The sequence below is a fragment of the Anastrepha ludens genome, chromosome X, assembly GCF_028408465.1.
Source record: "Anastrepha ludens isolate Willacy chromosome X, idAnaLude1.1, whole genome shotgun sequence".
NCBI classification, from domain to species: domain Eukaryota; kingdom Metazoa; phylum Arthropoda; class Insecta; order Diptera; family Tephritidae; genus Anastrepha; species Anastrepha ludens.
Genome location: NC_071503.1, coordinates 37,798,961 through 37,871,049, shown reverse-complemented (window position 1 = coordinate 37,871,049; position 72,089 = coordinate 37,798,961).

The following is a 72,089-nucleotide window of genomic DNA, read 5'->3' as shown; positions in this document are numbered from 1 at the left end:
TTACGACGACAAATCAGATGCGACCGGCAAGCAGTCCAGTTGCCTCCGACAGCTGCAAGAAACCCTCGGCAAAAGAACATAGTGGGAACGAAAAAGGACTCTTAGAGAGAAAAGATGAAGGCTTGCAGACAGTCATTAAGAAAAATAACCAAAAGAAGCTGAAAAACAGCCAGCTATTGTTAATGCAAATATACTGAGATACTTGCGCGAAGTTTACGACCGATGAGTCAGTCACGGTAGGGTCCTTCCCGAAAGCGAAAACTGGAGCCATACTTTAGCAGGACACCTCTTCGATCGCGGAGTTAAAGCCGAGCTCCACTATTGAGACACGATATTTCGACTCCTTGACTGCCAAATTGGAAGTGGAAACAGCAATCCGTGAACTGCTCTTCAACCCAAAGGAACTGATACAGACGAGGATTATAACGCCGCCGAAATTGCGGGAACTAGTACGAGCATTCCTCAAGCTATCTGCAGAAGATGCTGCGAGGCTCAGCGGGATCGGTGAAACAAAAATCTATCGGAGGCGAGCCAAGATGCGACCATGCGACCAAATCAAGAGATGTTATTGGTGCCTGAGGACAGGGTACGCACAAGCAAACTGCTCTGGCCCTGATAGAAGGGATACTTGCATCAGATGTAGAAAATCAGGGCACAAAAGCAGCCCCCAATTGCATCCTTTGTGTAGACGCGAAGCGAGACCACACCGATCACCTGCTGGGCTCAAGGATATGCCCTCTAGCTAAAAAGTGATGAAAGTACTCCAAGCAAACATGCACTGAAGTCGCTGCTAAGATAGATAACAGTCGAAAAAGAGTTAGATGAAGTCATCGTCAGCGAGCAATATGGATGGATTTCTAACGGAACCTAGTTTGAGGACGAAAAAGAAACGGCTGCACTCTGGTTACCAAGTGACAGTTAAATCACCATCAAGCAGTACGGAACCGGCTGCTGCTACAAATATCTTAGAAATTAACGTCTCACAATGCTGAGCTGCTTTCTCACAATTAGTGGCAGATTTGAACAGTTCAGGACGAAGCTGGACCTCATTGAGAATCAGATTCGCGAAATAGGTGACCCCTTCCTCTACCCCGATCTCTGGAATCTGAGCTACGATAAGATCTCGAGCATAGCAATGCCATAAGGCACATATCTATTGGGATACGCGGACGATATAGCGTCGGTCATATCAGTGCGAGATATCAAGGGCATCAGGAAGAAACTAAACCAAGTCATTTTAAGGACTCAATTTTGGCTAGAGGTCCATGGCATAGGGCTCGCCGAACATAACACCGAAGTCATCCTGATGACACAAGGTCAGCATGCAACTAGGCGACATGTCCCTAGGGACTCAAATACCTAGGTATTCAACTTGATTGCAGGCTTACGCTCTGGGCCTAGAAATGGCAGACGCTAACAATGAAGCCCCGGACCAGATGGCATTTATACCGCCATGCTGAAAGAAGGTATAGAGTCAGTGACTGTAGCCCTGAAGAAAACCACGCTCGTTGAGGTTGGCGAGGGTCGCTTTCATCCCTAAGGTTGGGAGAGATGATTACACCAGCCCCAAAAGCTTTAGACTTATCAGCATGACCTCCTTCGCCCTGAAAATTCTCGAAATGCTAGTGGAGTTGCATATGCGTTAGAGGTCGCTGAAGGTTCACCCACTTTCTCCATTTCAGAATGCCTATCAAAGCGGAGAACACTGCCAGTCGGCACTGCGAAACCTTGTTGCTAGGATAGAGCAGGCCATCGACAGGAGGAGCTACGCTATGGGCATCTTTTTGGATATAAAGGGGGCTTTGGATAACTTTTGGACCACTTTCAAGAGTATGCACAGATCTGCCAGTAGACATGGTGTAGATCGGGCGCTAGTGCATTGGATTCGTTCAATCGACCCTCTACTCACCACCTTAAACGATGCTGGAGTCTACACACAAGTATATGCGGACTACGTTGCCTGTTTGTTAACGGGCCCTTCACTTATGAACATCTGCAGAAAAGTGCAGAAAACTCTGGATATGATTGAAACTTGGTGCTGTGCGAATGGGCTATCGGCAAACCCCACCAAAACTGGTATTTTCCTCTTTACCAGAAGGAGGAAACTTGATGGACTCGTTCTGCCTAAGCTAAAAGGGGTCACAATCCAGGTATCCAAAGATATCAAATATCTTGGAGTAATCTTCAATAGTAAACTTCTATGGAAGTCACACGTGGAAACAAATACATCCAAAGCACTGACAGCTTTCTGGCAGAGCAAAGGTGTCTTTGGGGAAACGTAGGATCTTTATCCTAGCAAGGTCTTATGGATCTACACGGCTATGATAAGACCTATTATCCCCTATGTATCAGTAGTCGTGATAAGTAGAAGGCATGGTCTTCGATCCAGGCTGAACTATGTCGGTAGACATAATGGCCTGATGCTAGCATGGGTCCCGGGACACGTAGGTATCGCGGGTAACGACACCTCTGACTCCTTAGCTAATTTGAGCTCTGAAATCAACTTCTTTGGCCCAGAGCCCGTTTTGCCACTCCCTTCTGCGGCCATCAAAGCCATGGTTAGCAAACGGGTTACTCTAACCCACAAGCGCGCTTGGCAGGCTGAGAGAGGCTGCAGATGGACTAAACTGATGCTACGGGAGTGCAGACAGCTGGTCGGACTGATGACGGGCCACTTTCTATGGGCAAAGCACATGGAAAAGGTAGCCATCTCAGACAGTGTACTCTGTCCAGTGTACTCCGCCTTCGCTCGAATCAGGTTTGAGGTCTTTGGCACTGATGTGTTACGTGTGTTAAGAAGCGACTACCTCGGCTCCTTGGCACCACAAGATGTACTTAGATTTCCTCGAAGATCGTAGTAGTACAATGGACTTAATGAATGTCAGAGTGCTGCACTTGCTAGTTTTCCCGACAACAAAAAAAAAACAAAAGCAGCGAAGATAACGGGAATCCTAAGCAGACTAGAGTCGGTGGGCGCATCGGTGGGGCAAGACAGAGTAAAAGAAGGCTGATCACGGCAACCACTAACGCAATACTCCTGAAATATGGGAAGATGCGCTAAGCTACCAAACCAAGAGCACAGCACTGGAGGCTGTACAACGAAAAGCAGCACTCAGAGTTGCTTTCACCTACCACACTGTCCCAAGCGTAACAGTTTTTGTGATCAGCAGGGAGATACCCATCGACCTTGTGATCCGTGAACAAATGGATGCGTGGAACTCCGGAAAGGAACACGTCATTACTAGCGTCGCGGAACGTATATGCCAACCATGCAGCAGTGGCAAAGCTGATGGGACCTGAACCAAGTGACAAATGGGCGGTGAAACTCATTCTACCAATAGCCAAAGGGGTCCAAAAGGACTTCGGGGGTGTGGGCTATTTCATGACTCAGTTCGTCTCGCGCCACGGATATTTCCGGAAATATCTATACCGCAAGGGTAAGGCAAGCGACCCCAGGTGTATATGCTGCAAAGTACCGAGCGATGACGTCGAACACACGTTATTTAGTTGTGATAGATTGCTTCTGGAAAGAGATGCTCTGAGGCAGCAGGTTGGCCAATGTGATCGAAAAGATGCTTGAACGCGAGGACCTGGAATGCGGTTAAAGATACGTAGTACAACAAAACGAAGCTCCATAGACAGAGACATAAGAAGTCGAGCCTATAACTTGGCTACAAGCATGGTGGACCCAGACGTGGGTGAACAGAACTGGTCCATCTCATGGACGTCGTTCTCGGCCCTCCCGATACAATGCAGAAAGTATTCCAGTCCAGTAGACGATGGTCGCTGTAAGAGCGGAGACATTTTGAACCCTACCTCATTGACAAAAAAAAAGTTTCATTTTTGACTTGTTATTTTTATTACATAACGCAAAAGGCAAGGGTTGGGGATCCGTGAAGATTACCCCTTTGGGTGAACCACACAAAGAGTTCCTTAACGTATTGAGTGCTCATATTATTGCCAGCATTTATTTTTCGTTTGTGGCGTAACTTTCGTGGGATTTGCCTAACAAACGTTATTATTATAAAACATAATATTTCGTTAATCGTGCAGGCAATGAAAGTTATTTTGCTGAATGTTAACAGCAGGAAGGAACCGCGGACGAAATCAATGCTTTATGAGTAGATCCGTGATGCCATATGTTAGCAGGACATTTGAGGAAAAATAACCAAAGTTTCTGGTGGATATAAATGCACTAAAATGATGTAAATACTTTAAGCTGAAAGGGTATAAAACGTATCCCTCCCCATTTTTAGTCAAATCGACTCATAACACTGATAAGGTTACCAGGAAGTGCATCATTACTATTTTCAATGCCAACTCCCCATTTTTTATTTTTTATAATTGACTGCAACCTTCTTTGTTAAACAGACTATCGACTAACTGGACATTAAAAAAATCATTGTAAATTAGAGGGGCGGTTCAGAAAAACTTGTATACCTATACTACAAGGAAGCCAACAATATCATTGCGGATAGTAACATAGAGCGATTGAAAACGAATCGCGATGCTGTTTCTTCTGATCCAAACGAGTCACTGCCATTCAACACAAACATTGTAGCAACCGCAAGCACACCTGATAATGAGTAAGTCTGTGGCAAGTCTACCCATATCCAAAGCTGGCTTCCAAGTTCGTAATCGTTGCGTAACGGCATTACAAGATCATCGAGATCGGACTATCACAGTGCGTGGTGTCTAAGAAAGGAAAAAACGATGCATGAGAAAAAAAGGCGTTATAGATTTCAAAAAAATTCAATGCTAACACCCCTACTTTTAGATTTTTCCTGTCTTGGAACACATTGTTTCGAAACACTGCGCTCCTTTCTGGGACTATCTGGTAACTACAGAGGCTTTAATAAAGAGTATGCATTAATTGCAAAGGAGAGAACGGAACAATTACCGCGAATGATTCGAAAAATATTAAAATTACATTTGATGAAGAAGTTTCAGGATGTCCTTCTTCTCTATCCACATTATGATTAGCCTTCTGATTTACCGATGGATGCGTCGACTCATGTCTTAGATGCTGTGATTTTACAAGAATACAGTCCCATCAGTATGATATCGTGAAGCTTATCTCAAACAGAGAAAAACTATGCATTCAATTAGTGGGAACTCCTCGCAATTTTCTGCGCCCTTCAAAAACTCGGTAATTACCTCTATGGCGCGGATGATATTAATATTTTTACTGATTAGCTCCTTACCTACTCGATATCAAACAAATTTTCGAATTTAGCTACCACAATACGAACAGGCAAACGAAAATTTGTAAATCAGGCGAAAGTTTATCATAAGGTCCTATAGAAGACTGAGTAACAGACTTGGTAAACTAGACACTTAAAAAATAATAGCAAAATATTTGTATCAACAGTACTTATTAATGACAAATACATTCATATAGGCAATTTGAAGTAATATTTTCTATCGCTCCTGATAGCGGCAGTATTAGCGCGGTCGGAAATCTTTAAACACAATCTCTTTTTAAATCCCTATCTAGATGGTTAATATCTACCACCAATATAAATATATTATTCATATTGCATTATTGAGGGGATTTGTTGAAATACAATCATCTTAATTGCTTATAGCTTACGCCTTCATGTTACAATTACCGTTTTTGTTGTTACCATATTAGCCTACATAAACAATAGGCGCGTAAAACGTAATATTAATTAGTACGTTCTTAAGTAATCCGTGGACGTCTCCTCCTCTGGCAGCGGAATACTTAGCGCACCACAGTCGACAATAACAATTACAGTAACAAAATAAAAAGCGAATCTCAAGTTACGCAGGCATAACAACGGGAACGCTTGCTAGCAGAAAAAATGTCCGCTCTGATTTTCAGCCTTATGTTGCCCACAGTTGTAAAAGATATTAACTTGTCCGGAACAATATTTGACAAAGATTTTGAAATATGTGCTTATGCTGACGACGTTCTCATCATGGCAAAAAACAAACTAATTCGTATATTCAAGCTGCTAGAAACAAAAGCAAAACTTATAGGACTCAATGTCTACGTTTATGCTTCGCTCAACACGTAATATGGATGTCAACATTCTAGCTATAGATAATTTTGTTTTTGAAAGCGTAAATAAATGCAAATACTCAGGATTTGTTCCATTAGCGACTAAAGACACATCAATTGCAATAAAAGAAATAATTACGAGTAAATCTGCTAATAAGACGTACTATGCAAATATAAAATTGTTGAGATCAAAAGTTTTATCACCAATGCAGAAAATCAAGATATATAAAACTTTGAACCAGTTCTTACTTCTTCTTTTTAATTGGCGCGCTAACCGCTTACGCGATCTTGGCCGAGTTTAACAAAGCGCGCTAGTCGTTTCTTTCTCGTGCTAACCGGCGCCAGTTGGACACACCAAGTGAAGCGACATCCTTCTCCAACTGTCCCACACAGAGGAGGCCTTAATCTTCCTCTGCTACCACCAGCTCGTACTAATCCCGCGATAATTGGCACAGATTGCAGGATCACCCTTCTTATGAAGTGGGCAGAGCACACTTAAATTCCAGTCGGCAGGCGCTCATTCATCCGACCATATTTTGCATAGAAGCTGATGCATGCACCTAACCAGCTCCTCGCCGCCATGTTTGAATAGTTTAGCCGTCAGTCCGTCGGCGCCCAGTCACATTCTCTGTGATATGCGCAGCTGTCTCTATTTAACAGGTTCGAGAAGAGTTCCCTCCATAATTACAGTATGCTCTGTATGTCAGCCACAAGATCGCCGTGTTTGTTCTTATAGGAAAGCACCATGGTCCTAAGGCCTTCTGTAAGGCGCCGCACTTTCTAGTAGAATTTTCATGCGTTGTTCCTATTGGCCAGCATCTCAAACTCCTCACACTCAAGTATTTCGGCCTCTCGTTTCTTCTGCCCGATAATGTGTAACTCTTCCTTCTTTAGCTCCCGGTAGCGATCGCAGCGTGACTCTATAGGCGGCATCCTTTCTTTCTGCGGCAGCATGACGTTCCTCGTTGTGCCAACTGTTTTTCCAACTGCTCGCCGGAATCCGAGAATAGAGAACGAGAAATGGTGCTCCATTGTTCGTGCATACGGTTTGTTGGGCAGTACTCTCTGAGAGCAGGAGTGAGAGTCAAGTTGCTGTCTGGCTGTCTGTTGTGATTGCAGCTGAACATTTTTTGCGTAGGTAGAATAGGTAGTAAGGTTTTTGCTGCACATAGGCGTGTGCGTAGCCTCGCTGCAAGAAGGTAATGTTCCGAGTCGATGTTGGGTTGTCGGATCGTACGTACATCTAAAACACTAGAAGCGTGTCTTCCATCTATCACAACGTGAGCGATCTGGTTTTACGTTTTTCGATCAGGGGACAGCCAAGTAGCTTGGTGAACCTTTTTATGCGGGAATCTGGTGCTGCAGACTACTATGTTTCGGGCCCCGGCGAAGTCGATCAGCCTCTGTCCGTTACCGGATGTTTCGTTGTGCTGAATTTTCCAACTGTGGGACCAAAAATTCACTCCTTGCCCACCCTGGCGTTGAAGTCGCCAAGTACGATTTTTATGTCGTGGCGGGGGCAGCGCTCATAGGAACGTTCCAAGCGATCATAGAAAGAATCTTTGGTCGCATCGTCCTTTTCTTCCGTCGGAGTGTGGGCGCAAATTAGCGAGATGTTAAAAGATCGCGCTTTGATGCGGATTATTGCGAGACGCTCGTCCACCGGAGTGAACGACCGTACTTGGCGACGAAGTCTCTCTGCCACAACAAATCCGACACCGAATTTGCGCTCCTTTACATGGCAGCTGTAGTAGACGTCTCAAGGTCCTATGGTTTTCTTTCCTTGCCCCGTCCATCGCATCTCTTGGATGGCAGTGATGTCAACCTTTACTCTCACGAGGACATCAACCAGCTGGGCAGAGACACCTTCCCCATTAAGGGACCGGACACTCCAGGTACATGCCCTCAAATCGTAGTCCTTAGTTTGTTTGCAGGAGTCGTCATCAGTATAGGAAGTTCTCATGCGATGTTTTGTACATGTTTTCATTGGGGGTCCTTACTTATGGTGCGGAAATCTGGACACTGAAAGTTATTGATATAAGCCAGCTATTGCTGTGTGAAATAACCGTAATAAAAAAATCGACAGTCCTATTCTGCTTGAATACGGCACGTATCGCAACCGCTACAACAGCGAAATTGAAAACCGTATAGGTGGTGAAAATGTAAAACGTTTTATTAAAGCGCAGCGGACTAGCGGATTGGCCACATCATACGGATGCCCAACGAAAGAGTCCAAAAAAGATTGTCTACTTTGCGTCCAATTTGAGGAAGAAAGAGAGGCCGGCAAAGCCGACTTAAAATCGATGAAAGTTCGTAATTGGAGAAATTAGGCAAGAGAGAGACTGGATTGGAAGAGGATTGTTGACGAAGCGATGGTCCACCACAGGCTGAGAGAGAAAAAATGTTAGGAGTGCGAAATATGGCAAACGCCGATGTAGCAAGACTGCGAAGAGTCACACGACAGTCCAGGTGATATGTTACCAGTTAGGCAGTTTGGGAGACAGCTACTCCATGAACCAGTAGAATCGGTATTTTGCTCCCGCAAGCAGCAAAGCTTAACCTCATGAGGGAAAACTGTTGCCTGTCGAATGCGGGCGGTTGTAGCCTCTTAAAAAGAAGTCAAATCCAGCTGATGGGATGCAAAGGCCCATCTTCACAAGCCTAACTCGGGGCTTTAAATAAGGACGTAAAAGTGCTAGCCATGAATTCTTAACGGTCAGAAGGCCACAACTTTTAACTAGAGCAACAATACCACATGCACTCTCACTAAGCGAGCCGACTTCATGGAGTGAGCAAAGTAAAGCCCCAACAAGCATGACCTACCTAACAAACTACAAAAGCGTAACAACAGATACACCTATAACCACTCTCCCGTCATTCTACTCAGCTACAACAACTACGAGGTGTGTTCAAAAAGTATCGCGAATTTTTAATTTTCGCAGGTTACGTATATTCAAATTTCGATTTTAATGTGGCGATATGTTGGTACTCATGTCTCTCACTCATGTCGACGAGTTCGGCCATTTTGAATGTTCCGTTAATTGTTGACAGCTGCTTTGCTTCCACGTGTTTCGGCTCGTTTTCGATTTCTGCCTATTCAAAAAGATGGATCAAAGAACCTGTTTAAGTGAAAAATGAAATTAAGTGGCGGATGCATTCCGAATGTTGACTGTGTCATACGGAGAAGCTACTTTGGACCAAAGCAACGTTTATCTCTGGTACAAAATGTTCTTAGAAGGCCGAGAAGATGTGAACGACGAAAAGCGTGCCGGACGTCCAACAGACGAAAAAATTGGTGAAGTGAAGAAAATGGTATTGGCCAATCGTCGAATCACCGTTAGAGTAATTGCTGAGGGCCTAGACATATCGATTGTCTCGTGCCTTTCGATTTTTTTCAATGATTTGGGCATGAGACGGGTCGCCTCAAAATTCGCAAAATCCGCGAAGCAATCCGCCAGAAACACCCGGATGTGTGGAAGAACAAAAATTGCCTCTTGCATCACGATAACGCCCCTGCAAAAACAACACACTAATAATGCCACAGCCTCCGTATTCCTCAGATCTGGCCCGCTGTGACTTTTTCTTGTTCCCGAAACTGAAGAGGCCCACGAAAGGACGACGCTACGCTACGGTTGACGAGATAAAGACGTCATCTAAGGAGGAGCGGAACAAAATAAAAAAAAATTATTTTCTGAAGTGCTTCGAAGATTGGAAAAAACGTTGGCACAAGTGCATAATATCTAATGGGGATTACTTCGAAGAGGGCAAAATAGATATTAATGAATAAATAAATAATTTTTGAAAATTACAGAATTTGCGATACGTTTTGAAGACACCTCGTACATTAGTGGTATTCACATCAGCGCCGATAATGACAAGAAAGACAAACACCCTGCAAACAGCAAACACAGCTATCCCAGTAATCCAAGAACAGCAAACAGAACCAACGAAGGAAATTACACAAGTAAAGCAGTCCCACAAACGAAACAACGAATGTGAAAGCTCCAACAAAAACACGGTAGTCCAAACTACACAAAAGCGGTACGGAGTTGCGGTAAGCAATATGCAAAATGATTATATACATAGCACAAAAAACATAAAAGCAAAGACACGGCAACAAACGAAACAAAAAGCTAACGTCATATTGGCGCAGCCAAAAACACCGTCAAACATGTTTGAATTGCTCTGAGATGACAAACCAAATAAAAACCCAACCGATAACAGTGGAACAAAAAATCCAACCCATAATTAAAAAACGCAAGCCTCCCCAATTTACATACAAAACGTAGAACAGCGACTCGATTCACACAATTATACTGCACTAATCAAATTATTAAAGGAGAAAAAACCCTAGTGTTATACTTTTTAACTAAAGGAAGAAAGAGGACTCAAAGTATTCCTTAAAGGAATGCATTCTTCGGCTGATAAAGACAAAGTTAGGCAGGAACTACTGGAATTAGGCCCCTAAGTAACAAATATTCAAAATATTCTGCAAAAAGGCACCAAGAAACCGTTGCCATGGTTCTCATTGAAGATGAAGCAAGGGGCAAATAATAAAGATATTTATTCAATAAATAATCTACTACACCACAAAATAAGTTTTGAACCACCTCATCAAAAGAAATAAATTCCACAATGCACAAATTGTCAAAAGTACGGACACACTGAAAACTTTTGCCCAAAAAACCCAGTTTGTGTAAATTGCGCGGTTAATCACAAAACTATAGAGTGTGTTGTAGAAAATAGCAGCAACATAAAATGCGCCCTTTGCGGAGGCAAAAACACAGCGAGATACAGAGAATGCGCGGTGTACAAAACACTCAAAATAAAACAATACCCAGAGCAACGTAACAAAGAATTGAATACTGATAAACAGCAAAACTCTTTAAATCGGCAAATAGATTCACATTATTTCAAACCGACAATGTCATCCAACCATAACAACCCATAATCGGGCGTGACAAATTCTGAAGCAACTTCAAATGACGACATCAAAGAATTAAAGGAAATGATGAATCAGGTCTTCACACAGATATCACTACATATTATAAAACAAAGCCGCTTTTTCTGTCCCTATGTCCACGTAATCGCTTAAATCTTTAAAACTACGCAACGGATTTTGATGCGGTTTTTTTTTAAAGATAGATTGATTGAAGAGGAAGGTTTATATCTATATAATGTGAAGAAATATATAAAGGGGGCGTGGCAATCGGTCAAAATGTGGCAAAAAAACATAATTTTTTTGTTTTCACGGCCATAAATCATAAACGAATAAACCAATTAAAATGAAACTTTCTTAGAGTTTAACTTTGAAATATTTACTTTCGTTCTGCATCAAAAAAAAAATTGATATATTTGTTATTTAACCAAAATTGTTTAAACAAAAGCAGCTCTTTTTCCAAAAAAAGCTGTTTGTGTGTTTGTTCGCTGTCAACCGAATGAAGCAACAGGCGTTAAGCGATAATCTCACCACACCTGATCAATGTTGAATTACATCGTATGGTGACGTATGTATGTATGTATTTACGAATCGCTCGCATTATTTCATTTCGGACGTATGTACATATGTATCTATGTATGTACTGAATTCCATGTAATTATATGCACATACAATTTTACAGCGAAATAAAACGCTATTTTCACGTTCTATATTAGTAATTCCCACATAATTAACACGTTCCCTGTCTGCTGAGCCACATATGGTTCAGGAAACGTGCGCCTGATAATCACTGATACGTTCCTGAGCCATATGTGCGTCAGGGGGTATATAAACCACATGTGTTTCATGAACGTGCAGAAGCAAAAATGTCCCTCTACGCTCATGGACCATATGTGTTTCAGGTAGAAATACCCTACATCCGTTTTTTTTAATTATTAGTATTATATAAAGCTATGACTACAAAAAAACTAATTATTCAAAAAACGCTGTTGGACGTGTCGGTCAATTTAGCATTTTTGTATTGGGACAGGGAACGTGTTAAAATAGTTTTTGAATATTTTTTATTGATTCGGAGCGCGTTTAGTTTGCTATCGATTCCATACAATAACATTTTTTGTCATTTACTTTTTACAACAACTAATAGCTTATTTTCGAAGTGATTTCAGCAAATAGGTACATCATTAATCCTTAACCAATTAAATACATTAAATACATTGTTGTTTTAATATAGATCTATGTATATGACTCTTTACAGCATATAATTGAAAAAAATATTTTTCAAGATATTACATCAGTAATTATCTTTTGTTTCTAAATGGTAAGTATTTACATATTTTTAACTGCGGCACATACTAATAATATGACAATTTGTGGATAGGTAATCATACATATAGAACTGAGTAAATTTTCACAAAAATTATAAAGTCATGGCTGGAAGACGTCGTCGTCCGAACATAGGTCGTAGTACAGTGGATGCCAGAAGACTACGTTCAGCAAGAGATGAAAAATCGTCAACGGAACGTGAGGCTCGCCGCAGTCAGATGCGGGATAGATATAGAGCTGAGAGAGAGAGGGAATCTTCAGTAGAGCGTCAGGTTCGTTGCAGCCGGGATCGAGATAGGCATACGGTTCAGAGAGACAGAGAATCGTCAGCAGAGCGTGAGGCTCGACTCAGTCAGCTTCGGGATAGATATAGAGCTCAGAGAGAGGGAGAATCTTCAAGAGAGCGTGAGCTTCGCCGCACCCGAGATAAGGACAGACATCGAATAAAGAGAGCCAGAGAATCATCAGCACGAGTTACTAATTCATGGGTGAGTAAAGAAAATTCGGCCATGAATTATGATCCTTCGATTTCTTACAAGGACGACCGAATAGTATCAATAGGTACTATGTCAGTAGTGTGTGAACATTGCTTCGCATTGAAATTCAAGGACGAATCGAAAGGTATGTGTTGTTTACAAGGAAAAGTCAAATTAGAAGAAATTCTCCCTCCACCTGAACCACTTCACTCTCTTCTTACGGGTGATCATCAGAAATCTAATCATTTCATGCGCTATATACGCCATTACAATAACGCATTTCAAATGACCTCTTTTAAGAGTAAGCAAGTCGTTGAGCGTGGCTTCATGCCTACATTTAAAATTCAAGGGCAAGTATACCACTTAGCTGGGAGCTTGCTACCACTTCGACCCGATGATCACAAATTCCTGCAAATATATTTTATTGCAGATCCAGATACACAAGCATCTACGAGGTGTTCAAGTGTTGCACGGCCAATTGATAGAGATTTGATTAGATCTCTCCAAGATATGTTACATTCTCATAATTGCTACATACAGTCTTTCAAAACTGCGATTGAGAGTGTTCCAGCAGATACTCCTGACTTTAATGTCGTAATCCATGCAAATAAAGTTCCTGTTGGAGAACACAGAGGACGATACAATGCGCCTTCCACGAGTGAAGTAGCAGTGGTGATAGCCGGACAGCAATTTGACAAAAGAGATATTGTATTGCATAGTCGTGATGATAATTTGCAAAAAATTTCAGAGTTACACAGATCTTATGACAGCTTACAATATCCTTTGATGCTATGTCGTGGAGAAAATGGTTATGCTATTAATATTTCTCAAGTTGACCCAATCGGTGGTACACCTCTGCGTAAAACAGTGTCATGTATGAACTACTATTGCTACCGTATAATGACAAGACGTAATGATTTCAACACTTTGCTTAGATATGGAATGTTAACAAACCAATACTTGGTAGATCAATATGCTAAAATTGAATCTGAGAGATTGGCCTACATCCGTAATAATCAAACTAAATTGAGAGCCGAAAATTACGTTCATCTTCAGGATGCTTTACAGGCGAATGAACACCACAACGGCATTGGGCAGTTGGTTATACTACCTTCATCTCGATATTTACACGAAAAATCGCAAGACGCCATGGCTTACGTCAGAAAGTACGGCAAACCTGATTTATTTATAACTGCAACATGTAACCCAAATTGGTCGGAAATCAAAGAAAATATTAACACCAATTCACCACAAGACAGATACGATATAGTTAACAGAGTCTTCCATTTAAAAGTACAGAAAATTCTGCACCTCATTAACAAGTCTCATATATTCGGTCCGCCGCACTGTCATATGTACACAATAGAATGGCAGAAGCGTGGCTTGCCACATGTACACCTGCTGGTGTGGTTAGTGAACAAAATTAGACCAAACCAAATTGACAGGGTTATTTCAGCTGAATTACCGGATAAAGATGAAGATCCTATCCTATACGAAATCGTAAAGAAACATATGGTACACGGCCCTTGCGGGACTTTAAACCCGAATTCTCCATGTATGCGAGATTCTAAATGCACCAAAAAATTTCCGAAGTTGTTCCAAACTCAAACAATTACTAGCGATGATGGATACCCCAAATATCGTCGACGATCGCCAGAAGGGGGTGGGCAAATTGCTACCGTCCGAAACATTGATATTGACAACCGATGGATCGTTCCCTATAATCCGCTCCTTTTGAAAATTTTTGATGCCCACATCAACGTGGAGTTGTGCAATTCAATAAAGTCAATCCAATATGTTACTAAGTACATTAATAAAGGCAGTGATCAAGCCACTTTCAGCATACAATCACCAAATGAAGTGGAAATATATCAGTCTGGACGTTACATCTGCAGCTCTGAAGCTGTATGGAGGATTTTATCATTCGAAGTGCACGACCGGTCTCCCACAATTGTCCACCTTGCAGTTCATTTAGAAAATGGACAAAGGGTATATTTTACTGAGAACAATATACAAGAAGTTATTAATAACCCGCCGGATACAACATTGACAGCATTCTTCAAGTTATGTGCTCAAGATGATTTCGCGAAAACACTGACATATGACAGAGTTCCAAGTTACTATACATGGAACCAGAGTTCTAAAGCTTTTCAAAGGCGAAAAAAAGGTACTGCGGTTGATGGTTTCCCCGGAGTAAAAAAAACGGATGCTCTTGGCAGAGTCTATGTGATTCATCCCAACAACAGCGAATGCTTTTATCTGAGAATGTTACTTCATATTGTAAAAGGCCCGACATCCTTTGCTCACCTAAGAACTTTACAAGGTGTTGTTTACAATACTTATCAAGCAGCATGCAAAGCTATGGGGCTCTTGGAAGACGATTCTCACTGGGAAAATACATTATCAGAAGCAGCTGTTTGTAGTTCAGCTACATCATTAAGATATGTATTTGCCGTCATAGTAGTGTTTTGTCAAGTAACTGATTCTGTTAGTCTATGGAATAAATTTCAAGAAAATATGGCCAGTGATATTCTGATTCGGCGACGGCAAGAGTAAAACTCTGTTGATGTACAATATGACCAAAACATATTTGACGAAGCATTATTTGAATTAAACAAAATAGTGCAATTACTTTCGGGTAAATCGATCAAGGATTTTGGGCTGCCGATGCCAGCTAATACTACTAACTCTGATTTAACTAATAGTGCCGAGTACACAAGAGAAACATCATACGATCAAACGAGACTTTTACAAAATATAGCTCAAGATGAGCCACGATTAAACATCGATCAGAAAAAAGTATTCACTGCATTACTATCAACAATTGATAACAATGAAGGGAAATTGTTTTTCCTTGATGCCCCAGGAGGCACAGGAAAAACATTTTTAATCAATCTGCTTTTAAAAAAAGTGAGATCTACCGGAAAAATTGCGTTAGCTGTTGCGTCATCCGGCATTGCCGCTACTCTTTTGGAAGGAGGCCGAACCGCACACTCTACATTCAAGCTCCCGCTGAAAATCGCAACCGATGATGATAACAGCGTCTGTAGTGTTTCTAGACAGAGCAATACAGGAAAATTGATGCGTGACTGCTCATTAATAGTCTGGGACGAAGCTACCATGTCAAACAAGACGTCTGTGGAAGCACTGGATAGGACAATGCGCGATTTGCGCAACAAAAATGCACCTATGGGTGGATGTACAATTCTGTTCTCAGGAGATTTCCGTCAAATCCTACCAGTTGTGACTCGAGGAACACGTGCTGACGAAATAAATGCTTCGCTAAAAAGATCCCACCTTTGGTCGCATGTCAATAAATTAGATCTTAAAACTAATATGAGGGTTTCGTCATCTTCACGTGAGAACAGGCTATTTCCAGAGATGCTACTAAAAGTTGGCAATGGAGAATTAACACAAAGTGAGGGAAGGATTAACCTAGAAAACCTTTGTGTTTTGGTAGACAACATCCAAGAGTTAGTCAACAATGTCTATCCATACATTGATAACATAAGTTATAAGACAATATCTTGGTTTAAAGAAAGAGCTATTCTGTCACCAACTAACGAACAAGTAGATAAAGTAAATAACTTGATTATTTCAAAGATTAATGCGCCGACGAAAATATACTACTCGGTCGATACTGTTCTCGATTTGGAAGAAGCTGTTCAATTTCCTACAGAATTTCTAAATTCTTTGAACCCGTCTGGACTCCCTCCTCACAAAATGGAGCTGAAAATAGGTTGTCCTGTTATTTTATTAAGAAACCTAAGTCCACCTAAACTTTGCAATGGCACGCGTTTGCTGGTAAAATCACTGAAAACTTTCATAATAGAGTGCTCAATACTCACAGGATGTGGTACCGGAGAAGATGTATTGATTCCCCGAATCCCTCTGATACCATCGGATCTACCATTCCAATTTAAACGCTTACAATTTCCGGTAAAGACATCTTTTGCAATGACCATTAATAAATCACAGGGTCAAACCTTCAACGTTGCAGGCTTAGATTTGAGTGTTGACTGTTTTTCACATGGCCAACTGTATGTCGCTCTTTCAAGAGTAACCTCTAGAGAAAACATGTTTGTATTGTCTAATGACAAGAAGGCTATGAACGTTGTATATAAAGACATTCTGTAATATAGTAATTGTTGTAAAAATAAAATAAATACATACATATGTAAAAATGCAAAAAGTTAATATGCAAAAATGTAGGGTATGAATTTAGATATCCCAAAGATAGCAGGAAATCTTCATGCTATAAAAAAAGGGGAATTGTTTTACTCCAAATTTAACGCGTGCGGGCCACGGGCAGTAATGAATAAGCCACAACTACTGGATCGATTTTAATAATTTTTTCAGTGAGTGACATAGGGTATATATTTTATACCCGTGCGAAGCTGGGCGGGTTGCTAGTATAATATAATATAATGAATATTATAACATTGCTCCTTAACAAAATAGATGGACAGCACATGTGAACTGAAAACAGTCGCTTGGAATGCAAAGGTCTTGGTTTTGGACTTGAAAGAACTGAAAATGTTTATAGACAATAATTCAATAGATGTATTGCTGTTATATGAAACACATTCACAGACCAAAGCTTTGCAAGAAAAATATGTTTATTGCAAGAAATATATAATTATAAAATATATAAAAATTTTAAAATATTTGTTACAAACCACCCTGACAACAAAGCTCACGGTGGCACAGCGATAATAATTAGGCAAGACATTAAATGCATTGAATTATAAAGTCATTAATTTAATTGTCATCTGGCCATTCCCCAACAATAATCATATATCAGAGTTCATATACGAAGGAATCCTGGAATAGAAACATATATAACAAAAGAATGCTGGGATACATTTAGAGAAATAGTCATCCGTATACTTGACTTCAAGATCTTTGACGAAATCGACAGTGCGAAAGCCTATTTTAATGACACAATAATGAATGCCACTATGAAATCCACTCCACAGGAAACTATCCAAGAAAAAATCAAAATCAAAAACCGCTAACGTAAACGCTGGCAAATAACAAGGCTGCCACTTGACAAAAGCAAGCTGAACACAGCTACAAAGGAAATCAAACAAATGTTATTCGATCATAAAAATAAGAAACTTAACAGACGCATTGAAAGTTTTGGACCCGGTATAACGACAAACTATTCTCTATGGAAAGCTACAAACAAAATCGAGAATAAAATTTTATACGAACCATCTATCAGAAAACTTGATGGTAGCTGGACTACAACAAATCTTGACAAGGCTGAAGTTTTCGCAACACACTAATTTCTCCAACAATGTGCCTAATATAAACCTTTCCACGACCCACACAAAAATGGATGCATGCAAACAAAAATTTGTTACTTTAGAAGAAATAAAACAATGCATATGTAAGAGAACTGATCCTAAGAAGTAACCAGGACACGACCTAATAAATGGAAAATTTTTAAGAGAACTCCCAGAGAAGGGGCTTATCTATATAAGGAACTTATTCAATCAAATCTTAAACTTTAAATATTTCCCAAAAGTATGGAACATTGCTCAAATTATGGCAATACCAAAACCATGCAAAGATCCTACGCAAGTAACTTCGTACATACCTATAAGTCTACTACCAGTATTATCAAAAATTTTTGAAAAGTTACTTTTTGACAGAATCGAGCTCATCATACAAAGAGACAAAATAATACCTTGCTACCAATTCGGATTCAGGAAAAAGCATTCAACAATCCAGCGATAAAAAACGAACGTGTGAAACAGTATATCTCGACGTAGCCAAAGCTTTTTACACAGTATCGCAAGCAGGACTTCTACAAAAACTCTTCACTTATTTACCAACGACTACTACAAATTAATGAAAAACTATATAACTGGAAGACAATTTTATGTTAAATTTGAAGATAAGTATTCTGATATACTAACAATAGAAGCAGGTGTACCGCAAGGTAATGTCCTTGGGCCGCTTCTTTAGCTTTTTTATACAAATGATATCCCTACACCGGCAACGAAGAACTCTCTAATAGCAGCATTTACAGACGACACTGTTTTGCTAGCATCAGACAAATATCCAAAGACGGCTGCTTATAAACTTCAGGAATTACTTGACAACACCATTCAATGGTTCGAGAAATGCAGAATTAAAATAAACAAACATAAAACCGCCCACGTCACATACACTAACAAGATAAAAAAACAATACAATTATATATTCATAAAGAATAAACAAATCCACCACGACACAAAGGCAAAGTACTTGGGTATGATTATACGAGTATAAAATAAACTTAACTGGAAGTTACACATTGGACAAAAACGACGCGAAATGAAGACTGGGTTTAAACAACTTCATTGGCTTTGGGAAAAAATGCAACGCTCTCACTAGAAAATAAGATACTAATATACAAAGTAATTATATCACCAATATGGAAATATGGCTCAGGGCTTTGGGGAACTGCAAGCAGAACAAATATAAAAATTTTACAACAATCGCAAAATAAGGTACTTGGTATAATATCAAAAGCAGAATGATATATACTAAATGGTAATATCCATCGAGACCTTAAAGTAAAAACCGTGCATGAAAAAATACGCAAGAACAGCTTAAGACATACAAATCGACTACTAGAACATTCTAACAGGGAAATTCGGCAACTTCCATTAAAAGAGGAAACCGAGACGAGGAGATTTGAGCGCAAACGACCAAATGACCTGCAGATTAAAATGGTGTCACATTTTTATGAATAAGAATAAATGAATATATAATTAAATAACGAGTTAATTTTATAAATCAATGTATATCGTGATATTGGCTTCTAAATATTATTGAATCCCAAAAAGAAAGAAAAAGTGTAAATAATTTAAGTTCAAATAGAAACAATAATAAATAAAATGTAAAAAAAAAAACAAATTCTGGTAACAAGTCATTTCGACATAATATACTGACAAATATTGAAACGAGTTTCTGAGCGCGCTCTCACACATATATAACGGGTGATTTTTTAGATATTATCTTTTTAAACAATTATTTTATACAGCTGACGCACGTTTCGTGTTTTGTTTCACTGTCAAACATCTTCAGTTTGGTCTATAATTTCACCATGAGTCGTCTTACAAACGAACAACGCTTGCAAGTCATTGAGTTTTATTATAAAAATGCGTGTTCTGTCAAGAAAGTTTATCGCGCGCTTCTTCCATTATATGGTCAGTTTAATCGACCCACTGGCTATTCGAGCTATTGTGACTAAATTTAGAACCAAATTTACATTATTGGACATCAAACCACCAACACGTTTACGTAGAGTGCGAACTGAAGAAAATATCAATTACACAGGCCGACAAAATTTAACCAACATAAAGACCCAGAAACCAGACTATATATTTCCGAAGGTTTATGATGCGCTGAATCCAAATCTGGCCTCAGAATTGCTCTATCAGCTCTGGTTTATGAGATATCCTAACCTAAAAGTGCAAAAAACACCGTTTTTGCCCATATTTGAGGTTATGTAGCCTTGCAGATGTTTTTTTTCACCAAAATTAAAGGATGGCATCTTTAAACACAAGCCTTCTTTTTTCAAATGGTGTTGAGTTTGCTCAAATCTCATTTTTTTTCGCAGAGATATCGCATTTTGAAATTTTCATGTTTCTAAATTTTCCTACACGTGAAAATCGATTGAGATAACATAAACATGATATAGTCGTTTACAAATTTTCTTGAATTGAGTCTTATTTTTCTTAAAATTTTGTCTCACACCATAAGTGTGCTGACTCACCACACCCCTACACTATCTAACCTTTGGGTACCGAGTCACACACAGCCCTAACCCCTAGAAACCACCCCTATCATACCGCAAGCAGGCTAACCCACTTAACCCTGGGGACAGCGTTTATTCGCATTTTTTTTTTTAATAAGTCCTATTTATCTAGATATTTCACAACACAAGTGGGCTAACCACTTCGATTTTCAGGTGTAGGAAAATTTAGAAACAAGAAAATTTCAAAATGCGATATCTCAGCGAAAAAAAATGATATTTGAGCACACTCAACGCCATTTGAAAAAAGAAGGCTTGTATTTAAAGATGCCATCCTTTAATTTTGGTGAAAGAAAACATCTGCAAGGCTACATAACCTCAAATATGGGCAAAAACGGTGTTTTTTGCACATTTAGGTTAGGATATCTCGAAAACCAGAGCCGATAGAGCAATTCTAAGGCCAGATTTGGATTCAGCGCGTCATAAACCTTCAGAAATATATAGTCTGGTTTCTGGGTCTGAGATGCTGTCGGCCTGTGTTATCGATTCGTCGCCGTTCGTAGCAATTGAACCTCTGTTACTCAACCACGTGGGAAATTTTGCGAAAGGATTTAGGTGTGAGGCCTTTCAAAATACAGGTGGTGCAAGAATTGAAGCCGAACGACCTACCGCAACGCAGAATTTTTGGTGACTGGGCTCTTGGAAAGTTGGCCGAAGATCCACTTTTTTATCGAAAAATTTTTTCAGCGACGAAGCTCATTTTTGGATCAATGGATACGTAAATAAGCAGAATTGTGAAGATCAGCCAGAACAATTGCAAGAGCTACCAATGTATCCAGAAAAGGTCTCAGTTTGGTGCGGTTTATGGGCTGGAGGTATCACTGGACCGTATTTCTTCAAAGATGCTGCGAATACTAACGTAACTGTGAATGGTGAGCGCTATCGTGAAATGATATCCAACTTTTTTTGCCCAAAATGCAAGAGCTTGACTTGCATGACATGTGGCTTCCGCAAGACGGTGCCACATGCCACACAGCACGCGTAACAATGGTCTTGTTGAGAGGCGAGTTCGGTGAACATTTTATTTCTTTTTTGTGGGGCTATGTTAAAGCTCATGTCTATCCAGACAAGCCTGCTTCAATTAACGCATTGGAAGACATGATTAAAGCATTTATATGTGAGATACCGGCCGAAACATTGGAAAGAGTATGCCAAAATTGGACTAAGCGGATAGACCATTTGAAGCGCAGTCGCGGTCAGCATTTACATGAAATAATCTTCAAACATTAAATTATATGGACGATTTAAATAAAAATTCCATTCATTTTTCTGAATTTTACGTGTGTTTTTTTGAAAAACTTTCCTATAGCTCTTAAAAAATCACCTTTTAGTTATCCATGACGTGAAGAATTTTCCTTGTTTAAAAGCCGTGTGCAGGGCGTATTTATAGAAAGTATCACCCCGGCGAATTAATCGCCTTGAGCACTTTTCTCAAAAAATATATTAGTACTTTGTTTACACATTTCATTGCTGACATCGTTATTATGTGTAAGTTAACACATGACAACCCTCACCACCGTGACACATGAAACCCTTTGCTGCAGAGCAGACGATAGCTTAGGAATTCTGCCAAAATGCAAGCGCGAATTAATACTCTTCGTATTGAAAATACAAAAAATATATTTTTTAGTTCTGTCCGTATATTGGATCAGAACGTTCTTTTATTTATTTTTTCTTCAACAACTTACTGCTAAGAATATATTGTCACAAAAGACGTTGTATGTTATGTTGGCTTGGTTATTTATACTAATGATAAGCTACAAATAAAGTGAAGCTATAGATAAGATGAAGTTTCAAAGAAAGTGAACTTTGTAATATACTAATGCTAAGTTAAAGATAAGGTGAACATTGTACTAATGCTAAGTTAAAGATAAAGTGAAGCTACAATAGTTGTGGCATGATGTCATGCTACAAAAGTATGTTGTACTTGTTGTTGAGCCAGAGATAGGGATGGTGTTATCATGTTTAAGGTTAGAGTATTAACTCCCCCCTCCTTTCGAAATATTAACCGTCCTCGGTTAAACTATACTTACGGCATCCTTTCTGATAAGGTGTCCCATGCCTTGTTGTTTAAGTATTAGTTCATATTGTAGCTGTGTTTTTTCTTGAATTGTATATACATATTATATAATTTGTTAAAGAGCCATATGCTTAATATTATTGTACATAATGTGAAAATAAGTATTAGGGTGTGTCTAATTGAGTGTTCCTCAAATGGGATGATGAATTTGTGTAGTTTTTGAATATTATTAAATTCATATTGTGACTGGGATTGAAGTAATTCTATTATTTCTATTTGTTCATTACCTCTGGATTGTATGAACTGTTTGATTTCTTCATCTTGGTTGAAGAGGATTTTATTGTCTAGATTAATGGTAGTTGGAAACTGTACGAGATAAGTTCCTACGATGGTTTTATTGTTCACAGTGTTCGGTCAATCTATTATTATATTTCCATGTTTTAGAATAATTACACAGGCCAACAACCAAAAAACTTTTTCGATAATTTTAACTAATTACTTTGTAATTTGGTGTCCTGATTACGAAAAAAATTATTAAAAAGTTATATCACCCATCAATTTTTCACATTTTACAATTAAGTAAAAATAAAGTTTATATACCAAAATATATCGGATATATTTCACAGTCCTGCGAGGTACAGTTTCTAAAACGGCCCCCTTTACAGGGGCGTTAGAGAGTAAGAAAGGTTTAATTTGCATATCAAAAAGTCTCCAATTCAAAATAGAATAACTTTTTTTATATTAATCGTAAAAATATTTTTAAAAAAGGACCTTAAAGCTAAAGAGTAGAACTTTGCTATGCTGTTGTGGAAAATTAAAAAAAAACTTTACCTTGCTCAAAAAAAAAAATAAAAAAAATGGCCAAAATCTGCATTTTTTGACTATTTAACCTAAAATTGCCAAAAATCCTGACGTGCTGGAGCATTTTCAGGGTCATATTTGTTTTCAGCATAAAAAAACCTTCAGGAAGCACCCATAGCGGTTTTAGAAGCTGAAAAAAAGCGAGATTTTTCAGGTCTGTGTTATTGGTTCGTTATTTTCCTCCTTGGAATTACATTTTCCGGTGTTAGTGTTGACTAATGGATAAGTACAATTGTCTCTTGTTTGTCTCCTACATATAGGTGTATTTGCTTAAAGTATTTTAACACTTATTTATTCTTAGAAATGTTTTGTCACATGAGGCTATAAGTGAGTCTAGTTCAAGTTTTCCATGTCGATAAGATAAAGATGTGACGTCAAAGGTTTCACATTGATTTATTATAATTGGATATTTATAGATGATTACAAAGGTTTCTTCATATCTTCCTATGTGTACTGTTGAGTATTCTAGTATATCTATTATAGGTATTTGTATTTTCTCGGACATAATTATTTTTTCTACCTCTTCAATATTTATTGCAGCAGAATAAAAGTTTCCGTTTCTTGCAAAATTAATGGTGGTGGTTAGGTCTAATAGTTCTTTATGGATTTCTTGTAGTAACATCTGATGTTCAAGGGTTTTGGAGTTAAAATTTTCAATAAGTTTTTCAAAGTTTGAATTTATCACTCGTTGTGCGTTATTGTTCTCTATTATTTCATTCAGTGTTTGGTGTATGTCAATCAGGTCATCATGGTCTGGAGTTCCTGTCAAAAACTTGAAAGCTGAGCCTAGGAAGTTTAGGCTTCTTTTTGCTCTTGTGGTTATGAGTTGATTTTTGAATATTTCTATTCTGTTTGTTAGTGCTAAATCTGCTGCTCTAGGTCTGGTTTCTTGTTTTAGCATTGCTTTTATTTCATTGTATGGTTTTAGTATTTTCGTCAAATTAATAATATGGAATAAATAATCCTCATCCTTGTAGGGAAAGGATGGATCCGTCTCGGTGAGTATATATTTTTTATTTTTTAGGTCGGTTAGCTTCTGTGCCTTCATGGTCTGCATCATGCATAGGAGTATCAGTAGTTTGAACATTTTTTCTGATGTTATCTTTGTGTATAATCTTCCCTCTGGTTGTTAAGATTGTGTCCTCACGATCTTCTTTTACTTGATGTTGGATGTATCTCTTTGTATATTTATCTCGTCGACTGCTTTTCTCATATATTATTTTTCCTGGGGTGTATGTTTTTTGTTGCCTATTTTTGTTATGATAATTTAGCATTTTGTCCTGTTTTTCTTGGATTTTCTGTTTTATTTCAGGATACTTACTTCTGTCAAAAAATATGTCTAGGGGTTTTTCGTTTGTTACCGAGTGTATTGTTTTGTGGAATATTTCTTCTTCTGCACTGGTTTCTTTTTCGCTTGCTATAGACCGCGCGATTTCCAGTAGTGTTGAATGTAGCCGCTCGACTTGAGCGTTCGATGTAGAATGATTGTTTGGTGTTCGTGTATGCTGTATTTGTAGTCTGTTGAGTAATGCTGTCGTACCTATACCTATAAATATGTTCTTATTGTCGATCATTAGTTCGCTACAAAACGGGAATATTTGTGTGTAAAGTGTGCTATTTCTTCTTTCTCTTTATCTATTATTATGTCGTTTAGTTTTATTTGTGCGAAGACTTTTGGGTAGGCTTCGAATTTTGCTTTTAAAAGAGGTTGTATATCATGCCATAGCTTAAGTTCACTGTGGAATGCTGTCATTATCTTTGGTTTAATCACTGCCTTGATTGTGGTAAGCAAGAATTTAGTGTCGTGTTTTGGAAATATGGTGGATGTGACTAGTTGGTTATCGTATCCTTTTTCTAAAATGACTTGGGTTTTAAATGAGTTTAGCGGTGCTGTTATTTGTCTAATATTCCTGACTTCTGACGATTCTGCTCAGTGTACCGATTCGTTGGAGCTGTTGAAGATTTGTCTTGATAGTGCGTCTGCTACAATATTCTCGTGTCCAGGTTTATACTTGAGTGTTGCTCCGTATTCTTCTATTTGGTTTTTCCGTCTTTTTAGTTTTGCGTTTGGATTGGTGGTCTGTGTAAATGGTTAAGTCTGCTATGCCGTATAGGTAGTTACGGAATTTTTGTAGTGACCATACTATAGCTGATGCTTTCCATTTCAATTCAACCGGGCTATTCGGGTCATGTTCTTCGATTTCGATGTAACTTAAATATGTTGCTCTCTGGTCAAAATAATGAGACACGTATTTTTTTGTTCGCCCGAAAAATTTTTTTTTCAAGAGTTATCGGCAATTTTGTTTTTCGCCTCAAACTCGATTTTTTTTAATTATATAAGACACATTTTTTTTTAAATGCCCATAACTTAGTCAAAAATGGACCGATTTCAATAATTCTGGGTTCAAAATGATCGTAATTACTTACACAAGCGAATTCATGTAGAAACAATTGCAAAAAAGTAGTTGAAAATTTTTTATTTAGCAAAAACGAAAAAAAATTTAAATTTTTTCAAAATTCAATATTTCAAAAAGTGTATTTTTTTTTTTTTTATAACTTTTTCCAAATCAAAAAAACATCTCAAACTTTAATTGAGCTGCATGCCTAGTAGCTAAAATGAGTTGTTTTTGAGTAATGAATTTTTGAGTAAACACCCTGTTTCGCACTTTTTGTTTTTTACAAAATAAAAAATTTTCAACTACTTTTTTGCAACTATTTCTACATGAAATCACTCGTGTAAGTAATGACGATCATTTTGAACCCAAAATTATTAAAATCGGTTAATTTTTGACTAAGTTATGGGCATTTAAAAAAACTTTTTTCTTATTTACAAATTTTCTATAGTATAAGGCTAGGGCCAAGAGTTCAAGTTCGTTGGCTCTTTATATCTGTCGATTACCTCTATTTTTTTGGGGTCTACTGTTAATCTTCCACTTTTTATTATGTGTCCTAGAAATTCAGTTTGCTTTTGAAAAAAATTAGATTTTTCTTCTGAGATTTTCATGTTGGCTCTGTGCAGTGTTTGTACTATATTGGTGATGTCTTTCACGTGTTGCTCAGGTGTGGTTGAGTATATCAGAACATCATCTATATACATATGCACATACACCAGTGAAGGGCCTCAAGATATCGAGAAATCTTAAAGTTTATCTATTTCGAATAATTCGATTTCATGTCCTACTAGGTTAATTTTTCTTTTGTGTGTTATTATTGAGCTACCATGCAAGGTATTTGTTTTTATAGGTTCGCTCAGTAAAATGCTTTTAGCATATTTATAATCTTTTTTCACATAACTACTAGCGGCACCTGTATCTATTAATATATTCACGGACTTACCATCTGGTGCTGTCCTTTGGAGTGTGGGTAATCCGTGATGCTTTATAAAAAATGATGTTGTTCTTCATCAGCATCGCTGGCTAGTTCGTTGTATAACGACTGTACCTCCTGTTGTTCTTCTGAAAGTTGATTGACTCGTTCTCGTTTGGTTAGTTGCTGAAATGATTCCTCCTGATTTCTTTTTCGAGGAATGTATTGATTGAGCCGACTCCCTATGCTGTTGAATGTATTCCTGAAGGGATTTTGGAATGCTAGACGTGGTGGTTGCTGTTGGTTTACATATGGCGGCTTTGTATGTTGGGTAGGTCTCCTGGATTGTGCAGATGATGGGTCTACTTCTATGGGGTCTGGTGCATGTTGTTGGTATTTGTGTCTCTGGTGGTTTCCATTGTGATTTTGTCGCGCTGACATCATTCTTGGTGTATATTCAAGTTGATCATACTGTGAGTCATGCTGCATTGTTCGTCCTATTCCGTATACTTCTGTTAGGCTTGTACAATTACGAGAATAAAGAGCATTATTTGTGGTCATGCTTCTTAATCCTGTAATGAATGTACGTACACCTTTCGATTGCACTTCCTTGCTCAAGGCGGTTGCCACATATTCATTTTTGTGTGACATCTCAATTTTTGAAAGCACTAAATTCAATGATTGATTCAATCTGTCATAATATACGTGGAGTGGTAGATTCTCCTGCCGTACCTTCATCATCTCCTTTTCCAATACATATAAAGGTCTTTGGTCAGCATAAGAGTCGTCTAATCTATCGATGATTGCCTCGAAATTGTGTTTTATATTATTATTGATTAGAATTTGTGCAGCACGTCCTGTGATTTTTCCTCGTACCATGATTAATACTTGGGCGAATATATTTTCTCTTTGAAATTGTTTTATATTATACTTTCCATCAAAGTACATGCCATCTTCCTCCAATTCCTGTATTCATGATAGTCTCCCGAGAATGTAGTTAATGACTTAAAAATGTTCAAGTCCACTTCTTGTGGTGTGTTATAGTAGCATTTTGGTTCTTGTATTTCTGGAATGCTGTGTCCTTGTTCTTCCTCCCATGGTGCTAGTCTTTGTTGTAAATTAGCAACTAGTTCTATATATTCTATTATTGTTTATTAATTTTTTATTTTTTGTTGTGTACTTTGTGTACGTTGGGCGCCAATGAATACTCTTCGTATTGAAAAATACAAAAAATATATTTTTTAGTTCTGTCCGTATATTGGATCAGAACGTTCTTTTATTTATTTTTTCTTCAACAACTTACTGCTAAGAATATACAGTGACAAAAGACGTTGTAGGTATGTTATGTTGGTTTGGTTATTTATACTAATGATAAGCTACAAATAAAGTGAAGCTATAGATAAGATGAAGTTACAAAGAAAGTGAACTTTGTACTAATGCTAAGTTACAGATAAGGTGAACATTGTACTAATGCTAAGTTAAAGATAAAGTGAAGGTACAATAGTTGTGGCATGATGTCATGCCAGCGTTGCCAACCCGTAGCGCTCGGATCATGGTATGGAGAGGGAGAAATGATGGTATTTCAGGGAAAATAATGGTATCCACCGCTAAAACAGGGTGCCTCAGGGAAATTCAAATTTTTTATATGATAAACTTCTCAACAACATAAATTTTTCTCAATGACATTAATAGTTATTCAATAGCTATAGAATCCGATTCAGACATCTTCGAAAATAGAATTATCTCCGCCATCCTCTTCCCCGCTGTCAACCGCTGTACTTCTAGTTTCCTTCGGCTTATCATAAAGAGAGTCTTTGGTCATTCTTGATATCATCTCTTTGGAAGGTTTGAATACAGCACAGCCTCCGTTAGCTTGAACGTGTTGGCTGGCTAATAAAGTGCCTCGAACGGTGGGTACGATGAGTCGATTCCTCAATTTAGTCTTGATGAGGTTGACCTTGGAGAAAACTCTTTCACTGTCGGCGTTGGAATGAGGAAGCGATAGGATACTCAAGACGCATCGACTCAAATTCTGGAACAAGTACACACCTCCCTCGTTCTGTATAGATAATAATGTTGCCCAAAATACATCTGTGTCCAGTGCTTTGATCTCTTGGCCAAGGGGGTAAGAGCACAACCGACGCCACTGGTCATCCACGTCTTGATAATTCTCTTGTTCACAAACTCTGGGGAGCGTGACTAGGAGTGGAATGAGCGAAGGCGTTTTCTCTCGTTCAATGCTGGATAAGGCGTTTTTAGGCTTGAAAATTCTCAGATTTTCCAAAAAACTATTTGTAAAATCATACCTCTTCTTGATCTGAACACAGGCACAAATCAAAAAGGGTTGACATTTCTCACGAAAATGTGTCAGTAAATCCAATCGCTCCTGGACTTGTCTGCTCTGCTGTCCTAGCAACACCTGTACCCCCAAGTACATTTCTGCCATTGGCAGATAGTGAACTTTATCTTCTGGGTCTACTTCTGACAATGGACGTGAATTGACATAGTTTCTCTTCATGAAGCTATACAGGAGAGTTTTGTATAAGTCAATCATTACTTCATGCAGATCGGTGATCACAACTTTAGCAGATTGGAAATACTTGTTGACTCCAGTAAATTTAGGAAGGACCCACTGAAGGAAGAAGAAGAACAGTTTGGTGAAGGGATCATTCAAACACTCATAAATGGACTGTGCCATTTTCAGCTTGATTGTCAGCCATTGGTCAGTGAAATACAGCAACAGAGCAGGCCACTGTTCGAGAATTCTGTCAACCACCGTTGCCAATGATAACCACCGTGTCTGGGAAGGATGCAAAAGCTTGTGAACCTCAACATTCGAAAACATCTGGAACTCAACATATTCACTTTGAAGTTTAGAACTGCTGTTAAAAAAATTGTGAATATTGCGAGCAAAGTCCTCACACGTACGTGGTAATTGTTCACATGCTTCGCTTGCACAAAGATGCAATGAGTGGCAGATGCATTTCATGATGGTGATATGTGGTAAAACTCGCTTCAAACGACTAGCGACAGAGTTATGCACACCCATCATAACACTGCAACCATCAGACCCAAAACCAACGATATTCGCCATTGGGATCCCCCTCTCTTTGAAACTTGCAATGATATTATTGTATAAGTGTTCAGCTGTTGCACTCGTCACTTTTCCAGGCTGCAATACTTGTACTAAGTCCCAAAATTTCGACACAATTTTACCTTCTTCTTCATCGAAATATCTCGCCAGCAAACAACTTGTCTTAGTTGCTGAAATGTCCGTTGATTCGTCCGTTAACACACTAAATTTAGTTATTTTCAACTTCTCCGCTAGCCTGCATTTCTCAGTCTCACCAATAACATTTTTGACAATGGCAGTTCCTTTAGAGCGTTTGAGAACAATTTTGTGGGCAATTTTGGAGTCAGAGAAAGATGATTTCTGCAAGTCTGATAAGTGCTCTAATGCTGCGTAGGGAATATTGTGCTCGGCACAGAATGCAGCTATCCTAATTTCTGCGCTTTTTGCTGCAATGCTCAAAGGTTCTTCTATGCCACTCCCACAAACTGTGTCATCTTCATGCTCTTGTCTTTCAGCGGTTTTTCTTTTTCTCTGTGTTTCTCTGTTTGTCCATGTGCCCTTAATACTGATATGTCAGCTGTATACTCATGACAACAGAGTTTACACCTGGCTTTACACAGATTACCAGGTACACGTTGTAACCAAAACTTAAATTCCTCTTTCTCCAGCCAATCATCCCGGAACCTTTGCATGATTTTAGTCTTCTTTTTCTCGACTCTCGATTTTTTTTTGGGAGGAGTACGATGAGTATCCTCTTCGTCTTCCATGGCACCTACAGTGATTTTTTCAGTGAGTCTAGAAAGGTTATTGTCATTCATCGATATTTACCTGAGTTATGACCTGCAAAATACTCTACTCGTACTCTGAATCCTTCAATTTATATGCATAAAATTCCTGTGAGATTGTGTAGAAACTTCAAACGGAGCGCCGGCGTGTATCAGAAAAATGTTACAACGAGTAATTGAAGTTACACCATGAGTGGATATGAGTTTTGTGGTAGACGAACAAAGTAGAATCATCTCTATCGGAAGGAATTCTGTGATTGGTAGAATTCTCGTCGCGTTGCCCGTGATTCGTTGAAATTTTCAATTGGACGGATGTGATTTTATCGACCGGAGGTTCTAGTGAATTTTCGTGGCGCTCTCGGAATGTGATTAGTATCTAGCTTTCCATTCTTACACCTCTACTTTCATGGACAGAATATAGCTAACAACAATTCAAAATAGAATAGAATAAACCGATTGATCACTTCAATTGTAGCTGCGAACGAACGGTATACAAATGATTCAGTCACGGACTGAAGCCGTGTCATCGATAAAATTGTCCAAAAACTAAGATAAAAATTTTAAATAAACGCATCGAAAAAAAAATTTTTCCCAAATCATTCAATCCGTTTCTCCTGAGGAAGAAATGTTATACCATGATACCATGATAAACATCATGGTATATGGTATGGGACTCAGTTTCATGGTATAGATACCATTAAAATGGTATGGTTGGCAACGCTGTGTCATGCTACAAAAGTATGTTGTACTTGTTGTTGAGCCAGAGATAGGGATGGTGTTATGCGTGAAAAGAAAGGAAGACAAAATGTGTACTTTTCTCAGGTACAGAAATTGGTGGAAACACGGTTGGTATAGAGCAGAGCTTGTTGCATGCAATTCTCAGCAATTTCTTCTATTTACTTTATACCGATATAAAATGAGAATATATGTATCACTAGCAATCAGAACACAGCGCAATCAGATCATTAGAATCAACAACACTCTTTCCAAAATATTAAAAAACATTTGTTTAATCAACCCCCAGTTGGAAACGATGTTTTAAAAACGAGTTGTTTTAAAAAGTTGTGTACAAGTATGCAATATTTTTGTCTGAGGTGTTTCAATTTATATTTTAGATCTTGGCCATAGCTCGAGCTTAACATTACCGATGGGTAAGTACAAAATGACATTCAGGGTAGCACTGGGGCAAACTCTAAAAGTAGTCCCTTGCACTCTCCCCAGTTTGATGATATTATAGAAGAGCTTTCCACCAAAATAGGCATCCATAAAATTAGGAAAACCACTGCCTTATGCATCTAAAGCACGTCCTGTGGCTTGAGTCCCCATTTTTTTCCGAACATAGTTTTGCAGGAGTAGAAAGCAATACTGACCCTCTTTACCCGACTTTCAATATATAGCTTCTAATGGAATTTAGAGTTAAGTATTACTCCAAGATACCTAACTTCCGATGAAAGTGGAAGGACGTGGTTATTTACAAGTAACTTGGGAAGTCTAAAGTGTGGAGGTTTATATTTTCTGGTAAATAGCACCAGCGTTTTGTCAGAGTTGACTCCGAGGCCGCAACTGGCAGCCCAGCACCTGAGTACAGCCTTTCCAAAATCTCAGCCATGACCGAGGGAAGCAGATGCTAATACCTTTACCCCACCCCCATTTACATGAGTAAGACCTTCGTCAATAGCTACTAGCCACTACTTGGCGAGAGGGCACCAACCTGCGGTGTACTTCTATACGCGAATCTAGTGATTGTGGTACCTCCCGCCTGCATTACAATAATTCCCGTACAGCCTAGCAGGGACGGAATTCAGAGGCAGATAGATTTTCCTACCTATAGTCTATTTAGTGCAGTGACAGTTGACTCAGCCCTAGCATTATTAAAAGCGCCCTCTATGTCAATAAAATCCGCCAAAGTGAATTGTTTACCTTCTAGAGATTTCCCTTTCGTATGTGAATTATTTTTTTTTATTTATTTATTTGAAAGAGTAACAACTAATTAATAATTATTACACTTATAATATTACGGCGCTGGCTACCAGGATCTTCGGCTTATTGCTAAAAGGAAAAAATACTCTAATAGGATTTAAAAATATTTAAAGTTATTGGCAAATGCATGAATGCATAATAGGTATATACAAGAAAAAATAATGGTTAAGTAGGTATCTTACACAGATAAATAAATTTATAAATGATGTTAATACTATCGATATCGCGAAGCTTTAGGTAGGACGACGGTTTGGTACTGTTAAAAATGGAGGTTCTTATTTGTTTGAGTCCAGCACATTCGTCCAGAAGGTGAAGAGCGGTGTTGTCGGTAGAGCCGCAAAAGGAGCAGGTTTGTCTTGTGGAGCCTTTTAAAAGGTGTGCATGTGTGGTGAGTGTGTGTCCAATTTTAAGGCGAACAAATATTTTGAGTTTGTCGCATGATACATTAGATGAATATATCGGAGTTTCCCCATTAGGGTTGTAATTTTTGTAGCAGTGATGATAGCTACACCAATCGCTAGCGAAACATTCCTGAATCTATTTTTTTACGAGCCTCTTAATGTCTTCATCGATGAAGTGTTCGGATAGATGTAACGGTTGTCTGGAACCTTCTTTGGCAATTTAGTCAGCTTTCTCGTTCCCACATAAATTTTATGGAATTTTTTCAATTAGTGGAGTGTTGTTGATGTGGTTAGCAAGGGCTTCGAATGTGGATTTACTATCACTACATATCAGATATTTATTTCCACTACCGGAGGCAAACCGTATCGTTTCAAATATTGCAGCTGCTTCAGCTGTAAATATCGAGCAATATGTTGGCATTGCAGCCACCAAACCACCAAGCTCGTTTGTCCCTGCAAACGTAGTGCTGGTGTCAGACTTCCATCCGTCTGTAAAAATAAACTCCCAGTTATCTCTAAGAGGTTCAACAAATTTGTTATAGAGTTGTTTGTATTTGTTGAGGCTGGTAGAAGATGTTTGATATTTTAATAAAGTGGTGATGAAGATAGATCTTCGATCCAACCCCTGCGGATGCATTTCGATTGCTGAGAGCGTTGGTACAGAAACAATGTCGAGGTCCTTGAATAAGTTTAAAATGCGCGATATTGCTGATGGTGACTTGAACTTGTCTTTTTGAAGTGAAGCATTTTTGGGATTAGCATCATTGAGCTGCTCAGTGTTCTTTGCGAAATAGCTGGCAGTCCTGCTTCGGCTAAAATTAATAGGACTATGAATAAGTTCGTTTCGGTTTTACAACAGATGGCGTAACTTGATTATTATTCCATCGATCCACATTTCCAAACATTCATTGGAGAGCTACTGTCGTAAGGCACAAACGTCAGTATAAGTTTTTTATTTGAAGCGTAAACAACAATATTTTTACCACACTTGAAAATGTCGAATTTCGTGCCAAATAATGTGTTTTTGCGGGGAATTCTTCTTCATTATTTTAATATGAAGAAAAAAGCAGCCGAAAGTCATCGTATCTTGGTGGAAGTTTATGGTGAGCATGCTCTATCTGAGCGAACGTGCCAGAAGTGGTTTGCACGCTTTAAAAGTGGTGATTTTGGCTTGGAAGACGAAGAACGCGAGGGTGCGCCGCCAAAGTTCATGGATACCGAATTGGAGGAATTGCTCGATCAAGATCCGGCTCAAACGCAAGAAGAGGTTGCAAAAACTTTGGGAGTTGATCAATCAACCATTTCCAAACGTTTAAAAGCCATGGGAATGATCCGAAAGGTAGGCCATTGGGTGCCGTATGAATTGAAGCCAAGAGACGTTGAACGCCGTTTTATGGCATGCGAACAACTGCTTCAACGGCACAAAAGAAAGGGGTTTTTGCATCGAATTGTGACTGGCGATGAAAAGTGGGTCCATTACGACAATCCAAAACGTCGGGCAACGTATGGATACCCTGGCCATGCTTCAACATCGACGTCGGCGCAGAATATTCATGGCCTGAAGGTTATGCTGTGTATCTGGTGGGACCAGCTGGGTGTTGTGTATTATGAGCTACTGAAACCGAATGAAACGATTACGGGGGATGTCTACCGACGACAATTGATGCGTTTGAGCCGAGCACTGCGAGAAAAACGGCCGCAATACGCCGATAGACACGACAAAGTTATTTTGCAACATGACAATGCTCGGCCACATGTTGCACAAGTGGTCAAAACATACTTAGAAACGCTCAAATGGGATGTCCTACCCCACCCGCCGTATAGTCCAGACCTTGCGCCATCCGATTACTATCTCTTCCGATCGATGCAACATGGCCTGGCTGACCAGCACTTCCGTAATTACGATGAAGTCAAAAAATGGATCGATTCGTGGATTGCGGCAAAACCGACCGAATTTTTCACAAAGGGAATCCGTGAATTGCCAGAAAGATGGGAAAAAGTAGTAGTAAGCGATGGACAATATTTTGAATATTAAATTTGTAACCATTTTACGTCAATAAAGTTTCAAATTTCGAAAAAAAACCGCACGAACTTATTCATAGTCCTATTACCTTTATTGGAGACGTGGGAAAAGCGCGGATACTTCTCCTGGCCGCAGCATGATATGGTGTTTGTAGGCGTTTGATATGTCTTCTGGCGCAGTGTCCGTATATTGCGAGTCCGAAATCGATTTTAGAAAGCATTATGGCTTTTGTTATATTGACAGAGTTCTGATATGTACTAGACAATGTTTAGATGAGAGGTATTTTACAATATTAAGTCTAGAGAATAAGCTTAATCTAACATATTCACAATGATCTTTGAAAGTATATCTCTTATCAAATATAATGCCTAATATTTTTAAACTATTGTATGGGGGATTGGAGAGTTAAAAAGGGAAAGGGTAGGGAAGACGCATTTCTGTTTCCTGCAGATATGGAAAGATGTGCTTTTGTTAACAGACTGATTAGCTCCGTATATTTTTTACCAAGTGTTTAAGTCCTCCAAGATATTAGAGAACGCGGTTTTCATTATAGTTGGGTCTTTGATTTTCGAAAAAATAAGGACGTCATCAGCATAAACGAAGTGCTCAATTTGGGTATATGACGAAATAATCCGGCTAATTACGTTGAACGCAATTGTAAATAGGATAACTGATAACGGCGACCCTTGAGGGATACCATTGAAAAGGGGAACAATTTTTGATTTCTGATTATTTGCACGAACAAAAAATTTGACTTTACGACATTGAATATTTTTTCACCAACTTTCCAACGTGTTAATTCTTGTAATACGCAATGCGCTCCAATTCTGTCATATGCCTTTTCAAAGTCTATACTAAGTATTGAGACGTGATTTTTAGACGACAGGGCTTTAGTAATAAAATGATCAAATAAAAGAAGAGGATCTATAACGCTTACACCTTTCCGAAAAGCAAATTGATGTGGGCTTATGAGATCATTCTGTTCAGCAAACCACACAAGTCGCCGAGAGATTATCTTTTCTAGTACTTTTCACATGCAAGGTTATAGCGAAATTGGTCTATAATTTAAAATCAGAGAATTGGGTCTGTTCGGTTTTGGGATAGGTATAATCCCAGCAGTTTTCCATGCCTGTGGGTATTAACCTCGGTCTAAAATCAGATTATATAATCTTACAAGCCTTGACTATATTTTATCTGCACCTGGAGTTTTGCCTTTCATTGAGGAAATAGTACTGTCAAATTCAAATAATGTGACAGGAGCATCAGCGCTTGAAGCAGAGAGTGTAGGAGAGTGACAGTTTTCGTTTTTGGTGTTTGCATTTAACGTATTAAAATCTGGACTAAAATTTGAAGAGTGGGAGTAGTCTGACTATGTGCCTGCAAATTTATCGGCTATAATTTGGGGATCGTAGATCGGGCCTTCTGGGGAATGAATAAAGGCGAAGTGATTTCGTTGGAGTGACGATGTAAGTGTTTTTATATCAGCCCATACTTTTTTTGGACTAGAGGATGGAGTGATTTCCGACGTAAGTTTAAGTTCTAGGTTGAAAAGGGCGTTGGCTTTTTTGTAATTTACACAATTTTCGTCAGTTCTGTTCCGTTTGTATTGACACCATAAGTTTTTCTTTGTATTTCTAAGTATTGATAAAAGCTGTGACCAATAAGGTACAATAATTTGGTAGAGAACTATTTTGTGTTTGTTTGTGGTATGGAAAGGTGAGCAGCTGATCGAATTATCGATTTGATGGTAGATGCCTTTTCATTGATGTTCGTTGAGTATGGCTTATTTCTAGACAGATATAATAAAGATTTGCAGAATTTTGACCAATCTGATTTTTCTGTTATGAATTTGGCAACAGGTTTGACTTGGTAGGAAAAGGGGATTGCAAGAGAGGAAATGATAGGGAAGTGGTGACTATTGTGCAAGTCATCCAGTGTTTTGGATGATAGTTTAGGAGCTATGGATGCTGATGATAAGATGATATCAGAGTGGGAAAAGGTTTTATGAGTGGAAAAATGGGTGGGTGCACAATCATTTAGGACAACTAAATTTTTGGAGAAGCCTATGGCCTCTATTATGGTTCCTCTTATGTTGGCAGAAGCGGAGCCCCAAAGGGGGCTCCATGCGTTAAAGTTTACTAATAATACGACTGGAGTTGAAAAATGGTCTAGAATATTGATTAGATATCTGTTATTAAAATTTTGATTTGTAGGAATGTGGCACGTAATTATTGTTACTTTAAAACCAAAATCGACTTCAAAAGCTAACGATTGGATGCTTGAGTTGATAGGTACTTGCTTATGGATAACTGATTTTTTTACAAATACGGCAATGCCTTGTTCGCTCCAAGTATTTTGTGGACTATTTTGGAAATAACTCACATAATTATTAGGGGGATAATCTGATTTTCTGGCTGGGATATGTGTCTGTTGTAGTGCTATTATTTCTGGAGTAAACTCTTTAATTATTAAATTTAAATCTGGATAATTGTTAAGAAGGCCATTAAGATCCCACTATAGTATTCTCATGTTTCATTATCATTCATTTCTACTGTATTACTAGTATCAGCATCAGAATTCGGGGGAGGGAAAGCAGCAGAGGAGCTGAGGTAGGAATTAAGTTGAGGTATTAAGTCTGCTGAGAGACAATTTATTTGACAGATGAAATCGTAAGAGAGAGTATTGGTTATTATTGGAGTATCGACTGACTCAACTATGTGTGAATTGTTGGAGTATGGTGTGTTTTGGGTGTTGTTTGCGTTTTCTTTGCTTACATTGTTTCGTTTATCAGTAATGTTTTTTGTGGGGGATTTTGATGTTTGTGTATATTGTTCGCTGGTGTTGCTTTGATTGTTTTTGCTTAGTGACTTTTTTGCTACTTCAGAAAAAGTAGTGGAGTTTTCATAAATTTTTTTTGGAATTTGTTTTCGCTCTATTTGGATAGCTTCACGCATGGAGAACTTATTGTCGGTTTTAATGGTAATGATTTGTTTCATTTGAATATATTTAGGACATTTGATGCGGAATAATTTCCACAGCAATTCGCACATAAAGAGGGAGTGCAAGGGGATGGGTTATGAGGAGGGATAGAGCAATTATCACATACAGGGGTCTTATTACATCTTTTCACTATATGTTCGAGAAGTTGACAGTTTTTGCATCTCATTGGGTTGGGATAATAAGGTCTCACTTTCGTAGTGTACCATGACACTTCGATTTTATCAGGCAGATGGTAAAGATCGAATGTTAGCAGTAAAACTCCGCTTAGAAAAGGCTTTCCATCAATATATTTTGGGAACTTGTATACAGATGTGACACCCTGCACCTTCAAGTTTTCAATAATTTCATTTTCCTGGATTTCATTCAAACACGGAGCGTAAATTGTGCCTTTGGATGAGTTCAAATTATTATGGAGGTAGAATTTCACTTAGCATACGCAATAAAGTTATTTAGTAGAGATAAATTTTTGTGCGACACCACTATTCTTTACTAGTAAAAGAAGGTTTCCGTTTAAAATATCATTGCTTACGTTCTTCAAAGCTTTGTGAACAGCAAAGCATGAATATTTGCTGAGCGGCTTATTAGAGTCAACAGCACTTGCCACTAGATATTTAGGATTTTATTTTTTTAACACTGGTAATGTAGGAAAAAGGTCTTTTGTAATATTTAAATGTTTTTTTCGTTTCCGATCTGGGTTTGCCGATAATAAGGCAAACCTATCATCCCCTAAAGGGGGCCCCCCGGGGGACATGATTGTTTTTATTTAGTTATTAACTGTCGTATTTGCAATCAGCACACGTAATAAAAAATTACAACAAAAGCTTCTGTGAGGTGGATACCAAAAGGAAAATAATGGAAAAAACACCGAAAACACACCAAACTAGCCAAAAAGACAACCGAACACAGCGAAGATCAGGCGATGACTGTATGTGAATTATATTCAAATGCTTTTATAAGGAAAAATATTATTTTTATATTTAATATCATAGATAAACAGATAAACATAGTAATTTGTTCATTTATTTGTTCCAAAAGTTCGTTTATGTATGTTTTTACTTGATATTTTATATCATACCTGAAACTAGACATAATGAGTAGGGTTGGCTAAACTTTCCTATACTATCACAATGTATTTGGATGTGGGTGTAGGGGAAATTGGCGTAGCACCGCCCACTACTCTCGTTAGAAAAAGCAAGAGCCTACCATTTTAACTATCAAAGTCCCAACCTCCTAGGGTTCCTATAGAACCCTCAGGAAAGGCGTAAAATTTACGTTTTTTCACGATTGTATTTGCTCATTGTGCTGTTATTTAAATAAGGTTTTATAATTCATAACACTGTGCGACAGTGATTTTATACTTTTATGGAGACCTGGTACAACTTGTAGGTTTAGTAAAACTAAGAAAAGTGGTATAGGAGAAATTTCCAATACACCCCCAAAATCTCGTTTTATGGCCATAAAACCGTTTTTCAGTAGGTTGATATGAAGAATCACTAACTTCGCCAATTTCCATCCGATTTCGAATTTGTTTTTTTAGTTCGAAAGAAGAAAAACAAGCCTTTTTGACAGTGTGTTGACAATTTTTCTGAAATGACAACTGACGAGACTGTAGGCGGAAGTATTTGGACTTTTTTTATTTTTTCTCTATTTTTTCAACTTTGACATAATTTTAACGATATTATCCGATATTGAGGATTTTTTTTAGTATACTACTGTTATAGTAAATTTAATTTTGCGTCGAATGAGCTATGTTTGACTGTAATTGAATTAAAATTAATAGAGTTGTGGGAGTTTTAAGATTTTTTGTTTTTCTTTTTACTAATTTGGTATGTAGGCATCGAAGCATGAAAATGATAACAAGTGTCATTATAAATACATAATATTTATTGGAGTATTGTGCAGTGCAGCACTGTACGGTATGGTACGGTGCGGTACGGTGCAGTACACAACGGAACTGGTTCCAAACTTAAAAATGCATTGGAAACGGCCCTTTGGAGTTTAGTATGGTGCGGTACATTTGTCATTTTCTTCATCAGTTTTGAATACATCTCTGTAAGAAATTCGATCATCATCATTCATTTGAAGTCGTCATCAACTAAATTGCATTGTTTAAATCGAGAAGCGAGCGTTTCAGATTGTCTTCCCGATAGAAGTAAGTTACGAGAAAGATCCTGAAAATCTGAATTTGATACAATGTGTCGTTCTGAAGACGTAGAACCAGACGAAAAGTACTCTTCATCATCAGGTTTATTGTTATCAGTTTGATCATCATCAGCAATGAGTTGAACTTCATTCAGTTCATGACCTGCAGGTGAGTCAATCATATCGTCCAAGACTACGGGGTTCCTAACAGTTGCAACATCAGCATACTTTATGTGCTTTCGAGTTTTATAATGATGACCGTTTACGTCCGTTTTACAAAAATAACAATCATCTGGTGTATGATAAGGCTGATGATGCCACATCATCGGAGAATATAAAGAAATTCGACTTTTCTGGCAACGTTTTGATTTATATCTCTTGAATTTCAATGAAACAAACAATAAAACTTTGACGTTTTAATAAGGTTAAATTATAATAACAAACTTCTTTTGTTAATCAATGTACAGTTTGAACTTTGGCACACTTGGGAACTTTTTCATTATTTCTATTGAAAAAAAAAATGTGTGATAATATGTCAGATATTTTCGTAAGTTTTAACCAGTTTTGTTGTATGCAGTACAGTACATATATACTCCAATTAATATTACGTATCTATAATAACGCATCAAACGACGTTTTTATTCCCATTTAGCGTAAGTTATACCTGCATACCAAATTAGTAAAAAAAAAGCAAACAATCTTAAAACTCCCACAACTCTATTAATTTTAATTCAATTACAGTCAAATATAGCTCATTCGACGCAAAATTAAATTTACTATAACAGTAGTATACTAAAAAAAATCCTCAATATCGGATAATATCGTAAAAATTATGTCAAAGTTGAAAAAATAGAGAAAAAATAAAAAAAATCGCAATACTTCCGCCTACAGTCTGGTCAGTAGTCATTTCAGAAAAATTGTCAACAAGGCTTGTTTTTGTTCTTTCAAACTAAAAAAACAAATTCAAAATCGGATGGAAATTGGCGAAGTTAGGAGTGATTCTTCACATCAACCTACTGAAAAACGGTTTTATGTCCATAAAACGAGATTTTGGGGGTGTATTGGAAATTTCTCCTATACCATTTTGTTTAGTTTTTCTAAAGCCACAAGTTGTGCTAGGTCTCCATAAAAGTATATTTAATTTTTTTTTTGTCACACAGTGTAATAGTTATGAAAATGTTGTTTTATAGCAGGTGAAAATTTGCATTTATAATTCATAATATTTATGAAAATGTTGTTTTGTGGCAGGTGGAAATTTTCATTTTTTAATTCATAATATTTATGAAAATGTTGTTTTGTGGCAGGTGAAAATTTTCATTTTTTAATTCATGATATTTATGAAAATGTTGTTTTGTGGCAGGTGAAAATTTGCACTAAAATATATTGTAGTTCAAATTAAATCAAATTTTCAATCAACTAAGAGTGTTTATAAGTGAATTTTGTTCTCTTTCGGTGTATGTGTTTAGGTAGAATAATGCAAAAACAAAGCATTTTAACGCAAAATATTCCTATTAATTCTTAATGGTAATTTATAAAAAGTACTAAAAAATCAAAAGGCTGATATATTTGTGACATTATAGGCAAACCTTTCGCGATAGTAATAGAAAGCCACCATTGCTTTAAAATACGTTCGTAATGACGTGTGAAATTGCAGGCTTAAGCATCAACAACGTTTAGAGATCACTCAATTGCACTCGAAAACCGACGCTCTGTGAAAAGTGTTCATCATGCATTTTGTGACACGAATTTTGATCAGCTGAGGCCAATTTTTGGCTTAATGGCTACGTCAACAAGAGAAATTGCCGTATATGGGCTGAAGAGCAACTCGAAGCGATTCAAGAACAGCCATTACATCCACTGAAAACAACCATTTGGTGCGCCCTATGGATAGGAGGAATCATCGGCTCATATTCCTTCAAAGAGGAGGCTGGCGTCAATGTAACAGTGAATAGTGATCGCTACTGCGCTATGATAAACGACTTTTTTCTGCCGGAAATTGAAGTCTGTGGTTTCCACAATATTTGGTTCCAACAAGACGGCTGTATGGCAAGTACAGCCCGATTTATTGCGTCGTCGTCTTGTTTTGGACCACTAAGATTTGATTGGCCACGAAGATTGTGGGATATCACCTTTTGACTTTTCTTTGTGGCAGTATGTAAAGTCTAACTGCTTTGTAGATGACCTAGCTTCTATTAAGGCATTGGAAGCAAACAATACTAAACTATTATATTCCACATATACCGAATTACGGCGTAGTTACGGCCAAAATTTGAAAGGTACTATCTTTAAAAAATAAATTTCATGAATGGTTTCTTCATCTTCTTTATTGGCGCGATAACCGCTTACGCGATTTTAGCCGAGTTTAACAAAGCGCGCCAGTCGTTTCTTTCTCGTGCTAACCGGCGCCAGTTGGACACACCAAGTGAAGCCAAATCCTTCTTCACCTCATCTGTCTAGCGTAGAGAAGGCCTTACTCTTCCTTTGGTACAACAAGCTGGTGCCGCATTGAGCCGGAGAAATTGAAACCATTTGAACGACATGACCTAGCTAGTGGAGCCGCCTACGATATACACCTTCGCCAACGTGCAAAGGTCCAAAAATTTTGCGCAGAATCATTCTTTCAAACACTCCATGCGACGCCTCATCGGATGTTGTCATCATCCCCGCTTCTGCGCCATACGTTAGGACGGGTATAATGAGAACCTTATGAAGTGTGGGTTTGGTTCGTCAGTTGCCTACTTAGTTCAAAGTAGCACTTGTTGCCAAGAGAGATTCTACGTTGGATTTCCATTGTTATCGGTGTTAATGCTGGTTACTAAATAAACGAAGTATTTTCCAACCTGGAAATCATAACTGTCAACAGTGACGTGGGTGCCGATACGCGAGTGCGCTAACCGTTTGCTTGATGACAGGAGGTACTTCGTATTGCCCTCGTCCCCACCAGACCCCTTCGCTTTACTTCTTTATTCAATTTGGAAACGCTGAACTAATAGCGCGGTTGTTCATCATCATCAAAAATTGAACGCTCTTATAAAAAATTGTACCTGAGCGATAAAGTTCTGCGGCTCGCACGATCTTTTCGAGTATCACGTTTAAGAAGTCACACGAGGTATCAAACGGCTCAGAGAAGTCCTTCCCAATTCTGACGGCGCTACTGGTATTGAGCAGCGTTTTCTTGCATGCTTTTCACACAATTTGCTCACTACCTCAGATTGCAGGATCACCCTTCTTATGGATCAGGCAGAGCACACTTAAATTCCAATCGGAAGACACGCTTTCATCTGACCATATTTTGCATAGAAATTGATGCACCTGACCAGCTCTTCACCGCCATGTCTCAATAGCTCAGCTGGTAGTCCGTAGGCTTCCGCAGCTTTGTTCTTTTTTAACCGTGCTATCGCTATTCTCACCTCGTAATGGTCGAGTAGCGGAACGACAGTTCAATTATCAACGATTGGGGTATTGGGATATTCACATTATCTGTGACAAGCGTAGCGGTCACTATTTAACAAGTTAGAGAAGTCTTCCCTCTATAGTTTAAGTATGCTCTGTATGTCAGTCACCATATCGCCGTATTTGTTCTTGCGATGTGTTAAAACCTTCTATAAGCTGACGAGCTTTCTGGTAGAATTTTCGGGCGTTTTTCCTATTGGCCAGCATCTCAAGCTCCTCGCATTCACGCATTTCGGCCTCTCGTTTCTTCTTTCGAATAAAACGTCCCTCTTCCAGTAGCGTGGATCCTAGAATGCTTCGGGTATTCGGCAGCTATCCAGAGGAACTTTGGACTAATCCCGAAAGATGTGAGCTGTGTGGACCATAAGTAGAAGAATCGTCCTGACCACTCCCAAGTGAATGGCAATCAGTGACTTTCCCCTCTATAAAGACCCTAGTAAAGATTGCCCAATCAATTTGAATTTTCTTTGTTTTATTTCGATTTGAAATCCGATATCTGTAAATTGATCACCCTTTACTAGAGGGAAATTTGGTTGTGATTTGGGATGAATAGCATTTACTGCATTGTTGGGCATATTCGTTTCCAGACGTAGCCTGGTGCAAGAGGAAAGCAACTTTTTTATGAAGCTGTGTGTGAAGCAACTAATTTGTTTTTTTTTTTAATAGCAAGTTCTAACGCTTTGCTACACAGAACACATTTGGATTAATCAATAAAAACCATAACGCAAACATGAAAAGATGGAAATTAATTTTAGAGGAGTTTAACAATGAAATCTATATACAGTGAAATTCCTTATAACCGGACACTCACCGTCGCAGTGTTTTTGTCCGGCTATGGGAGATGTCCGCTTATAAGGGATGAAGTCACAAAATATATACCACACATATAAATTGTATTGTACATAGTTTATTTAAGAAATTTTTGGAAGTAAAGAATATTTGCATACTTTAGTATTGCATATAAATACATATATGTACATATATCGATTAAGTACATTGTACAAGTCTTTACATTTCAATACTAGTGTTTTAAAACTAAGCTTCTATACAAAGTTTTAAAATTTTGGATTATACCTTGATCAAGGGGTTGGCTAACTGCCGTTGTATTTGGCGGCAAGAAAATAATTTTTATGTTGGTTAAGTTTAATTCCTTTGATTGAGAAGCCGTGTTACCTAAAAACAAGATAATTTTTCGATTCTGGGCTTTCATTCTTCGATTGAACTGCTGCAGCCCTTCACTCATTACTCCTCGAGTCATCCATGCTTTTTTATTAGACTTCCAATCCACTAGCAGTTTTGCGATTAGAACATGTTTAAAAAATCGAGGACGGGCTGCTTTACCTATAACCAAAAGCAGCTCCTTATCTCCAGCCATGTTAGCACAGAACAAAATTGTGAGTCTTTCCTTTGATAGTGTACCGCCCACGCATTTTTCGGATTTAAGAGCGAGGGTTTTGTCAGATAAGGCACGAAAAAAAAGCCCACTTTCGTCTGCGTTCTAAATGTCTTGAGGCTTGTAACCGGTCAACAGAGATGGCAGTTTTATCCTAAACTGTTCGACAGCATCCTGGTTTACATCTGCAGCTTCACCAGATACGCATTTGAAAGCAACACTATTCCTTATTCGCCATTTGTTTAACCATCCATCTGAAGCATTAAAATTAGGTACACCCAGTTTGCCTGCAATTTCCATTGCCTTTGCTTTCAAAATGGGACCAGAAATCGGAATGTTTTGACTTCTAGCTTTAGCGAACCAATTAAAACACATCTTGTCTGTTTCAGAGCCGCCTTCTTTAAGAAAGCTTCGCTTTTGATGAACATTAACTCCAGACTCCCATTTAGAACGAATTTTTTCTTTATTTTTATTGATTTCAGCAGCTAGTGTTTTGCCAATATTGAACCTTTCAAAGCAAAGGAAACGTGTACCTACCATTAAATTTTTGGGCTCACTGTACTTTACCTTTTTGCAATTCCACGTACTGATAATTTATCTTTTTCGAAAACATTAATAATTTCCATTTTTTCTTTAATAGAAAGTACCTTCTTTTTCGGCGCCATATTATTACGAACTTTGAGCGCAACCATTCGCATGCAACTGACTTAACAAACTGAATGGAAAACTACTCTTAATTAAAAACACAGGACTTGAATGTGTGCATACATGTTAAAAGGGGAATCACCTATTTCATTTTTATAATGAACAACAAAGCTTGCTTGTGATATTTTTGAATTTTGTCCGTTTATGAGAAATTTTTTTATGAAAATGGTTTGAAATACTTTGTCCGCGTCCGGTTATTAGAGTGTCCGTTTATTAGGATGATATTTGTATGAAAAAATGAATGAAAAACCTGTGTACCCAAAATTTGTCCGGTTATTGGAGCTGTCCGGTTATAAGGACTGTCCGTAATGGCGAATTTCACTGTATAGGGTTTTTTATTTTTCGCTTGTCATTTGTAAACTTCATTAGTATACACTTCATCATGGAACGCTACACACTTGAGCAACGATTGCAAATCGTGCAAATTTTTTATGAAAATAATCGTTCTGTTGCTGCTACTTTAAGAGCATTACGGCCATTTTACGGCCCATTTAACAAGCCGTCCCGTTTTGGGGCTATGTGAAGTCATTGGTCTACAGTAACAAGCCGGCGACGATTTGTGAGCTCAGAGCCAATATTGAACGCGAAATTGCTGGAATTTCGGCCGATTTATGCAAAAGATTGGTCGAAAATTGGGTTCAACGATTGGACTTCGTAAAACGTGCACGCGGTGGTCATGCAAAAGAAATCGAATTTCATACTTAAATGTATATGTTCAAACTCGATAAAAAAAAAAAAAATTAGTTAAAAAAGTCAAACCGTTTGTGTTTTATTCAAAAAAGTTCAAAAGTTGAAGCGCTCTTACTGAAAACCCCTATATCACTACATATTATAAAACAAAGTCGCTTTTTCTGTCCCTATGTCCCTATGTCCCCTTATACGCTTAAATCTTTAAAACTACGCAACGGATTTTGATGCGGTTTTTTTTTAAAGATAGATTGATTGAAGAGGAAGGTTTATATCTATATAATGTGAAGAAATATATAAAGGGGGCGTGGCAATCGGTCAAAATGTGGCAAAAAAACATAATTTTTTTGTTTTCACGGCCATAAATCATAAACGAATCAACCAATTAAAATGAAACTTTCTTGAAGTTTAACTTTGAAATATTTACTTTCGTTCTGCATCAAAAAAAATAATTGATTTATTTGTTATTTAACCAAAATTGTTTAAACAAAAGCAGCTCTTTTTCCAAAAAAAGCTGTTTGTGTGTGTGTTCGCTGTCAACCGAATGAAGCAATAGGCGTTAAGCGATAATCTCACCACACCTCATTAATGTTGCTTTTTTAATGTGCTCCTTGAAACTTAGTCGAGCATCGATCATTACACCCAAATATCGTAGTGCCGCTTGTGTTGTGACGTTAAACCCATCAATGTTTAGTGTGGTCGTTTCTAACTTTTTTCTACTCGTAATGAGAACTGCTTCTGTTTTTTGCCCTGCTAGCTGTAGTTTAACCGCCGTTAGCCATTGTTTGACCTTCGTTGTGGCCTCGCTGCAGATTCTCTGAATCTGAGGGATTGTTTTGGCGACTATGGTTAACGCAATGTCGTCTGCGTATCCTATTATTTGCACTTCCCTCGGCATTGGGAGTTGCAGTACCCCATCATATAGTACATTCCATAGGATCGGGCCCAGCACAGATCCCTGCGGTACTCCGCCCGTCACTGCATATCTCTTAGGGCCTTCATCTGTATTGTACAGAAGTACTCTTTCCGACAGGTAACTGTTTATAACCCGTACTAAGTATGCTGGGGTTTTTTTTCCTTCAAGAGCCTTTATAATATGTGGCCAGTATGCCGAGTTGAAGGCGTTCTTGACATCCAGAGTGACAACTGCACAGTATTCTTTATCACCATGCATCCACCTGTCACCCTCAATAGCCTTACTTGCAATGTTTGTCACCCTCCTGACGGCATCGATGGTTGAACGACCTTTTCGGAAACCAAACTGATGTTCGGATAGTTCAGCCGGCGCTTTCTCCAGGTGCTGTTCCAGGCGTGTGCAGATTAGTTTTCCAAGATTTTACCCATAGTATCTATCATGCAGAGTGGCCGATAAGAACTTGGGTCACCCGCTGGCTTATTTGGTTTCTGAAGTAGGACCAGTTGTTGTTTCTTCCATACTTTCGGAAACGTGCCTTCATTTATACACTTGGTGAAGTGTTCTGCAAATGGCTTTGTGTTGCGCCTGATAGCGATCTTCAGCGCCTTGTTCGGAATTCCGTCAGGTCCTGGAGCCTTAGCATTGCCGAAACTTTCCGTTGCCGAAATCACCTCTGCTTCACTGATTGTGACACTATTTTCTGCTGCGTGGCACTGGGTCTGGCTTGGTTGCATGTCTTGCTTTGGAAAGAGTGTCTGTACAATCTTTTCCAAAAGAATGGGGCAAGTTGGCGCCTGTCCTCTACCTCCTTTGACCTTGGCCATAACGAGTTTGTAGCCATCACCCCACGGGTTTTCGTCCACATTCTGGCACAGTTCTTTAAAGCTAGCTGCCTTGCTGCTTTTAATGGCTTTCTTTAATTGTTTCCGCTTCTTTTTATAGTTCTCGCGGAGCCTGTAGTGTTCTGCCAACCCATAGCTCCTTTGGGAAAGGCGCCTTGCTTTTTTGCATTCGCTTCTTAGGGTGCTGATCTCCTCGTTCCACCAGTATACAGGCTTTCTGGGAGCGCTCTGTATTTTCCTGCTCATAGCGGCATCGCAAGCTCTGCTAACATATTTTACTAGCAGTTCCGCCTGTAGTTCCACATCGTTGGTGCTAGTTGGGTTCTTTTCTAGCATGATTTGGAACATTTCTTCATCAAGTGTCTCCACCCTATAACCCTTATTCTGTTTTTTCTGTACGGTTTCTTTTCCATGCGAAAAGTCCACCGTAATGGCAAGGTGGTCACTGCCTGTGTAAAAATCATTCACTTTCCAGCTTGCTGATCGTATTAGAGCCCTGCTGGCGTAGGTGATGTCGATTATTGATGCACGACCATTCACTTCGAAGGTGTTTTTCCCCCAGTGTTTAGCAGAACCGCATCAAGCAGTGAGAATGCCTTAATCAAGGCATCTCCCCTTTTATTGGTATATCTGCTACCCCATTCCAGGGCCCACGCATTGAAATCACCCGCAATCACGTTTGGTGTGGTACCACGAGCGTTTTGCACAAGTTCATCCAGTAAGTTTTCGAACTCTGCTTGCGTCATTAAAAAAGCATGCGGAAAGGCAGCCATGGTGACGGCGGCACTGTCAAGAATCATGGCCAACATCGGTGGTCCCACTCAGAGTAGAAGAGCGCTCCTGGCTAAAGTTACCCAGTCTACACTCATGTATGCAGCACCCATATGGGGTAAAGCCCTGATACAGAAAACATACGCGAAGAAGGCGGAAATAGTTTTTAGACTTATTTCCCTTAGAGTTGCCTGTGCTTTCAGGACTGTGTCGTTTGAAGCAGTATGTGTCATATCGGGTATCATGCCACCAGATATAATGGCCTCTGAACTGGGTAGAGTGTACGACAAAGCCAAAAGCCTAAACAGGAGATTAACGGCGGAAGAGCGTAAAGAAGAAAGACTGGGGAGCATAACTGAGTGGCAAAATCGCTGGGACCTAGCGACAAAAGGAAGATGGACGCATAAGCTTATCAGAAGCGTACAGGCTTGGGTTGAGAGAGGACATGGTGACACAGATTACTACCTCACACAGTTCCTGACGGGGTATGGATGCTATAGAGAGTATCTCCAAAGACTCGGCCACGAGGACGCAGCTGACTGCTCGCTCTGCGGCAACGGTAGTGAGAACGTGGAACATGTGTTCTTCTCCTGCCCGAGATACGCATCTGAAAGAATGTGCATTGAAGAAATCATAAAAGAAAAAATAACCCCAGGCAACATTGTAGATCACATGCTGCGGTCGAAGTTGGTGTGGGCCAAGATGAGAGAATGGTCCGCAAATGCGTTACAGGAACTCGAAAAAAGGAATGGGAACGCAGTAGAGAAAGAAGACAAAGAAATAATGAAGGGTAGACGGAGAGAGAGATATAAGTGAAGAGCCATAATGGCTAGCTTGGCCCTGCGATGCAATGCTTAAACGGCGGTACCGCAGGGCAAACTAAAGCTACAGAAGTCGGAGTTAGGGTTTAGTACGTAGGTGTACTGTTTCGCAAGTCCAGTTTAGTAGTAATACTGACTGTGCGTGGTCCCGAATGAGGTGCACCCTTAGCGATCAGTATGAATCGTGCATGCCAGCTATATTGACGGTATCTATGTAAGATTCCCCCTTCGGATAAAAAAAAAAAAAAAAAAAAAAAACCTCATTAATGTTGAGTTACATCGTATGGTGACGTATGTATGTATGCATTTACGAATCGCTCGCATTATTTCACTTCGGACATATGTACATATGTATCTATGTATGTACTGAATTCCATGTAATTATATGTACATACAATTTTACAGCGAAATAAAACGCTATTTTCAGGTTCTATATTAGTAAATCGCACATAATTAAAATACAGTTTTTGAATAGTTTTTATTGATTCGGAGCGCGTTTAGTTTGCTATCCATTCCATACAATAACATTTTTTGTCATTTACTTTTTACGACAACTAATAGCTTATTTTCGAAGCGATTTCAACAAATGGGTACAACATTAATCCTTATCCAATTAAATACCTTAAATACATTGTTGTTTTCATATAGATCTATGTATATGGCTCTTTAGAGCATATAATTAAAAACAATATTTTTCAAGATATTACAACAGTAATTAGTAATTGAGATCTACCGGAAAAATTGCGTTAGCTGTTGCGTCATCCGGCATTGCCGCTACTCTTTTGGAAAGAGGCCGAACCACACACTCTACAATGAAGCACCCGCTGAAAATCGCCACCGATGATGATAACAGCGTCTGTAGTGTTTCTAGACAGAGCAATACAGGAAAATTGATGCGTGACTGCTCATTAATAGTCTGGGACGAAGCTACCATGTCAAACAAGACGTCTGTGGAAGCACTGGATAGGACAATGCGCGATTTGCGCAACAAAAATGCACCTATGGGTGGATGTACAATTCTGTTCTCAGGAGATTTCCGTCAAATCCTACCAGTTGTGACTCGAGGAACACGTGCTGACGAAATAAATGCTTCGCTAAAAAGATCCCACCTTTAGTCGTATGCCAATAAATTAGAGCTTAAAACTAATATGAGGATTTCGTCATCTTCACGTGAGAACAGGCTATTTCCAGAGATGCTGCTAAAAGTTGGCAATGGAGAATTAACACAAAGTGAGGGAAGGATTAACCTAGAAAACCTTTGTGTTTTGGTAGACAACATCCAAGAGTTAGTCAACAATGTCTATCCAGACATTGATAACATAAGTTATAAGACAATATCTTGGTTTAAAGAAAGAGCTATTCTGTCACCAACTAACGAACAAGTAGATAAAGTAAATAACTTGATTATTTCAAAGATTGATGCGCCGACGAAAATATACTACTCGGTCGATACTGTTCTCGATTTGGAAGAAGCTGTTCAATTTCCTACAGAATTTCTAAATTCTTTGAAACCGTCTGGACTCCCTCCTCACAAAATGGAGCTGAAAATAGGTTGTCCTGTTATTTTATTAAGAAACCTAGGTCCACCTAAACTTTGCAATGGCACGCGTTTGCTGGTAAAATCACTGAAAACTTTCATAATAGAGTGCACAATACTCACAGGATGTGGTACCGGAGAAGATGTATTGATTCCCCGAATCCCTCTGATACCATCGGATCTACCATTCCAATTTAAACGCTTACAATTTCCGGTAAAGACATCTTTTGCAATGACCATTAATAAATCTCAGGGTCAAACCTTCAACGTTGCAGGCTTAGATTTGAGTGTTGACTGTTTTTCACATGGCCAACTGTATGTCGCTCTTTCAAGAGTAACCTCTAGAGAAAACATGTTTGTATTGTCTAATGACAAGAAGGCTATGAACGTTGTATATAAAGACATTCTGTAATATAGTAATTGTTGTAAAAATAAAATAAATACATATGTAAAAATGCAAAAAGTTAATATGCAAAAATGTAGGGTATGAATTTAGATATCCCAAAGATAGCAGGAAATCTTCATCCTATAAAGAAAGGGGAATTGTTTTACTCCAAATTTAACGCGTGCGGGCCACGGGCAATAATGAATAAGCCAAAACTACTGGATCGATTTTAATCATTTTTTCAGTGAGTGACATAGGGTATATATTTTATACCCGTGCGAAGCTGGGCGGGTTGCTAGTAATATATAAAAATTCAGCCGTTTTTCGCGTTGTGAGGAACTTTACGGAGAATGGCTCACCGATTTCAACCAAATTTTTAGGCTTTGTTTGGACTATTCAGTAGATGGTTTGTGTTTTGAAATTTTAAGAAGCAGATACCAGGGTCTCGAGAAATAGGCCAAAACGTGGACCCGGGTAACCCTAGGATGTGTTTGTACAATATGGGTTGCAAATGGAAGCTGCTGATGATTGCTATAGTATATAGTAGTTTTCATACCGTTCCGTGACTAGGGTCTCGAGATATAGGCCAAAACGTGGACCCGGGTAACCCTGGGATGTGTTTGTACAATATGGGTAGCAAATGGAAGCTGCTGATGATTGCTATAGTATATAGTAGTTTTCATACCGTTCCGTGACTAGGGTCTCGAGATATAGGCCAAAATATGGACCCCGATAACTTAAGGATGTGCTTGTACAATATGGGTAGCAAATGGGAGCTGTTGATGATTTCTATAGTATAAAGTATTTTTCATACCATTCCGTGACTAGGGTCTCGGGATATAGGCCAAAACGTGGACCCGGGTAACCCTAGGATGTGTTTGTACAATATGTGTAGCAAATGGAAGCTGCTGATGATTGCTATAGAATAGAGTATTTTTGATGCCGCTCCGTGACTAGGGCCTCGAGATATCGGCCAAAATGTGGACCCCGATAACTTAAGGATGTGTTTGTACAATATGGGTAGCAAATAGGAGCTGTTGATGATTGCTATAGTATACAGTATTTTTAATGCCCCTCCGTAACTAGGGTCTCGAGATATAGACCAAAACGTGGACCTGGATAGCCCTAGGATGTGCTTGAACCACATGAGTATCCATTGCAAGTTGTTGATAAATGCCAATGGAAAGAGGACTTTTCTTTTCGCTGGGTAACTAAGGACTCCAGATATAGACCAATTGGGAACTCGCCTTCCGGTTAAGAGATTACATTCTTATGTACAACAACCAGTTAAAATGGTATATTCGATCACATCTATATGTGTAAAAATTCAGCCGTTTTTCGCGTTGTGATGAACTTTACGGAGAATGGCTCAACCGATTTCAACCAAACTTTGCCACATTGAAGAGATACATGTGGAGAAGGTTTGTAACTATGTTTGGTTAAAATCTCCTTTACTTCTTCGTCAACACACAGTATACACGAGGCAACGTTCTTTTTACGCGTGTGGTTGTTATTGTAAACGGTTGCATGGAGCGTACATTTTACTCACATATGTACAAGTTAACGCAGCAGTACTTATGCCTAAATTTTCATTCCATTACATACATTTCAATGGAATGCAAACATAACAAAGAGATAAAAAAAGTGCGTCAGAAATATTTAAGAGAAGAGATTGCGTTCACATTTTCCAACGATATTTTCACGAAAAATTTACAAAATATATATTAATTTTGCAAATGATTGATAACAAGTGAAACAGTGAATAAATGGTGTGAAAAATACACACAACAGAAATCGGCAAAAATAATTAATATTTTACAAGTTTTCCGTAGATATTTTCAAGAAAAATTTTCAAAAATATATATTATTTTTGCTGATCATTTCCCATTTCTGTTCTGTGTAATATTCCTTTCAACGCGTGCTCACAGTTCAATTATATTTTTCAAAGATGGTGCTAACAGTATTTTAATTTGAATTCCAGTTTAAAAACAAGAAAAGTAGCAATCAAGAGCTCAGAGTGACATAAAGAAGACCACTTTGATTCGGTAAAAGAAATGCCAAGAGGTAGAAGACATGCTAACATCGGACGTAATACACGTCACAATAGAACTGTGCAAAATCACAGACAAAATGAAAGTGAGGAAAATCATGCTGATAGATTAAGTCAGCAAAGAGATCGTACTAGGCCACGTTCTCAAAATCGGCCAATAAATATCAATTCTGTAAATTTGAATGGTGCAGCATTTCAATATAATCCACAACTTGATTATTCATCTCACAAATACGTTGTCATTGGAAGTATGGATAAAATTTGCGGATTTTGTCAAGCATTGAAATTCAAAACTGAAACACCAGGCATGTATTGCGCTGCAGGAAAAGTCCGATTACCAGACATACAATATCCGCCCGAACCATTAGCTACATTATTATGGGGAACATCACCCGATTCCAAACATTTTCTTGAAAAAATTCCCACATATAATTCATGTTTTCAAATGACATCTTTTGGTGCTGGAAAAATCATAACCGATAACTTCATGCCAACGTTCAAGGTAATACATAAACTTCAACGTTCAACAACATTCCCTGACACATCTAATGAATCATTAGATTTTATGGACACAAATTATGGCTTTTTTCAGATTCAAGGGCAAGTATATCACTTAATAGGTTCATTACTACCACTACCCGATCAAGAGTCAACATTTTTGCAAATTTATTTCATTAATGACAACGATGATGAACTTGAAGCACGGTGTGCATTTTCCAGATATATAAACAGAGTCATTATGAGAGAGTTACAATATTTATTACACACACACAATGTTTTGGTGCAAAGATTTAAAACAACAATCGAAAGATTGTCATCTGATAATCATAAAATTAAAATTGATGCAAATAAAACGGCTGCCGGCGAACATCGTGGAATATAATAGGACTATCAATAAGTTCGTGCGGTTTTACAACAGATGGCGTAACTTGATTATTATTCCATCGATCCACATTTCCAAACATTCATTGGAGAGCTACTGTCGTAAGGCACAAACGTCAGTATAAGTTTTTTATTTGAAGCGTAAACAACAATATTTTTACCACACTTGAAAATGTCGAATTTCGTGCCAAATAATGTGTTTTTGCGGGGAATTCTTCTTCATTATTTTAATATGAAGAAAAGAGCATGCTCTATCTGAGCGAACGTGCCAGAAGTGGTTTGCACGCTTTAAAAGTGGTGATTTTGGCTTGGAAGACGAAGAACGCGAGGGTGCGCCGCCAAAGTTCATGGATACCGAATTGGAGGAATTGCTCGATCAAGATCCGGCTCAAACGCAAGAAGAGGTTGCAAAAACTTTGGGAGTTGATCAATCAACCATTTCCAAACGTTTAAAAGCCATGGGAATGATCCGAAAGGTAGGCCATTGGGTGCCGTATGAATTGAAGCCAAGAGACGTTGAACGCCGTTTTATGGCATGCGAACAACTGCTTCAACGGCACAAAAGAAAGGGTTTTTTGCATCGAATTGTGACTGGCGATGAAAAGTGGGTCCATTACGACAATCCAAAACGTCGGGCAACGTATGGATACCCTGGCCATGCTTCAACATCGACGTCGGCGCAGAATATTCATGGCCTGAAGGTTATGCTGTGTATCTGGTGGGACCAGCTGGGTGTTGTGTATTATGAGCTACTGAAACCGAATGAAACGATTACGGGGGATGTCTACCGACGACAATTGATGCGTTTGAGCAGACCACTGCGAGAAAAACGGCCGCAATACGCCGATAGACACGACAAAGTTATTTTGCAACATGACAATGCTCGGCCACATGTTGCACAAGTGGTCAAAACATACTTAGAAACGCTCAAATGGGATGTCCTACCCCACCCGCCGTATAGTCCAGACCTTGCGCCATCCGATTACTATCTCTTCCGATCGATGCAACATGGCCTGGCTGACCAGCACTTCCGTAATTACGATGAAGTCAAAAAATGGATCGATTCGTGGATTGCGGCAAAACCGACCGAATTTTTCACAAAGGGAATCCGTGAATTGCCAGAAAGATGGGAAAAAGTAGTAGTAAGCGATGGACAATATTTTGAATATTAAATTTGTAACCATTTTACGTCAATAAAGTTTCAAATTTCGAAAAAAAACCGCACGAACTTATTGATAGTCCTATTACAATCAACAAACTTCAAGCAACGAGGTTGCAATTGTTATATCTGGAGATGAATTTCAACCAAGAGATATTATTTTGCAAATGATACACTGCAACGTGTTAATGAAACGCATCGAAAATATGATACATTACAATATCCTCTTATGTTCTGTCGTGGTGAAGATGGTTATCCGATTGATATAAAACAAATAAATCCAGCAAATGGTCAAGAAACAAATAAAACTGTAAGCGCAATGAATTATTATGCATACAGAATCATGATAAGAGAAAATCAAGAGAATCACATTTTAAAATGTCGTAAATTATTTCATCAGTATATTGTTGACATGTATGCGAAAATAGAAACAGAACGATTGAATTACATTAGTTTCAACCAAAGAAAATTACGCTGTGACGAATACATACATTTACGAGATGCAATTAACAACGATACCAACGTTAATAACATTGGTCAAATGGTAATATTACCTTCATCGTATACAGGCAATCCAAGGCATATGCATGAATACGCCCAAGATGCAATGTGTTTTGTCAGAAATTATGGTCGACCCGACTTATTCATAACTTTCACAAGCAGTCCGAAATGGGATGATATTAAGAATCATTTATATACTGGGCAATCAGCTACTGATAGGCATGACATTACTGCAAGAGTGTTTAGACGAAAGCTACAGTCTCTAATGGATTTCATTGTAAAACATAAAGTTTACGGAGATGTACAATGTTTCATGTATTCTGTGGAATAGCAAAAAAGAGGCTTGCCTCATGCGCGTATTTTGATTTGGTTAAAACAAAAACTAACCACAGATAAAATTGATCATATAATATTATATGTGCTGAAATTCCAGATATAAATGAAGATCCAGAATTACATACTACTGTAACCAAAAACATGATTCATGGACCGTGTGGTACGTTAAATCAAAATTCTCCATGTATGGTCGATGGTAAATGTTCAAAAAACTACCCAAGGCAATTAATTGCTGAAACAATGACTGGAAATGATGGATATCCATTGTAGCGTAGAAGATAATGGAAAAACAGTCACTGTGAAAATAAATAATCAAGATGTGGAGATCGATAACCGTTGGATAGTTCCGTACTCCAAATTATTATCGAAAACATTTAACGCACATATAAATGTTGAATATATTAACTCCGTAAAATCCATCAAATACATATGCAAATATATCAATAAAGGAAGTGACATGGCAGTATTTGGAGTTGTAAATCGAAATGATGAAATTACTAATTACCAAATGGGAAGATACATTAGTAGCAACGAAGCAGTTTGGAGAATATTATCATTTCCGATTCATGATCGCCATCCAGCTGTTATTCATTTGTAAGTCCATTTAGAAAATGAACAAAGGGTTTATTTCACTGAAAATACTGCTCAACAAATGGCCGAACGACCACCAGCAACAACACTAACTGCATTTTACAACTTATGTGAAACAGATTCATTTGCAAGAACATTGCTTCATTCAAATGTTCCTAAATATTATACTTAGAATGCATCATCAAGGTCCTGCGTACGAAGGCAACGGGGAATACCTGTAGATGGATATCCAGGTGTTCATTTGGGTGATGCAATCGGACAACTTTACACTGTGCATCCAAGTAAAGTGGAATATTTCTATTTACGTTTACTCTTAGTTGATATTCCCGGTCCAAGATCATTCGAAAGTTTGAAACGAGTTAATGGTCATCTTTGTTGTACTTATCAGCAAGCATGCAAATAATTGAATTTGCTTGAAAATGATAATCAGTGGGATGCAACTCTTATGCATGCATGTGCAACAAGTTCTCCACACCAAATAAGAACACTATTTGCCATCATTATTGCTACATGTTTCCCAGCAAACCCAAAAGAATTGTGGAGTACTTACCAAGAATACATGACAGAAGATATCCTACATCAAGTACGTCGCATTACTGCAAATCCATATTTGAATTATACAGATGAATTATATAATGAGGCATTAAATGAAATCGAAGACTTTTGCCTGATGATTGCAAATAAAACTCTGAGTGAGTTAGGTATGATCGCACCAAATCGTCCGATGCATGATGCATACAATGCAGAATTAAGACGTGAAAAAGAATATGATCGAAATGATCTGAACACATTTGTAACAACAAACCTACCAAAATTAAGCACAAAACAAAGGCAGGCATATGACACAATTATAGACAATGTTGCAAATGAAAGAGGAGGAATATTCTTCTAAGATGTACCAGGTGGGACTGGAAAAACGTTTTTGTTGTCGTTAATTTAGGCCACCATTCGATCACAGAATAATATTGCATTGGCTTTGGCATCATCTGGAATAGCGGTAACTTTATTGGACGGCGGTCGCACTGCACATTCTGCATTAAAGTTACCATTAAATATGCAAGTAAATGAAGAACCTACTTGCAGCATTTCTAAAAATTCTGGAATGGGAAAGGTTTTACAAACATGTAAAATTATTGTATGGGATGAATGTACGATGGCTCATAAAAATCACTGGAAGCCTTAAATAGAACACTGAAAGATTTTCGAAATAACACAAACATATTTGGTGGTGCACTAATTCTATTGGCCGGTGATTTTCGACAAACTTTGCCTGTTATTCCCAAATCAACAGCAGCTGATGAATTGAGAGCGTGCCTTAAATCTTCTAATCTGTGGAGATATGTTCAAAAACTCACATTAACTACTAATGTTCGTGTGCAGTTACAGAATGATCCAACAACTGCTGAATTTTCCGAATATTTGTTGCAAATTGGAAATGGACGAAACCCAATTGATAAGAATACAGGCATGATCACACTTCCAACTAATTTTTGTACCGTAACAGAATCAAGAGTACAATTAGTGCAAAATGTATTCCCAAATATTGCACAAAACTATCGAAATCAAGATTGGCTAAGCGAGATAGCTATATTAGCTGCCAAAAATGTCGATGTCAATGAAATCAATGCCAGTATTTTGACTCAAATTCCAGGTGAAGTTGTCACCTATAAATCAATTGATTCAATCACTAATCCCGACGATGTAGTGAATTATCCAATTGAAATTTTGAATTCACTTAATTTGCCTGGCTTGCCACCACATCGTTTGCAATTGAAAGTCGGCGCAGAGATCATTATGTTCCTAAATATCAATCAACCGAAGAATAGCAGTGAAACGGACAATGAACAATGTAATTGAAGCAACAATTTTGAAAGGCAAATTTAAAGGTGAAGATGTATTGATTCCGCGCATTCCAATGATTTCAACAGATTTGCCTTTTGATTTTACGCGACTTCAATTTCCCATTCGCCTTGCTTTTGCTATTACAATCAATAAGTCTCAAGGTCAAACACTTCAATTATGTGGAATTGACCTAACTTATCCATGCTTTGGACATGGGTAACTGTATGTAGGATGTTCTCGAGTAGGGAAACCATCGTTACTTTATATTTATACACCGTATGAAAATAAAACCAAAAATTTTGTGTATCAGAAGGTTTTAGAATAAGTTGTTAGTTTACAATCATTAGAGTAAGTCACTAAAATAAATAAAACATTGTTATTAGAATAAGTCACAACATAATGGCCGAGCATGAATTAAATGATGAAACAAGAAAAAAACAAAGAACACTTTCCATTTATATTTTTCTTTCACCCAGCGAAGCGGGTGAGGGTCCGCTAGTCTACTATAAACCTGGTAACTTGCAGACGCTCTCCACCTAAATCTGAAGTATGTAAGTACCCTCATACAACCGACCATATTGAAGAAAGCTCTGCTCATATCCTCATACCTGCTACTACTAAATGGAAATGAAGACAACTATACTTTTGAACTCCCTTTCCCCAGTTATCCCAAGCCATAGAATAAAATATAGAATTACTTACAATGAAGCAAGAAAAGGAATTGGATTGCCACAATAAAAACAGACAAGATAACAAAAGACTACTTTGTAAGTGAAAAGATATTCGGAAAAATAAATAATAAATAAAATTAGACTCAAAACTATCGTCAAGATACAAGGAGGAAATAGATGCAGAAAATAACAGCCCAACAGTCAAAACCTAATCAGGCCAAACTTTTCACAAGAGTAACATCCGAAGTTAGTCTTACCATTTGAAGTGTGGCAGATTTATAAAATTTATAGTTTATACAGGAGCAAAAAATTCCATCCTCAACCCAGAAATTGGCACCCAAAAAGGATCTTCGAAACAAATCCAATTCTTATTAGATCCCTGCAACACCAAATTTAGATAAATAAAAAGCAATAGTACCCACTTTTAAAGAATTTAATACTAACAGATCGAGTGAAACGCTCGACTTTTACATAACAAAATTCCATAATTTCTACAATGGCCTAATAGATAATATTAAGACCATTTAATGTACTTATATATTGTAAGAAAAGAGAAATAACCATTGGCAATGAGACGTTGCCAATGCATTTTGAAAACGAAAAGCGTATACAGACACCAAATGACTCCGAGTTAATTTATTTTAAGGAAGAAAATGATAATGATTTTAAGTGAAAGTATCCTAAGTACATAAAACCAAGCAATATATATTAATTCAAAATAAATTTCAGTATAATAGAAAAAAATTAACCTACACCACTTTTTGAAAAAATCCGAACGAAACATCTTAATTCCGAAGAGAAAACAGAACTTTTAAAAGCAGTAAAAAATATTCAGATATATTTTATCAAGAAAACACTAAACTAACCTTTACTTCCGGTATAAAACATGAAAGTAGGACCACAAACAATATCCCCATAAACACTAAATCATATCGTTACCCTTTTGTACACAAACAGGAAGTCCAAGCACAAATTCAGGATATGCTTGATAATAACAGTCGCCCCTATTATGGTTGTCAATATTGCCAAAAACAATGTTGATGCTCACGAATCGGTATCAGCGTTGTCAATATCTGTAACTATCGATAGGTATTGGCAGCTTTTTGGTATCGGCTAATGCAACATTGTTATTAAATCGACATGTGTTGTTTGCTAAAGTGGTGCGTTATTTAATTTTTATTAAATTTAGGAAAATGGTTAAGATAACAAACCCTAATCAATTTTCGGAGCTAGTTGCAGAATTGGAAAAATATCGTACCCTTGGCAAAGGTTTTAATAGGGGGACAGTACCTGTTAATTTTAAAGAGCAATGGCAAGATATAGCAACAAAGTTAATTGCTCTTTCAAAAATGGTTCACAACAAGGCAGAGTGCAGAGCAACTGGAAGGGGGAGTTTCAAACAACACACACTAAGCACATTAGAAGAAGAGGTTGCTAACCTTTTTCAATTTGGAAAACAGTTAAGTCCCAAAGGAATGCCGCCGGGTGTATCAAATAGCCAAGTTGAGCAAGCTGTATTTCAACAAGTTGCAGTCGCGCAAGCTGTAGTGCTGCAAGATGCAAATCAAGGTGTATTAGATACAAATTTAGAAGAAGTTCAAGATACAACCATTGAGGTTGAAGATATACAGTATGACTTCACTGATCACAACATCATAGTCAGTACTACCGAACGGACTCTACCCTCAATAGATGAAACTGTTGTGCAAAATGCAACCTCAGCTTCTACGAGTAGAAGAAGCCGTATTCGCGATCGGAGGCAACGAGAAAACTTGCTCGAAAGTCACACTGCAATGCTAGAGCGGGTGTTAACCCAAATGTCAACAACTCTTACAGAATTTACTAATAAATTAAATTCTTTCGAAAACGTATCGCATTGCCTTCAAAACCTAGTGCAGATAGAAGAGAAGAAAGCCAAAATAATGGAACGGCAGGAGGAAAGAGAGAAGTCATTATACGAAGCGGAAATGAAACTTAAAAAAATTAACATGGAAATAAAAGAAAGGGAATTGGAAATACTCTCAATACAAACTAAGAAAAAATGAAAGCAATATTTATATTTACCTGAAAAAAATCTTTTTGTGATTGATCTCTATGTTAAGAAAGCATTTTTTTGTTAAACGTGTTTTATAATATATATAATTGAAATGTTTTGTGTTTTATGCTATCTGCAAAATAGTTTTACATTTTTTTTAATAAAACTACAGCTTTATGTACATATGTGAAGTAATGGGCATACGTTTGAAAGTCTTTACAAAAAACTTTCTTTTATTTGTTGACGAATCTGCGAAGCTTCAATGTTTTGTGAGTTGTCGGATATATCAACATCAAACATATCATGAAAATTCTCAGTGGGCGAAGGTGCATCATTTGATACTACGATGTTATATTTAATACAAACGTTATGCAAGGCAGCACACACGTTTGCGATTTGAGTTGCTTTTTCAGGCTTATAATGAAGCTGACGAGCACCAAGTAAACAACGGAATCGGTTTTTCAGCACTCCAATTGTTCTTTCAATAATGTTTAGTGTTGAAAATTGCCTCAGCGCTTCATTCCGAAACGGGCCTATAAGGGCCTGTAAATAATTTTTTTTACTGAAACTTAAACTGGTAATCTAATTTTTTTTACCCAATAGTTGCGCTCACGAGCATTGTAGCGTTCACATAAAACCCGTTTGGCAGAACTTATATTCCATATAAGGGAGTCAGGAGACGAACATGCATGTCTCGCATCAAAACAAACGTATTCTCATTTTATGATCACAAATCTGAAAGCAAGTTTGTTTAAACCTAATTAAATACGCTTCAGGCAAACTTATTACAATATTGCATTTAAGCTGAAAAATCCCTTTCGGTTGAATTAAAAACCTTGCTCTGCCTTATTAGGTGCCGAAACTTTTATATGTGCCCCATCTACGCAGCCAATCACGCCAGGAAATCCCGTTTTCTCAAAAAAAGACTGTTTTTCTTCAGTTTTTTCTTGTTCAAACATTTCGAAATTTATGAACATAGGGCACATTATTCTCTCCAATACTTCAGGAGTTTCAGTCAATATTGCGCAGACGGTGGGTTGTGATAAGGCCAAATTGAAATCATTTACGCTTAGTTGGTTAGATCCTTGCGCCTAAAAACGCAATGTTGTTGCTAATTTTCGTTGGTTACTGATGAATGTTGATCGTTTCCCAATTTTCATAGACGGGATAAATTTAAATGCTGGCTTACTTATTCGAAAGTAATCTACAGATCTAAAACAATTGAAATATATGCAGTACTTGACACATTTTAAGAGTGCGCATTATTGTACGTAGTTTGTATCTGGCAAATTAAAAATGTTGGATCTTTGTCTTATTCCTTTTCTTTAAAAACCGCAATATTTGCTTTTTCTCTTCATCACTTGAACTATCACCAAAAACATTTTTGAGCATATATTTTAAACGAAAAACCACACAAAAGCAAAAGGTAACGGATAAAATGCAAAGATCGTATTTTTTTCTGTCAAATTATCGATAACACGTCAACATCAATACAATGTTTTAGTAAATACCCATTCTGCATTGGCGTGATGTTGATGTTGATACGAAGTAATATAGATGTTTATACGAAAGGATTTCACCAAACAGATATTAAGGAAGAAGATATTTATAAGACCGCCTTTCGAAGGATGACACTATGAATTCCTACGAATGCCATTCGGGCTAAATACAGCCCCAGCGACATTTCAAAGGTTAATGAATCACGTACTTAAAGATTATATCAACAAAATCTGTCCAGTTTACCTGGACGACGTAATAATATTTTCGACTTCTTTACAAGAACACATTAATTCAATAAAATTTATTTTTAATCGGCTACAAGAAGCCATCCTCAAAATACAACTAGACAAATCTGAAAAAGGAAACCGAGTTCCTTGGTCACATCGTTTCATTAGAGGGTATAAAACCCAATCCGAAAAAATAGAATGCGTAGTCAATTTCCCTATACCAAAAACACCTAAACAAATTAAACAATTCCTTGACTTAACTGGTTACTACCGTTTTTTTATAAAGAACTATTCATTAATAGCTAACCCATAACATATATATACATATAAATATATATATAATTGGCGCGTACACCATTTCTGAGTGTTTGGCCGAGCTCCTCCTCCTATTTGTGTCGTGCGTCTTGATGTTGCTCCCCAAATGGAGGAGCCTACAGTTTCAAGCCGACTTCGAACGCCACATATTTTTTATGAGGAGCTTTTTCGTGGTAAAAATACACTCGAAGGTTTGCCATTGCCTGCCGAGGGGCGACCGCTATTAGAAAAAACTTTTTCTTCATGAAACAAAGTACTTTAAAAAAGACAAAAAAATAGATATATATAACCCGGAATATCAAGAAAGTTTTAACACACTAAAAACTATGTTAACACTTGACCGAATCCTGACTTATCCAGATTTTAAAAAAATATATACCTTAACAACGGACGCTAGTAACTTCGCACTTGGAGCTGTGCTTTCGCAAGAAAATCACCCTTTATGTTATGCTAGTCGTACTCCAAACGAACATGAGATCAATTACAATACCTTAGGGAAAGAGCTTTTAGCAATAATTTGGGCCACAAAGTATTTTCGGTTATACCTTTTTGGACGCAAATTTACATTAAAAACGAATCACAAACCACTTACATGGCTTTTCTCGATCAAACTTGAAACTAGTCAGATGGAGGCTAAAACTGTGGGAGTTTGACTACGAAATTAAATACAAAAAGGGAACAAAAAACAGTAATACGGACGCATTATCAAGAAATTTTTTCCAGTAATAATGAATTCAAATTAAATAGGCGCTTTAAAAGACTAGAGGACATAGAAGGTGAACTTGAATTAACAGAGATGATTGAACATGAACATCTAAGCAAAAATCGCATAGACATTCAATCAGCATTTGAAGAGCTAAAAAAGAAAATCTATAATCTTAAACTTAAATTGAGAATAACCCACTTTTTGAACAATTAGAGAAGTATGACAGAAGACCACCTAGAGCACCTTATAAACTAACGGAAACACCCTCATTAGAAAAAAAATTATACCTAACTATGATTGATAAGTTTAATTAATGGAAGATCATGGGTAGAGTTTAAAACGAAATTGATACACTTTTGGAAAAATAGAAAGAATTGTAGTTGACAACGAACTAGGATTTAAAGTCTTTCCGAGACAGGAATATTTAAAGAAAGAGAACATTAATATATATTACACGTCCAACAGCAATCATACATACATAAAAGGCGGATATAGAACGACTTCCCAACACGTTGAACGAAGAGTTGAGAATACTACGACACGACGAACAATCTAAAAACGCGACGACAGAGGAGAAAATATCACGAATTATAGGATTTTATAACAATACAATTCACAGCACCACACAACTCAAAGCGATAGATTTCGTAAACGGTAAAGTAGGAAAAATATCCTGAAATACATGATTTAATTTTAAGAAAAAAACAGAATTATATAAATAAACTCAACAAAAATAGAATCGATATAGAGATAGAAGAAGGCACTAATTATATATGAGAAATTCGAAGGGATAAAAATCATAGGAAGTATAGAAAGATAGAATCCAAGATAACCGATGACGATCATATAAATAGAAAGCTCAAAGACAGGACATAAATATTATAAGGCACATATAAGACCGCAGAAAAAGTAGTAAGACAAAAATAACCTTTTGGGGTCAAGGCAAAAACTAGATAACTTCATTATTTTTTTTCTCTTCTTTCATTTTAGATGATTAAATATGCTATAATAACAATAACACTCATTACGACCATCATGGGCCAAACTCTTGGCATGCAAGACCTTTCTAACAATAACGGGTACATACCGATCAACACAAGGGAAGCAAAATTGTTGAACACTACATCAAGGTACTGCATATAATAAACACAACAGAATACGGACGGACATTAGAAATAATTGAAACCAACATCGACATCCTAAGGACATCAAGTACACAATCAAAAAGGTTACTGGACACGTTAAAATAAAAACTTTATTCTACTAAAAGCGCAAATAGAAAATCTCAAGCCGCACTTCCGAAAGAAACGTTCTCTATTAAACATTTTGGGTAAAGGCCTAAAAATGATCGCAGATACAATGGACAGTGACGATGAAGAACAAATAGTACAACTCTTAAATTACAACAGACAAACGACGAAAGTTTAACAGAAAAAATGGTCAATCTAACATATATAAACAATATCATGAACTCTTAAATTCGGAATATTACTACTTAATTAAATTCAATATCATTATAGGAAATAAAATTTCAACCATAGAAGATAAGATAACATTGATGGAACATATATACCAAACTAATAACGACATCTTACTTCTACGACAGCACGTAGACGATATCGGACTCATTATTTTCTCCGGCGAAATAGGCATCACACCTACAGATATTCTAACCCAAACCGAACTTAACCTAATCAGAGACTTCGACAGTTACACCCAAATTAAAGTAAATATCTGTAGCACTCCAAGGAAATAAACTTGTCATTATTCTCTCTATACCACAACTATCAAAAGCTCCATTATCCATGGTGACTTTTGTACCAATCCCTGACAAAAATAACCAATCCGTTGAGCTCAATAATTCTGATGTGCTCATAGGTCTAGAAAACAATATTTATAGTCCATATATGTATTAAAGATAATTTAAAAAGAAATCTAATACGAATTAACGACAATTCTTTAAGTATTATATTGAATTTTAAGGAAGCCAACTACAAAATCCAAACATTGAACAAACAAGAATAGTCGAAGTTATCCCAGGAATATTAGTTCTTAATCATTTTAATGATAAATAAACCAAACTAAAATTTATCGGAAACTACTTAATAAAATTTGAAAACTGTGAAATTAATACCTTGAATAAAACTTTTACAAATGTTAAAATAAAATTACATGATAAATTTATTTTACTAAATTTTATAACAAACATTAAAGAAAACAGAAATACAATTCTAGCAGATATTAAAATTGTATCTTTATATTTAAAACAAATAGAATACGAAGAAACATTAAAACCAGTACTATATAAAGATAATAATTCAAAGATAATTGGTTTTAGCATAGATATCTCGATTATTGTATCATTATATATCTTAATTATTTTTGAATATTTCTTTAAGAATAGACAAACATATACTCCAAATGTACAATTAAAAAATGAAACTACAATAAATAACCCAATAAAAATAATATAATTTCGTCGGAGCCTCAAACTAGTGGTGGGGGTGTTATAGTGCCTTCCACTACGGCCCTAAGTAATATTTTCTTTGTATAATAACATTTTATTGCAGTGTCACATTTCATTAAACCAACTGTAATTTTTTTTATACTTTTAATTTTATTAAAAAAAGGCTTGCATTTGTTTTTGGCTACATTTCCGCAAACGGAAATGCAGCAATCAATAAGTGTGGCATTCCCGACAAAATTCTAAAGAATTGTTTACCAATTAATTTACATTTCTAAAGAATTGTATACCAATAATTGCAAAGATATGTTTATTGAAAATTAATTTATACTTTTGCATTATTAAACCAAAAGTCAATTTATTTGTCCAACAACAAAAATGTAGCAATAAGCAAAGTAGTGTATGTATGACAGAGCGTAAATAAAGAAAAAGGTTCTTAAGTTTTTTTCACTCCAATCACATAAGAAGTGTTTTTTTTTCTTTCAAACCTGCAACTAGAGTGTTTATTTTTCAAGTGAGTTAAATTTTTTTTTTTTTTATTTCTTCCATAAAATATTACACCTGTCGTTAGGCAATAAGTAATTTGATTTACAAAAAGATGGAATGAGAGTGATATTGAAGGGCCAATGCCCCCAAGCTCATTTCGAAGAAATATATACATATTATATTATTTAAAAACAAGTGGTTAACAAACAATGACATATACAATTAGTTGACAATTAATTACATGGATTTTGCAAGATCTGTTGGTGTTTGACGGTTAAGCCGACTTTGGGTAGATTTTTCTTTATTTGGTAGGCTTCTCATCATAGGATTTGTGTGCGTTAATAATCTATTTATGTGTCTTCTGCTAGCGCTTTGTATTGTTTCATTAATGGTATCGATGTCAAGGTCGCGATGAATATCTGCGTTAGGTATGTACCAAGGTGCATTAGTTAAGGTCCTAAGTATTTTAGACTGGACTCGTTGAAGTATACTTAGATTACTTTTTGCAGCAGTGCCCCAAATCTCAATTCCATATTGCCAGATCGGAGCAATTATCGTTCGATAAATAAGTACTTTATTTTGCAATGATAGATTGGACTGAAGTCCAAGTAGCCAGTACAATTTCTTAAAGCGATTTTTAACTTCATTTCGCTTTTTCTTTATATGCTCCTGCCAGTTTAATTTCGAGTCGATCGTAATACCCAGGTATTTCGCTTTGGTGTCCATATGCACGTCAGAATTACCAACGCTAACTTGTTCAATGGTTGTCCTTCGGTTTGTGTAGTTTACTTGTATTGTTTTGTCAGCGTTAATTTCAATGTTCCATTTTTTGCACCAGTTTAATGTCCCATTTAATTCGTTTTGTAAATTTTGTTTTGCGACTTTTGTATCTTTATGAGATACCATGAGGACTGTGTCATCCGCAAATGTTGCAATCATGCTGTTTTCTGACTTCGGTTCCGGTAGATCAGCCGTGTACAATAGATACAATGTTGGTCCTAAGACACTGCCTTGGGGAATGCCTGCGTTCATAGGTTGAATGTCTGAACATGCGTCGTTATATTTAACATAGAATTTCCTGTCTTGGATGTAACTCTTAAGCATAAGGTAAAAGTCATTAGGTAGTTGTGTTTTTAATTTATGGAGTAACCCAGGGTACCACACTTTGTCAAAAGCTTTAGCTACGTCGAGGTATATGGACATGCACACTCTTTTTTTATTCAGGTCATCATTAATTTTGTGAACTACTCTATGAATCTGTTGGATTGTTGAATGGTTTTTCCTAAATCCAAATTGGTGTTGGGGTATCAGATTCATGCTTGTTATAATAGGATTTATCTGGTCAAATACTATTTTTGCGAAAATTTTTGATATTGTCGGTAGTAGGCTGATTGGTCGATATGATGTCGCTAGTGTAGCGTTTTAGTTAGGTTTCGGGATCGCTATAACTTCAGCTACTTTCCAGGTACTAGGGAAATATTTGAGACTTATAGCAGCGTTGAAAATATTTCTTAGATAAATTATTGCCTTGTCAGGCATATGCTTCATAATTGTTCCCGAAATTTGATGGTATCCAGGCGATTTATTGTTCTTTAGAGTTTTTATTAATTGTTTAATCTCCGTAAGTGTAATTTTTTAAATTTGCTTCTTATTCTCGTTTGCTGCATAAGTGAGATTTATGTCGTTATTATTATTTTCAAAAGTATCTTTAAAATGTTGAGCTAAGACCATTGCTTTTTCTGAAGTGGTTCGGGCCCATTTCCCTTTAGTTGTTTTTATTGGTGGTAAATGTATTTTGGCGCCCACCACTTTTTTCGTCGCCTTCCAAAGTGTGTAATTTGAGGATTTTGTTGCGTCAATATTTTTGAGATAATTGCTAAGTTTTTTGTCTTTTTCCTTTTGAAGTAGGTCTCTTATATCTTTACCCAATTTGTTTAGCTTTTTGTTGTCTGCCATTTCTTCCTTAGCTTTCTTTTTTGTTTTAGTTTCTTTTTTATCGTATCAGGTATGTAGTCATTCTTTACTTTAGTTGATGAAGAGGGTGTAGATTTACTAACTGCCTTAATAGTTTTGTCTTTAAAAAATGCTATAGCTGTCTTAATTTCATCGCCTGTTTTCAAAGATACTTTTGTGTCTAAATATGATTCCAACAGTTCAGCAAACGCATTCCACTCTGTACGATGATTGTAAAGTGGTGGATTTAAGTTTTGTTGCGGTGGTTGTTGGGTTCTTAGTATAATTGGCGAGTGATCAGAAGAGAGCTCAAGACAAGATTCAATTGTCAGTACGTTTGGATTAATTGATTTCATGATAAAAAAGTCAAGTAAATCAGGTACTTTCTTAATGTCAGAGGGCCAGTAAGTGGGTTCTCCGGTACTTATATAATTACAATTACGCGCTCTGATGGCGTCAAGTAATGCTTTTCCTTTCGTAGTTGTTAATCTTGAGCCCCACATCATATTTTTTGCATTATAATCTCCTCCGGCAATAAATCTACTTCCAAGTGTTTCAAGGTAGTAGGAAGGAAGTAAGCAACTGATATGGTAAGCTGGCCTAGAGTGTCATTTATTTGTATCGTCGTTGCTTGCAGATGGTCCATTTGATATTCTTTCATTTTGTTAAACATAATATTTTGTCTGAGTATAATAGCTGTTCCGCCATGTGCTCTGTTGTCAGGGTGATTGGTGCATATTATTTTGTAGCCGGCAATACTAACGTAGCTTTTGTCATTAAAATGAGTTTCTGACACCAATAGTATGTCAATGTTGTATTGGTCAATAAAAGTTTTAGTTTCAAGAATATGTTGATTTAGTCCGTTTGCATCCCATAAGGCTATTGTCATTTTACTTTGCTTGCCCATCGAATTTGGTGACCAGTATGGTGATTATATTCATCATGTTAGTCATTTGATTGATGAGCTAGCTCATCATTTTTTTAAGTTCTTGAATATCATCATTTTGAGGGTTAGGCATGCCTGTTTTATTATTTTTAGCTTGCGCTGCTACTTGCGCATAGGGTGATAACCCGATTCTAGCGGGTTCCACTGTGTTTTCTTGTTGCGGCGGGTTCAGGATCGGAGTCTGGAGTTCCTTTTTGCGTAGAGCTGGAAAACGTTGCACCCTCAGTGATTTGTATACCATACATCCTTTATAATTGGCTGTGTGTTTTTCGCCACAGAGTGCACATTTAATATTGCTACTACTTTTATTGATTGAACAGTTCACAGTTTTATGCGGGCCTGCACACTTAACACAGATTGGATTTTTTGTGCAATAGTTTCTAGTATGCCCATATTTTTGGCAGTTGAGACATTGTGGAAGAGATCTTATTTGACGTGGGGGCTCGAATTTTACCTTGCAATGCAATAGATTTGTTATATTGTATATATCTTTGTTGTTACTATTTGTTTTGATTTCCAGTGAGAATAAAGGTAGAGGTTGTTTTGAGTCGCTTTTGAGGATGTTGAAAATATTTGTTACATCATGACCGTATTCAGCGAGTTCAGATTTAATGTCATTTATGTCTGTAGAATGATGCATATTGCGCAGAATTACTTTAAACCCTTTTTCTTCCTTTGGTCGAAATGTATAGTGTTGAGTATTTCGTTCTTTAAGTAGTTTTATTGTTGCTGAATAATGCGTTGATTCCTTCGTTTGTATCTTTATTTCATTGTTCTTAAGTACTTTTAGTTCACAGTTATTTTGTATACATTCATTAAGAGCTTTAATAAGAGTGCCTAGTACTTGGACTTTTTGTACGTAGATCGGTGGTGGCTTTGGTACATATTTGGGCTTTGTTGTTATTGAATTAAGAGTTTGCGTCTCTTCTTTTTCATTCTCTTCTAATTCGTTCTCTTGGTCCAGTATATCAAATATATTCTCTGACGGTGGTTTACTCAGCCAATATGTGAGCTGTTGTTGTTTTGAGGACAATTTCCTTGTTTTCTTGTTTGCATTTATTTCTGCTTTTTCTGGAGAACTGCGCAAACGCTTGGGTGTTTGGCTTTTCTTTGAGTTGTTGGGTTGCTCAGCAATAGATGTTTTTAGTGTCGTGCACATAATAGACTTTGCGTTAGTCGCTGATGATGATACCGTGGTTGTTATTGCTGACGCTGTCGTTGTCGTGCTGATGTTTGTTGTGAGTGTTGCGAGAGCAAGAGTAGCTGTTGTTGCGGAGGATGTTGCTGTAGTGGTGGTCTTTGCTGAAGATGTTAGTAGAGCAGCTAGAACATTTTCAGTTATAGGAGGAGTGTGGATTTGATCAATTTCTTTGTTAAGCTTATTCGCGTGAGTTACGTACCATCACTCCACCACCCTATCTATTTATTTCTCTTTTTTGAGTTGTGACAGTATTGTCTTACATTTAATGAAATTGGAATCATACACCAAACTATTTAAATGCTAAGATACTAAGATTTCACAAATAAAGGTTCCCACCAAAAGATTTGCTTAGTATGCAATATTACACCGACACGTTTTTCGCTCAATGCAGTTATGCTCTCAATAAGCATAAGGTACTGCATAAAGTGAGCGCAAAACAGGTGTTATTAGAATTAAGGAAATTGTAAACAGTCAGTCTGTAGATTCGCAGCAACCTAGAAGGTTGAATTTGCTTAAAAATAAAACTGTGAAAAAAAAATAACTTTAG